Raw genomic sequence first — 60,948 nt, 5'->3', positions numbered from 1 at the left:
CAATAATTATCTAATAATATAATGTTTAATAGTCAGTCACACAATATTTTCCCTGCTTAAAGACTCCACTTGCACTTTAGGTACACTTTACCCTTTCATACTTAGACTGACATGCTTAGGCAGGACTTCTATCTTACTGTGATATTGCACATTAACTTATGTAAAGGATCCAATTTTTTTACAATAACATGTGTTGAAATGTGGTCAAATTTACACATTTTAATCGCAAAGAGTCTCATATGCCTCAGAGTTTTCTGATGACATCTTTTATTTTTTGCGTATGCAGATAAACAGGCACTACAGTTTGGAAATAACAGCACTATGCTAAGAAAAGAAAGATAAAGCCTTCTAAAAGTTCCCCTCAACATTGCAGATGAATGTTTTCAGACAGAAAAGAGAGAAGCATTTATGTTTTTTTAAATATGATTTACGGTTATTCAGTGTATCACAGGAGTGTCACAGTGGATGCAGCAGTTGTAGCTTTTACAGTACACTTGTCAAGAGTCCCATACATTGAAAATACACGTTTTAAACCTTTAAAGTTTAAACTCATCTTCAGTCATCACGAAGAAGTCCTGCGTGTTGTGTCGGTGTGTAAACTGAGCCGGAGTACAGCTGTCAGATTCAGTCGAGGCGAGTTCACTTTGTTTAACATGATGGTTGAGAGTCTCTGCAGTTGTCGGGTGGTAGATTTTGATAAGGCAATGTTGATTTCACCCCCCAGTGCTTACAAAGAGCAACATTTTTTTTTTTTTAAAGCACACAGAAGCACAGACAGAGTACAAGAGACATTGCCCTACTGGATCTTTTAAAAGTGAACTTCTCTGTTAGAGCAATAAAAGGCCACTGTCTCATCAATATTTCAGACACAGATCCTCTTTCTGCTCTTTTGTGCAGCCTTTTCTGTCTGCGTCAGTAAAACTACACCAACATTACTCATCGACATCGGTGTAGTTTACACCAACACCTGTGGTTACCCGGAGCAACGAACCAATCAACATGCACTTCTACTCTTAGTTTGATTTTTTGATTAAAACAAAATAAGCAATAAAGACGTGTACATTTGGTACACACTGAAATAGACCAATCATGTCCGACTATGTTATGCAATGCAAATCAATGGCATCATTGTCATCTGATAAGGGTTTTAATTCCATCAAGACACTGTGAATAATTTGGTGGAAACAAATTGAGGCCATGCACTGGATCAGTCCAGACCAGAGCGGTTAACAGTGTGTGGGATCAGCATGCACACAATCAGAGAGACAGGAGCTGGAAGCTGATAATGCCAAGTCACTAACATTCACTCATAGTAAACAATTAGCTGCAGCAGTCGATTGGAGATGAATAAATAAATCCTAGGATGTGAAATGAAGTTGTTTCCAGGCAGGTTTGTTCAGTGCGCATGGGGTTATTATGAGTCCATTTGTGCATCAAGACAAAACAGGAGGACACACAGAATGAAATGTGATAGTTCTAACAGTATCAGTGACAGCGGAGGGAAGTGTAAACAACTCATTTTTCCATTTCAAAGAGAAGCTCTGCTCAGTGAATGTGTGTGTTTGTTATACTGATGATGAGCTGTCTATTATCTCGGTCCATAATGCTAATTCAGTGTCATGCTATGGAGAGCAGCAGGAAAACAACGACATGTATTAAAGGAATAGTTTTAAATATACTTATTCTGCTTATTCAGCCGAGAATAAGATGAGACGATCAGTACTACTTTCATGTTTGTGCACTACATGTGAAGCCATAGCTAGTTAGCTTAGCATGGCATAAAGACGTTAAGCATGAGGAAGTCAGCTAGACTAGACTGGTTTTTAAGATAAGATAAGATGTACTTTATTGATCCCAATTTGGGACATTTTTTGAAACTTCCTAAATAGAATTGTGTTTTTCGTTTGTTTAATTTGTACAAAAAAGTGACCAGTTGTGGTTTAATGGAGGGGGGGGGTTTGTGCTAAATATATTTTTTGGCCAGACGCAATGATTCCTTAAACTGCTGTTTATCGATTATTCACAATTTTGTATAGGTTAACGCAGCTGAAACTGCAAGCCTAACACTCTCTGGAGTACATTTTCAATTGTTAACTTTTGAGCTTTACAGGAGGTGGTAGGTATTTTTGGTTTCTTTCAAACAAAGCAAGGTTAGCTGTTTTAGTCTTTATGCTAGGCTAAGCTAATCTGGCCCTGGATGTAGCTTCACTTCACAAACATGAAAGTAGTATCAATCAACTTCTCAGAAGGAAAGCAAATAAGTAAATACCCCAAAACTATTCCTTTAATTTTAAACGTGTACATATTTCACAGAGAGGAAAAAACACTGTATTCAATGAGAAAAAACTGTACAAGCATCCAGACTGTAAAAAAAATATATATACATGAAATGCACAATGCATAGCTCAGGCTATCCAGGCACGACTGACGATACTGTGTCAGTGTCAAGATGAGAGAACACACTGTGTAGCATGTTAGCATCACAACTGAAATCAAACACAGCTACACAGAAAAGAGACTGAAATACTTTTGCTTCAGGTGCAGTATCAGGATGATGATTTAGTTTCATGATCTGGATGATGATTTAGTAAAGTCTTTCGCTGTGATGAGATGAAGACGGCTCTCTACGCCCAACGTGAAAAGGAAGCTTTGCCCTCAAGTCTCTGGCAATGTGCAGTTATGACTGGACGGTTCAGTCTGGGTTTTGCCCTCCAGCAGCTACATCGGCTCCACGTAATTGGCCGGGTAAAGACCCAGCTGGCCGCTCTCTAGGCGACCTTTACACCAACCCTGCTCGTCCTCGTCTTCAAGCTTAATCAGCTCGTCCCCTTTATCATAGGAGAGGCGACAGAAATAAACAACAACAAGAGATTATGTGACTTCAGTCAATGTTAATCATAGCAGTCAACAAGAATATAAAGTGATATTCCACCAAAAATACTGTCTGTGAGTGTCTGATTTTGTACAAAGTGCTTTGAAAGGAATAGTTTGGCATATGGGGAAATATGCTGAACAGTTTTATTTAGGAGGAATAGATGACTTTCATATCTATCTATTTCATGTTAAGCTTCATTCGGTAGCGGCTTAGCTTAGCATAAATACTGGAAATGTGATTGAGAGCCAATCCTCTATTGAAATGCAAACCTAGTTCATAGGGCATTGGTGTTATACAGAACCTTGTGCTACCAAGACGACTACAGATACTCTTAAGATTTGTCTTGTCCTTCGTTTGACTTTATGAAACATAAAGACAGTATGGCAGCAGGAACAATTCTTGACAATCTTAGGTTCGTTTGAAAATCTTTGCTAGCTTGAGTTGCAGGGATTCACTGTTTTCTAGATTCATCTTTCTATGTAAAACGGAACCCTCACCTGCTCTGAAGCTGAGCTCGTCCTGCTCTTGTCCGTCGTAGTCGTACAGCGCTCTCACTCTCACGCCTTTCACCGCGTCCTCTTCGAAGGGGTTCGCTCCTCCGTTGGTGTCGTTGCCCGAGTCTGGGGCGGTCTGATCCTCGTCCGACCACTCTGTGGAGGCCATGTACGCCTGGTTCTTCTCGTAGCTGCTCACACTGAAACATTTCAGAAGAACATTGATGCTCAGTTTCAACAGCAACATCGATCAATGTCAGGAAGTCAAAATGCTACCTCTGCTGCGACTGCAACTGTGTCTGTTTTACTCTGTTGAAGTGTGTGCAGTCAGTGTTTTTCCTTTACTTAATACATTTTTAAATAAATATTCCTGCAAAACCATTACAGTACTTTCGTTGTACTGTGTTGTGGTTAGAAGATGAATAAAATACTATGCAAAGACAGTGTGGTGATGGACAATCTCTCTCGGAATTGGGAATATTGCAAACATCTGCTAAATAAAATGAAGAATATTACTAAAATGGTGTTTAATCTTACCTCCCCCGGTCTTCAGCTTGAGCGTGGTTGACTGCTGTTGTGACGTGGGTCAGCATGACGCCGTCGCTGCTTTTCTTCAACTTTTCTTTCTTTGAAATGTTATGGGTAAGGTCGGGGTTGTATTCCTGAAAAAAACAAGAGACAGCATATTTAGCTTTGGATGTTTGCACTGCACAGGAAATAGTCTTTAAATCCAGGTAGCACTCAGTGTGTCACGTTTAATTATTATATATTTTGAGTCACATCTATCAATATAATGCTCCCTGACAATACCATCCATCCATCTTCTACCGCTTATCCGGTGTCGGGTCGCGGAGGTAGCACTTCCAGCTGAGGGCCCCACACTTCCCTCCTTATGGCAGCCTTACCAGGAGCCCGAACCAGTGATGGACCCGTGGATTGAGAGCCTTGCCTTCTGGCACTTATCAATACGTTGCTCCATAACTTTACCCAATACATTTTTACACATTTTTGGAAAATGGTCGGCTCCCACTTTACTTAATGTTATCTCCATTATGTGTTTGTAAGCAGCATTTCAGAAAAATCTAAATTAAACTTGTTTGAAAGGTGGAGCCTGGGCAAAGGAAGAACCTATTCAGTTTTGTAGTGGATCTGAATCACAATTCGGAGACACGTTTTATTTTTGACTAATGAAAAGGCCTTCACAAGAGTCTGCCACCACATAACATACACTTGAATTAAATATACAAGATGTTGGATTACATTTTTATTAGTTAAATTAAGACAAAGCCAGGCTAAATGTTTCCCCTTTCTCCCTCTCTTTATGCTATGTTAAGCTTTCTGACTAGCTTTAGCATCATAGTAAGGATACACACATGAAGGTTTTATACATTTTCTTATCTAACTCTGAGCAAGGATCTAAAAGGGTATGTCCCATAATGTCATACTATTCCTTTCCTACTGTTTAAAGCATAACACTGCAGGGCCCATAGTGATGATGCCTTATTGGTCTTGTGTCTCTACCTCAAACTGTGGCCAGTTCATATGCATGCCGGGGCCGTGAGTGTTGCTGAACCACTTCAGATCTTCCTGCGGGCTGGACAATGTGATAGTGCGTTCAAGTTCTTCGTACACTGCGGCATAGCTGTGAAGATGATAGTGAGGATTTAGTACATGTAAAGGATTATCTGATTTCTCGTCTTTTAAACAGTTTTATAAACATTTCAAAACCTTTCGTCTTCTGTGAGGTTGAGGTGGCGCTTGACGTCCAACAGCACCTCCCTGAGGAAGCTGAGCCTCTTCTCCTCAAACTGCTGGGACTGATCGAACACCAGCTCCATGTTCTCCATGTACTGCGGAGTGCACTTACTCAGCTCATCCAGAGCCTTCTCATACTTCTCCTTGGCCTAGGTGGAAACACACACACACAAAATATACACTTAACAGAAATAAATGATATTTGACGAGATCTCACTGATCTGGGGACAACACAAGCTTGTCCAGTGGTCAATGCTAACAACCTTCCAAGTGTCATAAACGGGTTTTCAAAGCATAAGAAAGAATCTAGTGTGAAGGTCAAGGGATTTCAATGGGACCGGAGCCACTTAGGCAAGAGGGAAGCTAATGTTGGAGTAGTGATGGAAAGGGGGAGGTGTAGTATTCAGTCACACATTAATAATGCTACACTGGACACAGCTGTGTTGCCTTTATAACACTCGGCCCAGAGAAACCAGCTCTACATCTTAAAATAGCCTGTGAGTGGATTTTGGCTTAATTGTAGAAAACAGCTCCTGCATAAGCACCGATAGTCGATGCTCTCACCTTCTGTGAGTCCTGTTTGCATTTTTCCAGTTTCTCCGAGAGTTTCTTCTGCTGGTCAGCGGCCGCTGAGGCCTCTCCCTTACTGTTGGCCTCTCTGGTGGACGCCAGCTTCTCCTCTTTGCAGGCCATGTGGTAGGACTTCTTGGCAGCCTCGAGCTAAAATAACAAGATGATACAAACAAATATAACCTTTTTTTGCACCGAAGTGTTTGAGTAAATCTACACATTTCACAAATACTGTAGACAAAAGCATAAGATCAGATAGAAAAATCCTTTATTGGTTTTTGCAGTGTTACTGTACACCAGTGATTGGGATAGTAAAAATAACAAGAACAGTCACTCAAATTAAACTTAAAGGTGGGGTAGGTCATTTTGGAGAAACCAGCTCGATTGCACTAGAATTTGAAAATACACAGCCGGAACAAATCTGCCACTTTCTTACAGAGCCCCTCCTCCAACACACACGAACACGCACATGACCAATGAGGGCACGAGATAAGTTTGTGCACAGATGGAAGGCTGACAGGCAGGTAGGCCATCCAATCATTTTAACGGCTAAAATGATTGGTTGTACTTTTTACAGTACGGCTTCCACAGATGACATTTTTTTATGGATTTTTTGTCAAAGCACTTAAGATATTCATTGCTATCGGGATGTTAAGAGCATTCCATGGAATATAACAAAAAGTGTATCTCGAGCCGGTTTCTCAAACTTACCCACCCCACCTTTAAGAAAGACATAAGTACACAGATTGACTACAAATCCCATTGCTAGTTAGAAAAAAGTAATGCTGCAGCCAAAGATGATTTCAGAAGTGAATAATCAATGCTCATCATAATTTCCTTAAGCCAAAGTTTAAGATATTAAATTGTTTGATCTCCCCAATTAATTGTCCAAAATCTACCAATATTCAGTACGATATCACATAAAACAAAGGAAGGCAGCAAATACTTCAAACTTAAAGCTGAGTTGATAAAAGCACACTTCCTCACCTCTTTTAGCTTTTTGGCCCAGGGTTTCTGGGCCTTCTTGAAGCCCTCGTCCGCCTCTTTGGTTTCCTTGAATCCGCCCATCATCTGTTTGTGGTACAAGTCTTTCTGCCAGTTCTTCACTTTCTCAAAGTCCTCGTTGATCAGGCTGTTTTTCACTTCCTGGTGAAGCTCGCTCACCTTCTCTGCCTCTGTCATCATCCCAAACCAAGCTCGCTCTACTGTGCCGTACTGAGGCCCTGGTGGAGGGAGGAAAGGGAGTAAGTCAGGTATAGTGTAATATAAAATGCGAAATGTGTGTCCTTAAAAAATACCTGCTAATTAATATGACACATCGCGTACCTTTGTCTACCAGCTGTCTCCATCTCTTGGACCACTCGGTCAGTTGCTGTGCGTAGCCTTTCTCGATTTTGGCACGCTCCTGGATGCAGTTCATCAGGTCATTGCAGAGCCGGTGACCATCGTCGATCCGCTTCACTGCACGTTTGTAGTTCCCAACCTTACATTTAAAAAAATTAAGTTACTTCTATTGCTTCTATTAAAGTCATAACACACTTTGAAATTTGGGACATGAGCTTAGTTGCTTTCTTGGTTAGTTTAATAGAGTATCTGTAGTACCACATCTGGATGAATAGCTTAGCTTAGGTTAGCATAAAGACTAGCATGATGACCTAAGTTAATATCAATCAATCGATTGAATTGTATCTACATTGCATTCTATCACAAATTACACATTGTCTCTATTGGTTTCCATTAGAAATCTTAAGAGTTGCTTGAGAGCAGGTTTTTTAACTAAGCTACTTCCCCTGACTTTAGGTCTTTGTGCTAAGCTAATGAGCTCCTAGCTTCTTCTCCTTCAACTCTTATCAAACGAGCTGCGTTTCTTAAATGTAAAAATGTTCCTGTGACTGCTGTTTCATCACTTTCTTGTTAAAGAAGAGCACATTACCTGAGTTTCCACTCTTTTATACATCTGAATACAGATATGCACAAATATGAAGAAACTAACAGGTAGTGAAAAGGCTAACAGGTAGTCCAGTGCAAGGGAGCAGTTGGGGGTTCGGTGCCTTGCTCAAGGACACCTGCCCAGGAGGTATCTCCACTAAGTCATTTTTGGTCTAATTTGGAATGAATGGAGACTTGAACCGGCCTCTCAGTTTCGAAGCCAAGTCCCTACAGCCTGAGCTACTGCCGCACCAGGATAGACTTTAAGGTTTGGATTAGTGAAGTGGAGATCGACTTGTATGCTCATCTTTTAAATCCTTCTGCCGCTTTAAAAATGACGCTGTGACAGAGATTTCCAATGCCACCTTGTGTCTCGCTATTACAACAAAGTGTCAATTGCATGGCAATGGAAAACTGTTGGATCACTGTGTGAGGTGCTGCCTTTAAAAGGCACTCAGCCTGCAGGTGCTGCATTTAGGCAGGAAGGGACAGCAGGGAAGAGACTGCTGTGTGAGCGACTTATGAGATGAAGGGAGGGGGGCATTAATGTTGCATCATTTACAACTCTCCGTGGTCACAGGAGCAGCAAGCTATTATCTTTGCCCAGAGACAGAGCGAGAAAGACTCAAAGAGAGGGAGGCTCCAAGCCCACATTACGGCATTCATTTCACACTTTAAAAGAGAACATATGTCTGCTTCTTTGCTGAATGCATAAATGGTGTTCACCTATACCGCACCCTGTACATGACACTCAACAAATATGATGCGTGGAGTAAATGAAAGCAGCCGGTCAGAATAACGTGTGTATTCCCCCCCAGCCCCTGCGCTTCAGTGGAGTCAGCGATCAGCAGCACTGCAGCAGCGGTGATGTAGTGACTGTCTGCTGCTCACAGACACCTCTGCTGCTCAGCTGATTGCTGGTCGCAGAGACGTGACGAGGATAAAACACGACCGAGCCCGGGAGGAAATGGATTATGAAACTTTGAACCTGTGAAGTGATGACACATATTTTCTGTCTCGAGTACTCACTGAAACACGTCATTCATCTTACATAGTGTCTCAACATGAAGCTGAATGATAGATGGATTGAGTCAATATTATGTGATTGAGTCAATATTGTCTGTAGCTTAATCAAATGCTGTCCTGTTTGCTCACTGGGAGTCAGCTCTCATTTATAATTAATGGACTTGTGGGAACTTATTGCTCAAATAACTGAGGACTGTTTGTTCTCAGGGAAGGTTGTTGTTGATGTAAACACAGAGGAGAAACTTGACATAGTGTCATCAAGAGCTAAACAATACATACATTATTAAATGGGTTAATTATTAATAATCTGCCACCATATCAATAAAGTATCAGTTATTATACAAGCAAACATGTCAACTTCAGCCCCAGATTCTTCGTTGCTGCTTTTATTTGTAAAATGTGAATATAATCTGGATATTTTGGGCTTATTATTATATATTAAGAGACTTTAGGAACGAGTTTTCTATATTTTACGACTGCATAATCGATTCATTAAGAAAACAAACACTGAAATTATTCAATATTAAAAAATGATGTTTTTTTGCAGCCCTATTCTCATCAGAGCTCTTGCTGGTTTGTTTGTTGTAAAGGTTTTAATTGTTCCCCTAAGCGTCAGAAATAATAAGGTGCAAAGGGCGAAAAACTGCCCTTTGATTGATTTAAGGTATATTTTCCGCCCTTGTCGCTCTTATTCTCAGCTGCATAACAGAGGATTTAGCATGCTCGGTAGGGTTGGGAACCGAAACTCGGATACAGATGAGAACCGATAAGAAAATGCCTGGTACCGGGTACCCATACAAAATACACAATATCGGTTCTGCTTAACGGTTCCTAAACGCGGTAGACCCTGTATTCCAGCGGGTCCGTCTGCGCCGCGGCGACCCGGTGGAATACAGCCAGGGTAAGGGCGGACTGGCCATCAGTGTGTGTGTTCTGGAGAATCACAGAACGGCCGGTCGTCAGCGGGCCGTTGACGGCCGGCTCGGTACGCTCACGGCCGGCACCGCCCTTCATTTTTTTAAACGGCATCATGTAAGTTGCGCTGACAGGCGACAGAGGTCCACCGTTTCCCCGCAGCGAGGCTTCCCCCGCCCTCCCGTAGACAGTTCACGAGCTCAGTCACTTCATAACACCAAAGATGGATCGCGGTAAACGCTCTAAAGTGATGCTCCACTAAAAAAGAAAAAGACAAGGCACAGTGTAATGCCTGTTGCTTGCCACAGGCATAGCTGAGTTAAAATAAAGCTATAGTGCAATACATTTGTATTGCATGTATATTTTTTATTTGTAAAAATGTCAGTTAAAGCTTAAAAAAAATAAAGATATTTTTGTTATCTAAACGTTTGACCTCTTTCTTTTACAATTTTGGAATCGAAACGGGGAATCGATAAGAACCGAAATCGATAAGCAGAACCGGAATCGGAATCGATACATTTCAAACGATACCCATCCCTACTTGCTCGGTCACTCCATTATGCAATAATTGCACTAAAAGTTTTGTCATTATTATGAAAACTGCAACAGATCTGTGCTGGCTCAGAAATCACCAAGTGATCGATCACTATTGATATATTATTTGTAGATTTGTTGAATTGAGTGTTTATGTGTGCCTCTGTGACTTGTGGCAGTTGATGAATGAGATGTTTCCTCTCCCCTCCCAGGTTCGGTGAGAGCTCATCACTAAGCACGCAGTGTCAGTTCCCACTTAAGTTTAATCTGTCAGAGACTGTTCCACGCTGTCTCACCTCCCAGAAACTGTCCGTGGTCTCCTCCAGGCTGGCGGACTCGTCGTAGGCTCCAGACATGGTCTCCAGATTTGGCAGGATGGCTTCAGGCGGTGTGGGTCTGCAGAGTTACGCTCCTCATGCACTGTGAGGGAGGACGAGCACAGAGGGTGTTAATGATAAATATGGTTATGAGCTCCAAAGACTGATGCTACTTAATGTGGCTCTGGCTCCATTCAATTAATAATGTCACTGGTACTGGATGTGTCTTTTGTACATTTCTATTTCTATTCTCTAATATTTTATGGATGTGATAATTACATTTAAAAACGTTAGGATTAAACGCTTATTCTTGCAGTTTATGTGATCACAACACCATAGAATGAATCTATATTGTTCAGGCTCTTTTAATACTCACTAACGTTGTGTCGTGGATGTCAAAGTGGAGAGAAAATGATTATGTAAATGAAGAAAAAAAGGGCAGCACACATGAAAGATTACTATCCACGCAGCTTTATAACAAACAGAGCTTCCTTTTCAAAGAACAAAAGAGAGTGTGACGATGGTCGCTGACAGAGGAATTACATATTCATGGCGCAGATGAAATGGATGCAGGTTGGAAGCCAGTCTATGAAATAAAGTCTTAGGCTGACAATAAAAGATTGTTTCAATTATGTGCGATTGTTTTACGATGCCTATAAAATGTCCAAACGTTTTTTTAAATGCATGTCACAAACTCCTAGAGCAAAAGACATCTTTAAATCGTCCGTCAAACAGAAGGCTATTTGGTTTACAATGGTTAAACATGTGCGAGCAAAACCTTCTCAAAATGGAGCTGGAACGAAGGATTCTCTGGTATGTTTAATAGGAAACATGGACTCAAACGATTCATTCATTCATCAATCAATTATTCATTTATTTCAAGGAACACATCAACTAATCCATAAATGGTTTCAGCTTGTGGATCATTCATTACAAATAAATGCCCCTTATAATACTCGCAAGCCACAGCTTACCTCTTCAAATTGCTATTTGTATTTGAACAGCAATCTAAAATAACCAATAACTTTCAATAAACAGAGATAAGTATTTTTGATTGACTGAATTTCTGTCGTGTCAATCCAACTGTTGACATTTACAACTTTGCAAACAGATACTGCAGATAACACGGCTGAATGAGATAATGCACCTTTGTACAGAGTCCAATCTAAAGGTGACAAATCATTGATTACTATCTGTGTTTATTAAAAGCTCATCACCTGCGCATTTTAATGTACGCAATACTTTCCACACTGATATCAGTTAGGGACTTAAAACACTACAATTACCCTCATACCCTGGTCCTCTACTTTCCTGAGATGACTTGTCGATACATGTAATGACTGGCTAATGACTATCAGTGGTTTCTTTAAGATCTCTGAAACCTAATTGCAAAATAATCTTCCCCCATTGAGTCAACTAACATTGTCCAAAGGCCTCACTGGGACAAATGATGCTGCTCCAGAACTTAAAGTAATAACTGATCAAATAACGCATATTAAAGATTGCATGTGATATTTACAATTAAGAGCACAACATGAGAGGGGGATCTATGTATCAATCCTACTGGGAGATGACACAAGGGTCCATGGGGTTCTTGTTGGAAAGGTCGGTCCAACAAGAACCAAGACACACAAAAAATCACAGATAAGCAAAATGAAATGCAAAAAAAACTAAAAAAGCCACAAAAAAAGCAGCAAAACGACCACAAACTAAAATGCATAACAACAACAGAGAGACACAAATGACCACTAAGTAACCTAAGCTTTGGTCTCAGAGGCCGAGTTTCTCAAATTCTGTCCATGTTAGCGTCTTTATACACTGATTATAATAAGAAAAGCCATAACACAGAATAAAGATGCAGTGACTAATGACGTTTCAATGACTGCAGACTGTCAGCATGAGTGAAGACACAGGCTGTTTCTCAATGTCGAGTATACCTGCTGCAGAGCAACTATTTCAAGTATACTACGTCAGAGTGGCGCAGAATGCTGGGCATTTAACATGCATTTAAACAGTCCTTCGGCGCCACTCGATGACGTAGTATACTTGAAATAGTTGCTCTGCAGCAGGTTTACTCGCGGTTGAGAAACGGCCACAGACTGAACATTATCCTGATGCTGCTGCAGCCTCATCAGAGCGCGCCTCACCTCCACATGTTCAGGTTAGGGCTGCTTGATTATGGCAAAAATCATAATCTCGATTATTTGGGTCAATAATTGATATCTCGATTATTAAAAACGATTATCCATTTACTTTGAAAACATCCATTTATTGAAAAAAGGGTTAGTAGACAGTATGTTTTAAACAGTTGATTACCCTGAACTTTAAGTATAATTCAACTGAAAAAACAATTTTTTTTTTTTTTTCAAATAAAAACTAAATAAAATAATAATAGTAATTGTTTTATTTCGATTATGTTGTTTTACACACATTCACACAGCATGCTGAAATCATGCTGGGCTCTAAGTAAGACACAGTTAGCCACAGGCAACGAGTAAGGCTTCATAAAAGCCGAATCACAGCGAACCTCGTTATTTTTATGATATATTATCGTTGTCTACAATTCCTGACCATAAACTCTTTTTGGTAGATCAAACAAAATAACATAAGCAATAAAAAAGGCTAAACGTTTTTTTTTTTTTTTTTTAAGGGGATATAGAAGAAAACTTAATTTTGAAATGCTACTATCATTCTTTTTTGTTATTGTTTCCTTTTGTGTGTTGCAGATATCTGCACAGGGATCTTCTTTGGAAGACAACAGATATCTTTCCTCAAATATATGTGTTTTTTAGCAGGAATCTGTGTTTCCTGTATCTTGACAACAAAGGTGTTGAAGGTTAGCATGACCCATAGTTCTAATGAGAAGAAGGCCCAATGTGAACAATACTAGATTTGAAGTCTTGGATATCAGAGCTTCCCACCTGCACAAGGGCTCTCCATGTTCTTTAGACAATCCTCAATTTCAACTTGACTTCTTTTATTACAAAATAATGGAGATGCAAGATGCATTACACAGAATAGGAAGTAGGATATGTATGCAAGCCGGGGGGCAGGAGCTCCAAACAAATACACACACGCACCAACAAACAGAACAGCAGACCAAGATAGAATGCAAAGTGAGGATGCAAATGAACTGGATGAGAAATATGAGATGATAAGATCAACAGGAAGAGTTATTTGACAATGCTGTTATCCGCACAGTGAAATGTCTGCAGCGACAGACGAGTTTCACCGAGCCTCCACGGGAATACAAATATCAATAACCAGGTGATACTGTGACAGCATCTGATAAGGGTTTCTGGTTCTGTGATGTTGTAATTATGAATCGATCAAGATATGTGAGGCCATTTTCTAAATGCTGAGAATGAGTCATCTAGTCTCTGATGCCCCTTTCACACCAGCGCCTTTTCAGCTCCGGCTCGGAGCTAGAGCCTGAAAAGCGCCGGGTTTTCCTGTTCACACCGCAGCGGCGCCGGCTCTTAGCTCCGGAATCCGCTTCATTTCCAGCTCCAAAAATTGTCGGTCCAGAGGCAAGAGCTTTGGAGCTAAGAGGCGACGTCGCTTACGTCTCTCTTACGTCGAGGCGTGCAGGAAACTAAACCCACCTCCCATGGGTCGACTGTTATGCCTGCCTACAAGCAGTGTGCTTATAAACACACTTTATAAAGTCAGGCAACACTAACCAGGCTTCTTGTGATTCTGTTTATTTGTGCCTTACTTTGACCATCCGTTCACTCTTATCGATCATTGTGGAGAGAGGCAGACGTGTTGTTTTGTATTATTGCAGCTATCGGATGCAAGTAGTCAGTTTAGCTTCGGTTGCTATGCCAACATCACCCGTTTTATACCAGAAACGTTCATAACAGCGTTGTGATGCCAAACAGTGTCAATTCAGACTGACACACATTCACTTAGGCTAAGGGGAACTGGGGATAATAATAATAATAATAATAATTCCTTGCATTTATTATAGCGCTTTTTCCAAGTGCTCAAAGCGCTTTACAGATACACATTACACACATATGTTTTATACATGCAATGGTCACTGTGGACAATACCCACAGGAGCAAGTTCAGGTGAAGTGTCTTGCCCAAGGATATGCAGCAGCTGCTTGTGTGAGTCGGACAGTGAATACTTTAGAGCGGCCGCTGCAGTGTGAGCTAACCGGGAGCTAACGGGTGAGTAAACTCCCGTGGAAGAGCAGCCAGCACTGCAGCGGTCGGTAAATGCTGCAGAAACACATTAATAAACAATGAACCACGGCACTCTGGAGCAAAGCATAAGGTTGGAGAAGTCGTTATTCAATTTATTATGGCTTCGTGTGATGAAAAGCAATACGATCATCGACCCGACGCAGTTGTTGTTGTTGTTGTTGTGAGCGCCGTAATGGCTTCCGTTGGGGAGCAAATCAGCGATGTAAACGGTGACGTCATGACGCAGCAGGGGCAGCTCTGGGGCGCCAGTGGGCGGTGTGAACAGAGCGGGAGCTGAAAAGGGAAACCGGAGCTGAACCAGAAAAGCTCCCGCTCGGAGCTAGAAAGGGAAAAGCGCTGGTGTGAAAGCCGCATCAGTGGATGACAGGATTTGCATTTGATAGAGACATTTGGCGATTCTGTAAAAATGCTCATGTTATTTCCTACCTAGAGTTACGGCCCCTACACACGGCGGCGTGCGTTGCCGCTTCAGCGCTTCTGCCCATTCAGTTTGAATGGGGTGATGTCACGCCTCACCGAACTGCATTGTGGGAGCAAAACGTAGCTTTTCTCGCGGTGCTCGCTGCAAAAGTAGAGCAATGTTCTACTTTTGACGCTTCGCCCGAGGCGTCAGCCAATCGAATCATATGCCAGTACAAGCTCTAGCCAATCAAACCGCTGCTTGTGTGTCTGGGGCGGGAGATTCATGTGATTGGTTGTTGGTCTAGCTTCAGACACGCCGCCGTGTGTAGGGGCCGTTAGATAACAACATTGAAACCATTTGCTTGTCTGTACAATAAATATGAAGCCACAGCAAGCAGCGAGATAGCTTAGCGTATAGCACAAAGGCTGAAAAAGATGCCTGGTTCAAAAGTAGAGAAAAATCTGCCTAAAATTCATAAAACCAAGTTGTAGTTTTGCGCAGGTTGATGTGTCTGAATAACTTCTCCTAAATGTAAACAAATCATAACGCTTTGTCCAGTTTTTAAGCTAAGCTAAGCTGACCGACTACCAGCTGTAGCATATATATTCAACCCAAATGAATGACCAATATTCTGTGCCTGTAGTTTATGCAATCAAATCGGATAACATTTGGTTGCAAACACTGCTCAAATCACAACTTGTCTTCGTCTCAAAAGTTTATGAAACCCCAAGGGACAGTTCCAGGACAGCATTTCTTATAACGCCTATATTCATGTCTTTACTTTGACCTGACACCACCAGCTGATTAGAAATCGACAGTTAGGTATTTGTCTTATAATGAAAGAAAAAGAAAAAAAACAAAGCAAAATCTGCCAATGAAGAAATATGTGAACTAGAACCGATGGTGTGATCTTTTTCGATAGCAGGTCAGGGGGAGGGGTGGAAGCAGCATCGATATGTGGGTCAACCTTGTACCAATGGATGGAGCCACACTTGACAATGAAGGAGGATGAAATGTGAGAGGGAGGAGAAGGAAACTCCAAAATCTAGATAACTGAGAGCAAATTCCACGGGGGTCAAACCCAAAAGCTTTGAGCAAAACAAACGCCTCGGTGGGATGCAGCGTGAAGCATGGCATGAGTGTTTATCATGCTTGGTTAATCCATTAGCTACCAGTCGAGAGGGGGGCTATTGTTCATGCTAGCCCTTTGCTTGTCTCGCAGATAGTCAGATCGTAGTGTCAGAAAAAACAGCCACAGACTGGCTCCTTCCACTTTGTTAACATGGAACAGACACACACATGTTTCACAAATCTGACTGTTTATCTAGGAGTGCACTAGTTGTTCAATTTACCAGACAAACAATACCACACACAAACATTGGCAACACCCTCCAAGGTTTAGTCACCATCACATTGCGTCCTGCTTCCCTCTTCTTCTCCTCTTTCATCAATACATACTGCAGTCCAAAGATCAATGTCCTCACAAGCAAACCATGAGACATCACTGGGAATCCCCATCCCTCTCAAGCAGCCATACAGCACACACACAGAGCCGGTAGCATCAAGACGTCAAGAGAGCCCAGCACCATAACAAAGAGCGTCCACACACCCAGAGAGAGGGAGCCCCCCGCAACAAAAGCTTACCCCCAGTCCTCCATTAACAGCGGCTAAGGCTACAGCTAAGAGACACGTGGGCTCCTCCAGCAGGCAGACCCTCTCCTCCTCCTCTCCCCCTCCTGTTTGCTTATATATGTGCCTTTCTGACTGGCTGTGCCACGGAGCATCAGCGTGCAGAGCGGGAGAAGAGGAGCACTAATCTGTGATGTGAGATCTTTCTGCCCGGAAACACTGTTCAGGAACTGCGCGTGTGTGTGTGTGTGTGTGTGTGTGTGTGTGTGTGTGTGTGTGTGTGTGTGTGTGTGTGTGTGTGTGTGTGTGTGTGTGTGTGTGTGTGTGTGGGTGTGTGTGTGTGTGTGTGTGTGTGTGTGTGTGTGATTCTCGCAAGAGTGAGGGATAATCCTGTGTTGCTTTGCCTGAATGGCTGAGGCAGAGCAGCAGAGCAGAGAGCAAGAGAGAGGGAGAGACAGGGGAGGGGTGGAGGAGATGAACACTGTGGATGCTGTAGTGTGTGGATGTGAGGTGTGCAGCCTTTGGTCAAACTGCTGCTGGTCTACACATGTGAATGTCTATTAACAGAACATATTGGGTATCGTTAGTCGTTACTAAGGAGGACATTTTTTTTTTGTTAGCATTATTACGGAGGCAGGCACTTCATGGCTGAAGGGTGTAGATTTCGTAATTTCTTTATGACAGTCAACTGAAACTCTTGAAGTTCAGGGACGTCATGTTGGGCATTAGCGCAGACTAATCAGCATGTTCCATAATTTGCTGACATTTTCTAGACTAAACAGCTCATTTATTAATCAACAATATAGGTGACAGTCTGACAGATGAATGAAACAAATGAAATACATTGCAGCCTAATTCACTGCCACACAGGTCCTCAGCGTACCACATTGTTTTACAAATTAGCTTCAGTGTTCAGATGTAAACACTGGTAACAGACTCTAGAAAAGATACATTTTAGACAACATTCAAGTTAGTTTTCGCTTGGTTTAACTCAGTGTGGACATATTCTGTGAAGAAAAGAAGAGCAGACTAAAATGGCTGTAGAAGGGGAAATGATAGAACATTTCCATATTTTGCTCCAGTGATCCAGATAATATAAAAGGCTCCATTTTCAAGTCCAGTGTAACACAGGCAGGGGGGGGGGGGGGCTGGCCAACAGGAGATTATGAGAATATGAAGCAGAGCATTAGGAGGGTGGAGGAGATCCCGGGGTAGATATATACGTAAGCTGTTCTGAATGTGCCTGAAGTCCAGAGAGCAGGTCTGTGCTGTTGACATGGCAGCCATAACATGATTAATTATTACACAACTTGTCATAAAGACTCTGAAACATTTCAGCTGTTTGAAAAAATCACAAATGAAACAACTTAGCATAGATAAAGTAGTTCACATTTCCCTGCCCCTCTCTATGGCACCATTATTTTTAAACGAGACGTTATCAAAGACATCCTGTGCCTTTAAAATCCAGGAGAACAAGAGAGGGAGACATCAGAGTCTTTGATCCCCCTTGACAACCAGAATGACACAAAGTCACTGTGTGATGACCCGACTGTCACCATGAATCAGACCTCGATGACAGCAGAGAGAAGAGGGGGCGACACTGGTCAAAATCTGGAGACCATGTCTGCAATGTTATGCAGCCTGTCTGAACAGTTTTAAAGAGTGATTTCCACTATCAAGCACACACACACACACACACACACACACACACACACACACACACACACACACACACACACACACACACACACACACACACACACAACACACCACACACACACACACACACACACACACACACACACACACACACACACACACACACACACACACACAGTGCCCTCACTGCCCTCCGAGCACAGACACGTCCAGCTCGGTGAGATCTTTGGCCACATTATTCAAATGCAGCACTTTGTCTTTCCCTCCGGACAAGCTACGCTGCTGCTGCTGCCCTCATCACATTCCTGTCCTATATTTAGAAACCCATTCATCAATAATTCACGCAGCTGTAAACAGATAAAGGAGGTGACCAACATGGCTCACGTGGAGAAATTCTTAAAGGTTCGATGTAATCTCAAGTCACTGTCAAGACAATTAGATTATAAAACAGAGATGAATGCAAGATGGCTGCATTGAACAAGACCTGTCTGTATGACATGTGTTACACCTTGGATGTTAGAAAACTAAATGAAGGTCACACCGGAACAATATAAAACTATTTAGTGTAGCAAACTAAGCCCAGATCAGTGTGTGAGTTCAGTTGGAATGCAATAAAATGTAATTCAAATACACTCCTCTCTTATTTAATATCACCACTGAGAGTCCCTGATAAACAATACACCCCGGCTTCTCAGTTGACATCTCTGCAGGTGAAAAGGAGGAAAGAGAATCTGTATCCCTCCCTCAACAGCTGTTAATGTTTTGAGGAAGTATCTGTAAAAAAGGCTTTTAACCCTTAGCTGTTCGAGCTGTTGCTCAATAACCAGCAGTACAAAGATTGCAGTTGTTGTGCAATTCTAGGGGAAAGAATGTGTAGCTTTGCAAATAAAAAAGTAAACTCAGAAGATGGGAAATACCATTATTCAAAAGGGCAAGACGAGCCTATAATTTGTGTTGAAATATATAACATATATAATGTATGGCAGCCAAAATGATTTGTCAAAACGTTGGCAACCAGAATAAGTGAAACTCATTCCTGTTTTTCTGCAATATGAATGTATCGTTAATAATACAGAAGTTCTGCACACCAGCAGACTAAAATACCTTTACAAAGGTCTTATTTTTAGCAGAACACAATCATGCCTCCATTGGAAATGTCAGTGGTCAAGTTGCATTGTGGGTAAGGTTTTGGAAGAAGGGAGGACAAGACAATATCTCATGTTTTGTTACATATATTGTTATGATGAAGTCTAACACCATGCTTTATCAGTTGAGTATTCTTTTAAAGACTATACTTTCAATTAGACAAGGCAAAGATCGACGTCCAAATGAACTTAATCTAAGATGACAATCTCTGATCGTTCTGTCTATGACCTTTTTAAAACAACCCTTAAATACAAATAGAAAAAAGTAAAAACCCATTCATTCAATTCGTCATCAAACAGGAAAAAAGCTCACAATGACACAGCTACAAAGATACAGCAATGAGGTATTAAAATAGACATAATGATCAGAGCAGATTACTGAACCTCGTCTGTCCTCTCTGCGGCCGCTCAGTCTTCAGTCAACAGCCTCAATTTCTGACAGCCTTCAGGAGAACTGAAACTGAGTGAAACCGTGTCGCTGCTCCACGGCAACCATGACACATCCTTCAATCCAGAACGCCTTTTCCACACACACACACCCACACTGAACTTTGACATTTCCCTAAGAAGACACATTAACCATCAATAATTAGCTTGCTGCTCAGGTAGGGTGGAGACGTGAGGGCTCTCCCTTGTTACACACGTTCTTACACCTGTGCCATGTAGTCAGAATGAAGGACAAAATGACATGAGTAACTCATCGAAAAGATAAAGAAAGCAGACCGGAAGAGCAGAGACAGGAGACAGTCACAGGAAAGTGCAAATAACGTTTGTTCTGTGAAGGACAGGCAGGGATGAGTCAACATCGGGGAAACAGCTGCGTCTCTTTAATCGATACAGATTTGCTGATGAATAGTCTGAGTCTCCTTCATTTGAAGGGGAGACTTGTCCTAGGTTGGGCAATATTTAAAATAAAGATGCCTTGATAGGAATGAGTCCTAAAAGCCGAAACTTAGCTAGTATTTTACTACTTGAGGTTCCCTCATCTCGAGATTAATGAAATAAGGTCTGTGGTCAAAACAAGATGAAGAAATGTTAAGGTTTTGCTATACAACATGAAATATGTCAGTAAATACTAGGGATGGGAACGATTAATCGAATATTCAAAATTATTCAGGTGTTCAAATATGAGAATATGAGTTGTGAATATTTTTATTGTAATTTTAGGAGGGGTGCCTACGTTGATTACATATCAAATGGAATAATTCAATGTATACGACAGTGCCATAGCTAAGTGTGTTATGTCTAAAGGTGTGTTTTGCTCCGCTCACCGGTCCCTCACAGCGGGCAGAGCTGCAGGTGCTGTTCTCTCTCTCTCGCGTCCGGTTATACTTCACTCGCGTTTATGTCCAAATCCATCTAGCTAGTTCTAGCCAATGATACGGCTGCTGCCCCTCCCTACTCGCAGATCACTCAGACTCAAACCTCATCTTATGCCCACATTCCGGTCTTCTCTACAGCTGGCCTGATTGTGAACCGCCTCTCCCCTGAGTAGACATGCTCATATTCTTAAACAAGAATGAGTATTGAATAGCTGCATTCTGTGCATAGGCCCTGTTACAGGTTGTTGATCTCTGTTGTAATAGGGTTATGTTACCCTAACCCGTTATGTTGTTCCTGTATGATCCCTCTTTCATTTAAAAACCAAATTATGTTTTAAGCATGAAAGCTGTAGGCCTATAGCTGTCTAACTGTGATCACCAGTTCAATACATTTGACAAATTCGACTTGGTTTCTATACTTATTTGAACATGTATTTATTTATTTTCTTTTTTCGTCAACATTTTCCCCCATTTTTCTTTTTTTAATAGGATATGTACATTTCGGTTAATCGGTTAACCGTTTTTTTGGGGGTTGAATATTCCAATATACATTTGCTTTCAAATTCCCATCCCTAGTAAATACCCCACTTGTAATTGTCCACAGTTGTTGTATGTTGTACAGACAGCAGTTTCTAACAAGTGACATAATGAGACTACTAAACGTCATGCCAAACATTAGCCGCCTGTAGCTTAGCGGTGGTGACATAGTTTGTTTGTAGCCTAACGTTAGCATTTGGCATTGCATTTACACATCAAAAATCATAAAGTGGTGTTAATATGTGGAAGTGTTCCTGAAGAACAAAATGTGTGAGTATAATAAACGTGTGTTTTTTCTTTTTTATCTGCAATATTCCGAAATCTAATGGAAAATCCATTCACTTTTTGTCAAGGGATCGCTTGCAAAGCTAATTTCTGTCAACCTACTGTACAAAAATATGAAAGCGCTGCACCACTTTATACTCCCAAAATGAATGGAAGTTATCCTTGGAGGAAATGCTTCTAAACAATTAGACAAAGCTGTTTTGGAATAATGATAATAGACAGCTTCCCACTGAAGCAGGTAAAACATCCGCACACAGCAGAGGATCAAAACTTGCCTGAAATACTTGTAGCCATGAAAGGCTCAGATGAAGCCAGATTTCAAACCCCACACACACAGGCAGATGTTCGTTCCCCCTATATTATGTGCCATCTGTGTATCATCTAATCATGTTGTCCCCGCGGGGCCCATTCCATTTGACCCTGGTGTTCCATCCCATTAATGCAGGAAGTAATATACGACCTCTGTGCTGGCAGCAGAAGATCCAACAGGACAGCAGGCCTGGTCTTATAAAAGACAATCTCATAATTGAGACTGTTTCTGTCCTGTGGTTTGACAACAGCAAACATCAAGAGGTCGTTACTCAATGAGCCCCCCCCCCCCCCCCATTGAAGATTAAAAGATTATTTAAATGATCTGTATTATTCGCATTTATTCAATTAGTTCATTTTTGCAGTTTCTCTGCAGCGTCAGCTCAACACTTCTAACTAAATTCTGTCGAAAAAAATAACATCATTTTGTAATGTTAACAACAAGATATAACGTTTCAAATAATGAGCTTTGGAGGTGCTGGTAATCACATTTCTTTCAAATATGTTGGACAAAGCCAGCTGTGTCTTCCTGCTTTCAGCTTTTATGGTAAGCTAAACTAATGTCTCCTGACTCTTTACATTTTACGAACAGATGAGAGTGGTATTATCTTCTATTATCACTTTCAGAGCAAGCTTTTATTGTTCTAAAACGGTTCCATTAAATATTACAACAAGTAAATAGCTAAATCCACCCTTTTTTGGCTTTGGCTTTGGTTTCCTTGACCATTACTTTTTTTTTAAGAAAGATGAAAGAACAAGTTTAAGAACCTGAGAGAGCATTCAATCCCAACCGTAAGTATAGAAATATGTCAGTCTTAAGGCCCGGACACACCAAGCTGACACCAAAGAACTGACACAGACGGACCCCCGACTGTCGCCTCGCGTCTCTGCGTCTTGGCCATACTGTGTCGCACTGGAACACACCGCAAAGACTTCAGCAACGGCCAAAAAGCACGTACGAACTGCGCATGCGTGAGTGGCAATAACTCTTCTTACCAGCAGGCGGCGGTAGTGTGTATTCATCATTCAAAAGAGGCAACAACCGGAAGACAGACTGCGTGATAACCGAGAGAAGAAGAACAGACTGCGTGATATAAACAAACAAGAAATAGCGTGTGCGTTCCATTTTCACTCTACAGTGAGAAGCTCATGGGGCTTTCCCGAACCTGTGTTGAGAGCTGGAGTCAAATTAAATCTCAGATTTGCCTTAATAGTTTGTTTGGGTCCCTCACTTCCATTTTGCTTCTCATGCACTGATTCGCTAGCTGAACAGCCAATCAGAGTGATTTATTTTGTCCAATGCCTTTGGTCGAAAAGGCGTCGGCACGGCTGAAAAGACACAACGGTGAGGGACACACCAATCGGAAGACATGTACTACCAAGCAAGCGTACTCGAGATTGAGAAACATCCCGGGCCTTTACACAAAGTTTGATAATGGAGTAAAGCAGCGTTTCCACCAGGGGGGCGTCTTGCCGTCATTTGATAAAAAATATTAATAATTCGAGAGAAGATTGAGTTTTTATCACTTGAAATAACGAAAAGGAAAAAGGACAAGGACATCCCTCTGTTGGAGGCGCAAAGGAGTCTGGTGGGATTCTTTTCGGAGTATTGAAGATCGTTTCCCCGACATCGGCGGTGCCTGCTACAGGACAACACGGAACGTGCGCGACTTGGACGTGATGAGCGGGGCTAGTGAAGCACGCGCGTGAGCTGCGAGCACCAGAGCCTCGCAGCGGCGAAACTGAGGCTCTGTGGTAACATGAAGAGCCGTTTGGGAGCCGAAACAGCCGGCGCTTTAAGAGAGCCGAGCCAAATTATCCGGCTCACTAACGTAAAAAGACAGTATCTATAAGGGACGGCTCAAGTCAAAATTCAAGCGTCCACCCCGCGCTCACGGGGTGGATGCCCCCTCTCAGCCCTGGTCTGGCGGAAACACTGGAGTGAAGCCTGAAAGCTGGTTCAGTCAGCTCCAGCACCAATGACGCATATAAACGTGACAAGCCTTACCCTCTCATACAACCAACCAAACAAACATATTTTCCTATTTTCTGTAACGCTGCTGCTTTTCTGCCCCCTGACCCCCTGACCACCCCAGAATCTCAAACTCAAACTATACTGCTGTTAATAAACATATTAAACGTGAGTTGTCTGCCTGAAATAATATAATCTTAATCTTAACATCTCATTCAAATGAATTCATGAAAATCCAATGAAATTCACTCAATCAACATTTTTGATTGAAGCCCCTAAGCTTTTGCATTCAAAGAGTGCACTGCACACGCTGAGGCTGATACTGGGCAGGAAGACGGAAGAGACTCATTCAAAGTGCAGGTGCTAAAAGCTATGAGAGCTAAACACACACAGACGTACTCACTCACACACAAAAAGCCTCTGTTGTGGTTGTCATGAATGGGAACTATTCCGGGGGATGGAAGTGAGATCTTCTGAGAGGAAACATCAGTGATGGAGTCAGTGTGTATGGTGGCTGGTTAGTCAGCACAGCTTTCCAGGTATAAATATTGCCATTTCAACACTCCGCCAACCTAAAATGAATTTAAAACCATGATTTTGATTACATTAAATAACCTTTAATTGAATTTTCCACTATGGGTATTTGCTGCTGTTCTTTATATGATACGAAAAAAATAAAATAAAGACAAATAAAGGGAAAACAAAATAAATAAATAACTTCTTAAAGCCCATCAAGAAGTTTTTTTTATGAAATTGTAACGAGCCTTTTTCACTATTATATGACATTTTAGGGACCACATGGCCCGTACATTAATTAAGAAAATAATCTGTATATTATTTAATAATGACAATTATTAACAACAGTGAGTTGCAGTCCTTCTTCAAACATGCACTTACAGACGCCATCTTTCACAAAACCAGTCGCCATGGTAACAACAAGCACTTCTCGCTTCCTGCTCCTGTGGGTCCGAAGCACTTCACCGACACTATAAATCTGACTTGCTGGAGCCTCAGAGGAGCGGGGCGAACCTGCAGCCAGCAGCCTCTAGTAGCATCTTCTTGTTCCTCTTAAGCTGTAAGATGCTTTTGGAAAGTACCCTCCACAGCTGAGAAGCCCCAGAGATACAAAGGGATGCATTATTAGGCGCTTGGGAAAGCATGCACATCACATGATGCATACTTATCGCAAAGCACTTACTCTTTGAGAGTCTCATGAGTAGAGAAACATGGATGAATAACATCAAACTAGCTCTGAAAGCAGTCCTACAGTCATCCAACAATTGTTATAAGTCTTTTGTGACACGTTGAAGCAAGATGAAATCTCAGCTCAGAGCATTAGTGTAGTGGTGAGCAGTTAAAGGTCCCATGTCATGGCCATTTCGACTGATCATAATTCCATAGTTGAGGTCTACTAGAATAGATTTATATTGTTCAATTTTCCAAACTCACATTGGTTTCTCATACAGCATCTCTGTATAGTATGTGTATTCACCGGAATTCACTCTCTGTCCTAAACGGCTTGTTGGAGCTCCTCCCTTTACATGCAGAACAACCTTCACAAGAGGACGGGTAATAACCGGAAAAGCATGACATGGGCCCTTTAAACAAATACAGATTGTTCCTTATAAAATAGTTTGTTTTCAAGGAGTAAAGTCAGAAAAAGTCAATATAATTTGGTATTTATTTGTCTCTTGATCCTTTAGATTGATCTTGGGGCGGTCTGAGGCCATTAACCCTCAGGTTAGGAACCTATATGATCCTTATCGAGGGCTGGCACTGATGACTATTTCTAACATTCATGAATGTAGATTATATGTACATTTCTTATGAATCAATTTATTGTTTTGTAAATAAAGAGAAAATGTGCATAACAATATTCAATATATTCAGGCCCAATTAAATGTCTTATTTTGTAAAACACCAAAAACAACAACATTTCGGGGCAGCTGAGACAAACTAAATTTGGCCTTTTACCTTGTAAATTATTTAAACAATTAACAGATTATCAATATAGTTGCTAATTATGTTGTGCAGATCAACTTATCGATGTATTGACTATGTATATAGTTAGATGTCACATAATTACTCAGAAATGCTTGTTGTTAACCCAACAATCCAAATCCCAAAGTTCCCAAAAGACGCAGAAAAGCCTCACAAGGAACCTGAAACTAACATTGCGACTTTTTGTTTGATATGACTTCAAACAATCAACCGTTTTTGGTCGTTCATCAATCCATTATTACTTTCTATTTTACAAGGGAATATATTGTTTACATCGTGAGAGTGACTTCCCCGGGCAGAGTGGATGCAGCTCTGGATATAAGAGCTGCATGAAGCTGCTGATCTGCACTGTGTGCAGCCTGCTGGTTTTCTGCTGATTCAGCACCAGGCTCCGTACAGCAGAGTCAGACAGTATAGACACAACGGGAGATTTATAGTCAACGTCTGGAAAGATGCTACCAAACACCTCAAGCGGATAAAGAAACAGTCGAGTGAAAACTGAATCTTTTTGAGAACTTCTAACCAACACAGTTGCCAACATAGACAAATTGCTGTGTGAAATAGTGAGCAACAGCACTTTACTCCATTATATATTAATCATTTCAGTTTTTTAAATAATAAAAACCTCCAAACTTTCATGTCAGTGATCAGTAAACACATCAATAAAATGCAACTCATAGCAGTATTGTGATAGTTTAGGCTACATGACATGGACACACTACTTTCTTTATAAACTAAATAGCTAAGTTAATCATTTTGACAAACTGTTAATGCAATGACTAAAACAACTTACAATAATAATTGAAACTAGAGAATGCAATTCCTGAATAAATTGCTAGTGGGAATGCTTTATGCTGAAAATCTGACGCTAAAATGCTGAAATGAAATGTGTAAGAAGAAAGTGAAGAATTTAGATTGAAATGATACATGAACACTGGGGGCTTGAATGTGTGATGAGAGAAGAAAATAAAGTAAAAAGGCTTGGAAAAGCAGCAGAATATTTGAACTGCAAACTTCTGAACTAACTTGATGGCGAATGATCTGTCGCCATGGTAACGGCATTTGATGACACCCCATAATACGCTTAGATGCGTTGATGGCTGCATCGTTACCAAACCTGTGAAGTTCTGGGCTGTTTGGAGTATTTTCACTGAAGTTATGAGAAAACCGTGTTTCAAGGCGAGCATTGTGTTGCCATGGCAACGGCATTTGAAGAAATCTCAAAACTGTCCCGTAGATGTCTTCACGGCTGGACTGTTGGCACACTGCTACCTGAAGTCTGCTGCTCTGAGCATGCCAGTTGGAGTGATGACATCATCGTGTTCCATTGCACAGGTGTTTCTATTTGAGCTAACGAGGTGTCCAGAGATCACAGGTTTCCATTGTTCTGAATGAGATAAACCTCTTACATGTGAACGTTTTGTGGAAGAACCGTAACAGATATCTGTGAAATTTCAAAACGTGAAGCATGTCAAGGAAATTGAGTATCTGAAGTGTAATTTGTGTGTACTTTCGGGTTAATAATGTGGCCTTTTTGGCAGTTTAACCAAAGGTGTGCGGCTGCTGCCGTGAGGAAATATCTGCCTGAAATTACAATGGGCTTTAATCTTTAATGGAGGCATGTTGAATGTTTTTGTCACTTCATGCCCTCAAGAGGCATTTTGTTTAAATATTTTTTGCTTAATTATTTGTCATTTTTCAAGCTACAAGATGTTTTCCTACGTTTTTCATGAAAAATTATGTCTCAGGAATGTAGGGTTTGGGAATTATGGCAGTTTAAAAAAAAAATATGAAGGCACATTTCAAGCTTTCCTACCCTTAGCTGTGACATCACGCACTCTAGGTCAGTGCTTCTCAAAGGGTGGTCCGCGGACCACTGGTGGTCCGTGAGCGCCCCCTAGTGGTCCGTGAGTATATTGGTTACATTTCACATTTGAAATAAATAAATATATAAATGTAAGTTTTCCGCACTCTCGCAGGAATATCTCCGCAATGGAGCGAGCTTAAGTTTCACTTTTGATTGCATGATATAGCCCAGATAAACACCTTCATCACACATGTGGACACTTGTTTGTACCATTTTCATGCGATTTGTAAAAAACTATGTGTTTTTGGATATTTGTGGAGTTAGGTGGTCCGCGAGTGTTTTTTTATTGGTTAAGTGGTCCTTGGTATGAAAGAGTTTGAGAAACACTGCTCTAGGTAATGTTAAAATCTGAAGTAAACCTCTTTAACAAGGTCTGAACAATGTTTAATATCTCTAAAAGTAAGAATCATATTTAAAAGTTGTTTTACACGAATAATGTCAGAAAGATGTTTAACATTTTAAAGTTGGAATGAGGTTTCTGAGTGAAAGTATGCATACACAGTTAGCAGTTGAATTCGCATGAAGATTTGTTGAAGTCTGAAGATTTTCTCCATTGACTTCAATGTTAAAAATGTGATGAATTATGGGATGTATCTATGGAATTATGAAAGTTATGAATGAGAAAAGTAATAGCCATCGATTACCGACCGAGCTGAACGTTTTGATGTTTGAACGGAGTTTCTGCGATGTTCAATGCGGGAGAAGAAGCGTGGCAAAATAAGTCGGCGGAATAATAATAAACTTTTCGTCCGTACAATAACAGTCAGTTGGAATGCTGTATCAGCATTCCCACTAAATTAAGGTGTTGGACTATTGGTTGGGTGATACAAGCAATGTGAGGTTCACGGATATTCTGATGACACTTTTTATAATGTTCCTAATCTTTCCTATCCTATATAATTTAATGACAAAATAATTTATGAATAAAATATCCAGCAGATTAACCAAAGGTACAATAAAGTGATAGATGCAGTCCTACAGTATCAAAGTGTATAAGATGATGAAGAAACAGAAGAGGGCACATATCCAGCAGTAAGTTCAACTCATAGAAGTAGCTTACGTCATACACGAGCCAAATGTCTGTTAATACATAGAATCAGGTTCATACTGGATTTTCGATTTCCATCACAGAGCTGCCGTCCATCTTTCATAAAACACACAACGATAAATGACATTTATTACGGGCCAAGCCAGGACAACTTATGCAATCGTTATTTCAAGTTTTACAACACAGTATATATTTCTACGCCTGGTATGTCATGACAGCGCTGACCTTGCAAAGCCCCGGGACTTGGAGGAAATGTAGCCTGTCTTTCCCCCATGATCCCCTGTGAGGATCCTATCTCGGGCTCCAGTTACCACACAGAGCTCTCCCACCGTCCACTCTCTGAACCCGGTGGAGCAGGACTAACGAGGATCCTTCCATTCATAGGTGGAGATTATTGATTATAGCTGTGTGACATACAGTGGCTTTGAAAAATGCCTTGCTCAGTCATTGGGCAACTTTGAAACTATTTCAACCGATTGTTTTGCGTTTATTCTCAGAGGAAATTATAATTACCTTTGAATTGCATTGATCCAAAACCCAGACATAGATGGTAGTCTTAGGATGTCTGAAGCCATATTCTCAGTTACAAAGGCAAAGGGAAAATAATAAGTTAAATTGCTTTCAATCCACTAACGGCAGGCTCGTGAGCACCAGATGTGACATGCCGAGCTTGTAAATGCAAATGGGAAAAAGGAAGCTAACAGTTGTGTCAAAGCCCACTGGGAATACCATACTCAAATCTATAATTATTTATACAGGAAAAAAAGAAAAGAAAGACTTAGGGGTTAGCTAATTAATTACATTAGCAATGACGGCTCATCTGTCATTGCTTCAACACAAAAAGAGAGGAGGTTAACCGGGGTACGCAAATCAATAAATGCCCCTCATTTGTCACATGAATTAATCCTATTAGACACTCACTCAAAGAAAAGCACTCTTACATTTGTAGATCCACCCATGCCTCCTCCTCTACAAAGACCCTCAGCTATTGTATCTCTATGCAAAACAATAGTTTTTGTTGATGAAATATATGTGATTATTTCTACTAGATATGAAAACTATAAATTATTGATATGCCCAAGTGTATGGAAATCGATGTACTCGCCCACAGTGTTCCCTCTCTGCATCCAAATGATCCTCTTTAGTCGCTGTGGTTGACGGTCAGAAAGGAGATGAGATCAGTTCTGCGATTGACAAACCACGTAGGAGGCAGAGGATTTCTACTCAGCTTGCTGACAGCAAAATCACACTTATTTTGCTGAGTAACTCATAAATTGTAAACCATTACATTTAGTGTCAGCGTAGCATCCTATTGAGCAACATTTACAATCATTATAAAACAGAGAAGGCATCAAAACCTCACTTTTGAGAATCTGTGACCAACTTTTTAGGGTTCTTCTTTCTTGGTCACTTTAGCGACTACGCAGTTATTAACATGGCTACCGATGAATGAATGATTATCAACTAGTTCGCTCCCTAAAGGTCAGGTTTATACAAAAATGGATCCTACACTCTCCCAAGTTCAACTCGATAACCTCTTTCGTCAGGAAAATGCCTACTTCGTCAATATCCACACCTCCAATTTGTGACATATTTGCTCCCGTTATATTCTACCCTATTCATTTAACTGACACCGTCATCCAAAGTGACTTACAGAAAGTGCCATCAACAATGGGAATGCTTCGAGTACATAAGCGTCCAATAAGATAAACAATGTAATACATATGTCAACCCTGACACAGCTTTTCTGGAGCCACAGAAAATATAACGATATTACAAAATATATTTGAGCAGTGGTTCTTACAAAGAGGTAAACTCAACTTGTTGTGTGAAAACAGTCCCTTTAAGAAATGAAGAACACAATGTGTTTGTAATGAAATGACTTCTGTTTAAAGTACTAGGTGATACAGTTATGAAATAAACCTGTTCAGATGATAAATGCAGAGCCCTGCTGGAGCCTCCTGAGCTGCTGTGTGATGCGACACAGATCAGAACCGTGGACAGAGATCTCTCTCAGCCTCACAGTGAGGTCAGCAGCTCTGATCTGATCCACCACCAGCTGCTTTCTCATGAGAAATCAAAGAAATGTTCTGGTCTTGGAGGAAGCACAGGATCTCTCCCCAGAGACCATCTTCTTCATTTCTTATTTGACTTCAGAGCTGCCTTCCTGTCCTGTGCTGCAGCCACCACAGGCTGCTGCTGCTGCTGCTGCTGCTGCTGGGTACTCTGCATTCTCTGCACAGCATCTCATACTAAATGATGTGAAACGCATTATCGTCTGTCAAATTGTTAACATTTGTTAGGCCTTTATCCTAGGTATTTTCTATTTCTAAATCAGCACAAACCAGACTGGCAGGTGTTCAAGTCACCCTCACTTCAGCTGCAGGTTCACACCATGCAACCAGAGATGCTATAAAGGACTAAAACAATGACTTATCTAAAGAAAACTATTGCTATGAGATTTCATTTATTTTAAGCAAGAGAATCACTGGTTGAAAAACACAATTCCTTCACGATAGCATTTGTAACGATTCAACAATATGAACTATAAATGAAGCTACTTTATGCACAACACACCTAAGCTAGCTGCTGGTAATAGATATGCATTGAGGAAATATAATGAATAACGTACCGGAAATGAATTATAATCCAGTTTCTTTGAATGTTTTTAAAATGTAATCATTGTCTTCATCAGCAGGGACGGTCCGTTGTATCGCCCGTAGATGATGTGTCGCTGAAAGGAGCCGCCAGATGGGGGATGGTCCGGGGGTTTGAGGGAAGCTGCGATAAGGAACAACGAGACTTCCGGGAAGCTCTTTCAAAATAAACGGTTTACCCGCGAATGATAAAATAAAAGTAAACATTTGTATTTAACAATAAATAAGTAAATGAATAAATGCAACCAAAAAGTTAAAGAAATAACGAATTACAGAATGAATCAAGTGACAAAATAAAATAAGTAAATATAACAGATAAGACTCATTATTAATAAAAAAAATAAAGAAATGACACTCATCTGTTGTACATGTTTTCTTGACCAAGGAAATGTTGCCTTGGTGCCTCCAGAGGAAAAGGTACTTAATAAGGTCTTTAATTTGATTAAGAACAAAACATTGTCAGGTTCAAGTTTATCAAATGTAAAGATGTGTTGCTTTTTGTTTGGACAAAGCAAGTAAGTGGTAGCCGTTTCCCAGGGAAATTGTAATGTATTTAGGTGGACTGGAGCAACATTTTACTAATCTTACAGTAGTTCGTTTCACCACTTATTATTCCAAATTGTATATACAAATATAAATACATAATTAAAAAAATACAACAGTTAACAGTTTGTATGCTCACATAATTAATGACATTATTTTAAATCTTTAAATGTCTTCTCAAAAAGTATTTTTTATACGTTTCAGCAAACTGTTTGATTTCCAATTATTACAAGTATTATTACTATCATCTTCGTGATTACAACATTTTAAAACCCTTATAATAATTCTATAAATATGTGTATTTATATCTAAATCAATGCAGTCAATGCTCCCCATGATGTTCCCCTCCGCTCCACCAGGGGGCCGCGCTCCTCCACCAGGCCCGGAGAGAGGATAAACCTCCCTGATCCACATCCGTCGTTCCTTCCGGCTCCGGTCCCCTATCAAGTGGAAAGGTAAAGACAGACCCGGCGTAGTAATCTAAATATATCTTAAACATCTCATCTTCCATAAAACTATAATGTTGGATATTCGATTGTTGTTAATGGCACAATATAATATCTGAACGTATTTTAGTGTTAAACGCTTTACAGTCGTGGATATTAGACTTAGAAGTTGGGAAGTGACCCAGGACTGATGTTCACGACGGCTGCCATTTTTCTCTGTTAACGCGGGCCGCCTTAGTCAACGTTAATGTGTATTACACTGTGTGAATAGTGATTTGAACACCATAAAATAACGTATATCATTGATTAAATGCATCGTTTGTATGTCGGCTTACTGCTGCTTTTCACTAGATCTGTTCGTGCAGCTAAGTGGCTAACATGCTAGCCAGTTTACATGCTATCACAGTGGAAGCTACTGCACGTTGTCTGTAAAGTGTGGGAATGGATACTGATGCATAAATATGTCTCTGAACAGATGCTGATGCCCAAGAAGAATCGCATTGCTATCTATGAGCTCCTCTTCAAGGAGGGAGTCATGGTGGCTAAGAAAGATGTCCACTTGCCCAAGCATCCGGAGCTCGCTGACAAGAACGTGCCCAACCTTCATGTGATGAAAGCGATGCAGGTGAGAGACCGGGGGATGAGGATTGAATTCTGACGTTGTAAAAGTTTGTATATTTATGTGAACACAGTCTGACTCGAGCTCTGTAAACAAGCAGTGGTTAGTTTCTCGTAGAGCCTAGGTCACACAAGTGTAGGCCTCATCTGGGTAGCACTCAATGACCAGTGTCATCATGCTGTATTAAGTGATACTTTGCACTTACACTTGACATAATAACTAGGTTTGAGATTGTAAAATATCGAGCAACTTGTACATGGTTTTTATACTTAAGGCTCCGGTTTTAATTTTCTACAACCTCCTTTGTGCCCCTTATGTGTGTGTAATGTATATGTTTGCTTCACCATTTGTTTCTCTTTTTTAAAATGCCAACAGAACCACTGTAAATATTTTAACATCACTCTCTGGTTTAGTCAAATTCACTGGTTTATATATATATTTTTTTTAAATACACTGTACTCGGTGTATGCTAAAACATGAGGGGTACAACTGGGGTTAGGAGTCATTGTGACTTCTGATGGCATGCACATGGATAAGAGGGAAACATGTTGTATGGAGCTAAAGTAGCCTGAATTAACTTTAGAGTAATGCAAGTGTGTTTATATGCTCGCGTGGCTGGTAAGATGTTTTTCTAAATGGATAGAGAAAGGGTGATGCTCAAGTGTTAGTGGAGTCGTGTGTGTTGTTGCTAGAACTCTGGCAGTTTGGTCCAAGTTTAACTTATTTTACCTGGACTACAGAACCTAATGAGAATCACCTTTGTAAATAAATGGTTACTGTCTTTCTAAGGGTATTTCACTTAAGCTATTTGTTAGAAACAGTTGGTTTGCGGGGTGAGAAGGGATGAGAAAATACATGCAAGCAGGAGAATGACAGGTTAAGGACACATTGCCTGAAAGGATGGACTTGGTGTATTTACAGTAGAAGAGTTGCATGAAACTCACTTTGTTTGTGTTTTCCCTCCAGTCCTTGAAGTCCTGTGGGTACGTCAAGGAGCAATTTGCCTGGCGTCATTTCTACTGGTACCTCACCAACGAGGGTATCCAGTACCTGAGAGACTTCCTCCACCTGCCCCCAGAGATCGTGCCTGCCACTCTGCGCCGCCAGACTCGCCCTGAGACCGCAAGGCCCAGGCCCAAGGGTAAGCTCCCTGGAACAATGTTGCTCGATTTTGTTTTAACGCTCTTTTCGAAATTGGATTGTGGAATACTGGGCCGTGATCACTATTTATGTTGCTTTTGTGAAGCTAGTATTGGCAAATATTACTATAAGTTGTATTTAGTTTTCAAAGTGCATCACATTAATTGCACACTGCCTCTACATTTTGGAAGCTGAATAACAAAAACCACAGGTCATTAGTCTTTAATGTAAATCTGCTGAGTGGAAGCATTCCTGAGGGATTAACATCGTGCAGTCGAAAGGCCACGGCTCGGTGTTCAGCAACTCTGACATTTCTAACTGTTTTTATTAACCTTATAAGACCGCTCATTACTTTTAAACATTTTATTATAAAGTTTAGAAAATGCAAATCCAGCAACCAATCAAGTTTCAATAGAATGTTCTGCTAGCTTAGTACGAAGGGCTTGGGGTTATACGGAAATCACAAGCCAAATAATCACCGTGGCTTCATAAGTACAATGTCGGGTAACAACTGAAATGTGGTGAGCAACACATGTGACCCGCTCTATCCAAATCAGTCGGAAGTCGCAACGGCTCATTAAAAAAAAAATAAACGTGGATTTGCATAAGAAAGTAGTATTTCGGGTGTCTTGTTTGATTTTAAATAAATAAAGTCTTGGCTTTCAGAATATGAAACTTTTATTTCCAAAATCAATAAATACATTTTTGAAACTTGTAAAGGGAAGATGACAGCTCTCCCTCACCACTCTGCTCTTCCTTAGCACCTCCCTCCGGCTGACATTATGAATGTAAGCGTAGAGTAATCATAGATAACACGGCAGGGTCCGTTACAGTTTGTTTTCATCTCATTTCAAATAAAACAAAGTCTTGGCTTTCAGAATATTAAACTTGTTTCGGCAAATTCAGATGATAAATACAACTTTGAAGCTTTTAACGGCATAATTACAAGCTGAGAACGGAGTAACTTAACGTCACAGCAGGCATAACAACAGCCGATGATTCTCGTGAGGGTTTTCCCCGGGAAACAAACGCAAAATTACACACACACACTCACGAGCTTCCCCCAGACCAGTAATCCAAACGAAAATATCTTCCCTCTGTACTACTTTGATCATTTGCTAATAATCAATCAGATCGATGGATTCCAGAGAAGAGGAAACTTTGAAGGCCTTTTTCTCAAAATGATGACAGTCATTATATAATGTGACATATTTTGCTTAATATTTGGAGTACAACAACAATCCTGATATCATTGGAAAGCTATGAATCTCCTCTTTCCAGCAGTGTATACAACTCAAAATGTGTCTTCGGGTCAATGCGACTGATTTCGATAGAGCAGGTCACATATTAAGAAGCCGGTGCCTATTATAATTATTCAGGTCTCCTAACATAAATGGTAATCCTTGAGAGGATCCCCCTGAAATTCCGCATCACTGTGGAGTCTTTGTTCCGATGACGGGGACTTTTCTGTATGTTTTAGCTGAAATAGTAGGGTTGTTGTTAGGAGGGAACGGGTGGTCTCAGCGGCAGTTAACAAGAATTTGAACATTACATGTGTAGCTGATTAGGCTCAAACTTAATATACAACAAGTGTTCCTTTGTAACTTGCTTTGTCGTTGCATTGGACATCAACTCAAGAGCAGACAGGTGTCATAGACATCGCATTACTGTTTGAAACACTGCTCTAAAAATCTCTTCCTGGCAGAATGAGTTTCACTTATAAAGTGCATTTTCAGAGCAATATTTAAACTATTATATTTGAAATCACAAATGTTGTTCCCTAGTTTTGGAGTTTAAGTGCAGGATGATTGTGATTTCTTGCAACAACAGTCCATTCTGGGATTATGTTTCCCACCCAAGTTTAAAAGTATCTTTTTTAAATGAGTGAAGGGTCCCTGACACAACATCTGTATAAATACGGTACTGACACAGCACACATCTCCCGCTCTAAAGTGGACTCAATTTCCTTGGGTGTGCAGTCAAATGTCCTGAACCTAATCTGATTTCCCTTTTTATTTCTGCAGGAATGGAAGGAGAGAGGCCCGCTCGCCTTAACCGCAGCGGAGAGGCTGACCGAGATACATACAGGCGATCTGCTGCACCCCGTAAGTACACTCCGAGCAACTCTTTGGAATGAGCAGCAGGAATTCAAGTCTTGAAGGCAAATAGAAATGGACACTTAAGCTAGTTTTCGTGTAACTTCAGCAATTTATTCTTAAGACTGAAACCAGTAACGTCTTTTGTAAGCAAAGTATTACAACAATATACATTTAAGATAACTTATTTACCCTGGGTAACTTGGGTTTTCATTGTGTGTAATTGTATTAGTTTGTGATGGCTGAGGTGAAAGATATAAATGTTTATGGCTGACTGTTCATTCCTCACTCCTCCATCAGCTGGTGCGGACAAGAAAGCAGAGGCCGGTGCAGGAGCTGCCACAGAATTCCAGTTCGTAAGTACAGAACACATTTACCCCCTGGGAGAAGTCCATTCTGTGCATCTATCTGCATACAAGCAAACCTTTGATTTTGAATAATGTATTTCCTGTTATGGCATATTAGGAACGTTTTCTATAGCAATCAAACGGTCAGCTTGTTGTTGCAGTTCTATTATGGAAAGCTGGATTTAGTTTTAGTGCACTTAATAAAACGTAGTTCTGTTTGACACTCGTATTGACAACATTGTTTCCCTTTGCAGAGAGGTGGCTTCGGGCGCGGCAGAGGACAGCCTCCTCAGTAATTTTCACCGTCTCTTTCTGTACAATAAAGAAAATCAAAATACAACCTGTCTGTGTCCGTCAGGATTGTGGTAGCTGATGGATTTTAAAACTGAAGAGCTGGTTTCCAAACATTCAGATGTTGTTTTATGCTGAGCAGAGGAAAGTTAGTCAGCAGGATGTCATTTAGTAGAAAAAATAAATCCGACTCATCATTATTGTAAAATATAGCTGTAGTTCTTGGGTCATTCAAAAGTGGTACACAAGTGAGTTATGAAGCTGTCTATTGGTCAACATGTCTGTTGCCTGCTAGGCTTCAGCATATTGATTGTTCATACTCATTCTGATAGAACAGTTTTGGTCGTTTTTATAAAAGAGCAACATTACCCTGCAAACTAAGAATCTACCGATTCAGAGAACAGAAAAACAGTTTTTTCCAAAATATGCAATAGTTTTCTGTTGTGATTCTGGAGCTGGATAATATTCAATGCCTAAGCCTACTTCAAATCAGTATCTTACCTTTTGGGGCCTCTAACCAAAGCTTTAAAAATGTTAGTCACATTTTGATGAAGACAATCGGCTTTACTGTTGGAAATAACTCAGTGGTTTTCTAACAGTGCTCGTTGAATAATTTCATGTCTACAAACATGTTTTCTCATTGCAAAAATAAACTGTAAAGATAAGCATGTAAAGCAATACGGATTGAGAGAAGTGGTGCATACACATCCCAGTAAGCAAGCCTAATACAGAACACTTGCCTTGTTGTACTCTTCCGTAAAGACAGACACAAACATTGAAGCCAGCCTGAATGTGAAATACTGGTGTTTATTTGTTGGCACATTTATATTACAATCTTCAGTCTTCTCGCACTGGTTTTGTTCCACAGTCCCAAATAACAAGAGGAGAGAAAAGTTCCAGTGACACGTATACCTTGGAGAGGAGATCAAAATTACAAGTAGGTAACTTCAAGGCTGAGATCAGGTGCATGCGTGTTTGCTTTATCAATGTACTAGTATTTAGGGTAACCTTTAAAAAAACAAAACTGCTTTTATGAATCAACTTCTGATTGTTCATAGTTAGGGAAATGGCCACCTGACCATAATGCTAAAGGAAACGGTTACAATCAGCTGCAGTGATGTGCTTTTAATAGGTTTTGCTTTCGCCACAAGATGGGGCCATTTCAAACCTTTAACTTCGGTCAATTCAAAGGAAGTGACTTAAGCTCTAATCGTTCTTTTAATAATTCATTGTCTCCTTTCCCCTCAAATGTTTAGAAGCTTAAATGTCACAAAATGGAGTCAATTGTGATAGAAATCTCCCTGGAGTAACGTATTAACACCACATTAACTCCAACGTGCTCATATGGAGACATGTACTTCATAGATGTCCTCCTGAACCTTGGCCCAAATCACATTACCTATGACAGGAAGTGCTTGCATTTTGAGTGAGAAGGGAATTGTAAAAAAAGAAAAGACTAATCATTACTGACCGAAGCCATGCTGCGTCCTCTGGCTGAAACGGTACTGTTACCTATATACAGATATTTGTTTGACAATTGCACAACAGGTTAAAGAAAAACTGAAAATGGTGGATCAAGTGGTCATTAACAATTGAGTCACTGGCTGTTACTGTGGAAGTCCTCCTCACATTCATTTTGACAGTACCTGTCACCCGCATCCAACTAATTCAACCAATCAGAGAAAGGTTTTAGATTTCTTTTTAAAAAGCCATATACAGGTTTATCCCCTTGACAACCGTTTGCACATTTCAATGAAGACTGAAAACAGGAACTCTGATCCAACTCTCATAAAGCAAGACTTTGGACAACACACCTTCCTGATGCACAGCAATAAAACAGTCCAAAGTCTCCTTCTGCTAGGAGACTTTGGACTCCTTCCACATGTACCGTCAGTCAGGAAGCGTTTTCCTTCAGACACCAAAGGGATCAGAAGCTTGCAGGGTGGCGCCCCCACATTCCTGGAGGAAGGGCCATGAATAAGACACCACCTCCATCCTGCTAAGAGACGTCGATTGGAGCTTTCCATCCACTAGTTTTCAGTTCTTTACATTTCTCCTGGGGGATTTCTTTTATGTGTCTTGATTAAATCATAATACTGGAGTTTTCTGCCCACATTCGATGTTAAATATGCATCTGCTTAGCGTAGAGGACATTTCATTTCCGCTTGGTATCAATAAATGATGTCTTTTGTTGCCATTGTATAAAGCAGCTGCTCCCATGAGTCATAGCATTATAAAACCTGATCACTGCTGCAGTCTGAGTGCAGACAATGTAATCATTGAGATGACATTGGTGGAGAAATGGAGCTTAAAAGAGAAGTCAACATTGGATTATCAGATAGACACAAAGCCAAATGAATTGTTACATGTCTCCATATATGCCAGATGAGTAAATGAAGAAAAGCTACCAACACCTTTGCGGAAAAAATAAATAAACAGATATGTGGATGTTTACAGATCGTTGCTGCTTCAGAGTGTCCACATAATCTTTAATAACAGATTTAAATAATGGGCAGAAAACCCCAGCATCCTGTCAAAGGAATAGAGAAAGACCCTTCATGAGTAAACACACTGACCTGGGATAGGTTAACAGCTAACAGAGTATATCTCCTTTACTTCTAAGTGATTTGGATTCTCAGGCTTCAGCGTGGCCAGAGAACAGCTTTCCCTAAGTGTGACACATGTGTTTTAGTCCAAACTAAATGAAGGATTTTGAAAGAATTCAACATGAAATTGGCTCTTCCAGACACCAACAACCACATGCCTTGTCCTGTAGCCTCAGATGTACTCTGAGCTATCTCTAAACTAATTCCCGCTCCAAAGCCATGAGTTCAATCAGTGTTCCTGCCTCGATTGAAATGTCAGACTCACAGATGTGAAAGAGGTGTTTAGTCATTTGTACTCTCACCTTTGATCTATACAGAAATAAACAATTTACAATAAAAACCTCTAACATGCTATCTACAGCGCCTCCAGTTTCACAGTATTGAGCCGGCTGCCTCAGGCCACGTCGAGTGACGCAGCTCGGCCAAAGAGACTTTTGCCAGGCGTTAGAGAGAAAAACATAAAAACAAAAACTAGTATCCAAAAGCATTTTACATGTTAAAAACGAGGTCTCAAACTGTACAAGGCTTGTTTGTTCTGCATCAGCATTATAGATTCCATTACTCTTGATGTCAAGCAGGTGTTTTGGGGATGCAGATTAAATACTACAAAGGGTAGGGGAGAAAGAAAAGGGGAAACCATGACCGTGAGTTACCTGTGCTGTTACGGACACAGTGTAAACAATTGCTTTGAACCAAACTGAATGTGAGGAGCAACATATGGAAATGGTTTAAATAACTTAAGTGATATGTGCTGCATTTTGAAATTACAAGTCCATGATTTTTTTTTAAACCTACTACCTCTCAGTATGTGGAGGAAGACTTCAGTCAGTACCGAGAAAGAAGTTTAAAAAAGAAAAAGAGATTAAAAAGGAGGTGAAGACACTGAGGAGAAGGTGGTTCATTTGACATTGTATGTTGACATTCTTTCTCTCTTTACAGTATTTGCTCTGTTGGAGAGGGAAACCTGTAGTGCTTGGCTAGCTTCCCAAATATGAGAGAAACACACATGACGGTTGAAATTGGAAAAACTAGCGAGGGGCCGTATCCTACCAATAAGAGACATCGATAACCACGATAAGGAGCTCAATGAAGAGGAATCCAAGAAGACCTTACCACACGTCTGTTACAGTCAGCATCAGGTCTCTCGAGCGAGCCAGACACAACATTACGGTGCTCATGCAAGACAAGTCACTTCCAACAATTCTGTCCATTCAGATACAGACAACACGTCCCATCCTTATTCACAGGGAGGGGTACACTAATGGGCACATCCATTCAAAAGAAACAGAACTGAGGAGGAGACTTTAAAAAGACCACCAAGCCTTCAGCTTAAGCACTATGTATACACTTTTACATTACAACAGTAAAAAGTAGTTCTTGCATTCAATTAACACCACGCTAAGGGCGCGTTAAGGAAAGAGGATCGGGGACATTTCATGCAGTTTTCAGTAAAAAGAGAGAAAAAAAAAATAGGGGTTCAAAAATGACATTTACATTTACAAAGTGTTTCAGACTATTCACCCGACACTTGTCATCAAGTCTGTGCCACAGTGCTGGCACAAAGGAGTTGGCAAGGCAAACCATGTTATTGAGACAGAAGAGAAGAGAGAGAGGAATAGAAGAGAAAATGACACGAGTAAGAGCGCAAGTGGTGGCGAAAGCTCCCGGAGGTGTCAGTTATGGTTTTAGTTATCTGATACCCGAGACCGAGCTCTGATTGATGCTGTAGGTAGGGGACAGGTCCCCGCCTATCGTGGTCACCAAAGGCGTTCCATTACTGGTCAGGCAACTCTCCTGGAAAGCCTCGAAGTAGGTGGCCTGCACGGGCTTGTGACACTGCAGCACTCGTATGGCATCGTCTATTTTAAACCATTCCCTTTTTCTCCCTGTAAACAAAACAAGACACCATTGTGGGACGAGTTAGGACATGTGAGAGACAACACAAGGAGACAAAAAAACTCATGAAAAGATTTGAGTTAATATCAGGATGTTCGCAGAGTGAATAGTGAAACTCACAAGGGCAGAAACAAAGCTTGTGTTATAAACCCTCCCTCCCAGAACTGTAATATCACCAAGGCCTGGGCTACAGACGGCATGCGACCGACTGAGAACTCCGTCCGTATGATCCCCGTTTGTTGACCAGTAAACAAATGCGGTGACTTACCAATGTTGACCGAGTCCTCCCAGTCCTCCAGGTGCTCCGTTACAATAAGAACGTAGACGTAGGTCCTGTGTTTCCTCTCCTGGTTCTGTGGGCGAATAAACATCATGTTCTTACTCCCAAACATGATGCACAGCATGTTGACATTTGAATACTACAAAAATAAATGGTGGGTAAACAAACCTCACCTCAAATACTCCAACTAAGCGCCCTAAAGTCCCCTTTACACCGGCCTGTAAAGAAAGAGGAGGATTGTTAAAATGGGTAGCAGATAAACACCTTGCCGGTCTGATGTACAGGAAAGGGTTAGAAAACATCACACATGCACTTCAGAGTGACAAAGCACACTGCATGTTTGAACTTTATAACGTCGGTTCAGATTGTTATTCAGAAGCTGGTTGGGTTGAAGTGGATTACATTACATCATAAGATTGTTTTGTCCTCTGAAAATTAATTCCATCTAAATCCTGGGTTGTTGCTAAATCTGCCGTGAAACACATTTAACCAAATCCTCAAGTCATGTCTTGCATGTGCGGATTCTTTCTCCGTTCATTCGACAGGTCAGTGCAACAGTAGCGATACACTGGCAGTCTACGCTCTGGACAGACATTGGGAGTCTCAAGGAGCTCGTTGGAAATCTGGGTTTTAATCTGCCAGGTTTTGTTTTTATTCATTTGGTCGAAAAGAAGGTTTGAAAAGGGGGAATATGCCCAATATGCAACAATGTCCCGTTTCCAAGCCTGACGTATTGTTTTGTCAAACCAGCAGTACAAACAATACGCTATTAAATAAACAACTATGCAAAACAGAGAAAAAAAGCTAAGTGTCACATCCTAAGAAGCAGGACAGGGCAAAGGCGGTTTTTGTTTTTAGATAGATACTTTATTCATCCCAGAATTGGGAAATGGTTTTGTTCCAGCAGCAGCGTCAAGCATTACACGAGTTAAACATGTTGAGATATTACTCAAATAGAGTTCATGTTATTCCAGTAATATTTGCAGTTCTAAATGATACAGCTGTAAACACCCCTGTTCACAATCTGACGGCTGCTCAACAAGATGTTTGAGTACCATCAAAGATTGTGTGTAAAGGTCACTAAAAACCAACAGAACAACTGCTTTGCTGTCAGAAGCTGCTACTCTTCCTAGAACTCAAAACACCCAAGCCATCTCAATGTCACAACCTTTCGTAAAGATGACAAACGTTCCTCGAACCTTTTCTTGTTACATATTCTGAAAACAAAAATAGTCTCCACGGTAGATCTTTACTCCCAGAGGTGGATACACTAGTAGGTCAGGTTTAGATACAGAGCCCGGCCACTTGCTGACATCTTGGCAGCATCTTCTCCAGGTTCCAGTTTCAGTCTAAAAATAAACGTTGACTGCACGTACTGTGCTGTGGACTCAGGAGTTGGTCTCTCCAGGCCTTCAGCAAGACCATGTGTAAAAAGAACAAGCTCACCACCACTAGGAGCCACAGAGATGTGCCAGGGATTAAGTAATAGGCCAAACGTCAACCTGAATGCTTTGAGATGGAAAATATCTCCCAACTATAGTTCATGTAACTGAGAACTGCTGTGCTCCATGTTGGGAGAGGATGGACAGCATTGAGGCTTCACAAGGTGAGCAACACGGTCCCCAGCCTTCTCGATGCAGAGCGTAGGACGACAGAGAGTTCCCCAACAGTCAGACGGAGGAAGAAACTCTTTGGCCTGCTCCCTTTTAACTGCCGTGTCTTTAATGCAATCCCTGGCAAGGCTCCAAACCAATAAGCATAAGCAATCTCTCACTGCTCATGTGCTCATCAGAAGAAGCTTGTCAGGATTAGGATATGTCCTGTTACACCACCGTCCAATAAGAAGCTTAGAAAGCCACAAGACGCGGTGATGCATTGAGCACCACTCAAAGTCACCACAATGTTTCTGAATGGGGCCTTTTAGCGCTTTTAGCAAACATCAGTTGTGACACGACAGTGCTTGTGACCCTGTGGAACTGTGTTGGCAGGCCGCAGTGTCCTGCATCGGCCGAAGATACCAAAGAGCAACAGCCAGGATAAGGGATGATGTCGGCAGCATCCATCAGGGTGATGGATCGCACACAAGAGAAATCCGCTTTGTATGGTCGGTGCCATGCCAAGCGCTGACAGCCAAGTGAGAGTCTGTGTCTTCTTCACTGCCCTTTCGGCCATTCTGATCAAAATACCTACGCGATTTACACAATTGAGGGACGGACGCAAGAGGTATAAGCAATTTTATTGATTTCCAATGAGCTTCAGAGCCGTTTACCAATGTCTGCCTATCCTCCGAAGCACAGACAAACAATAATAGATGCATGTTGCCCTTCAAACTGCATCGGTAACAAGGCTGCTGTTGCAAAAATAGAACCGTCTGAAACAAACAAGAACGAAAAGCAGATTGTTTTTATTTGCTCTACTTTATGGGATTTGATAGTGCTACAGAAAAACCGCTGGGCAGCCAGTGTTCAATCTCACTGTGACCTCCTTTGACACATAAACACTGCTTTGTAACACGAGGCGAGGATACAGCTTAGATGTTGCTAGGCTCTGGCTCTGTCCATGCAAACAGGATGACTGCACTGACAAAAAGGACTTTGAGAGCAAGGTATTAGGCCCAGTGTTAAATACAGAAAGGATGAAATGAAATACAATACATCTTGTGTGCTTACACGCAAACTACATTTCCGAACTGAAATAGGGAGTCCATTCCCGGAACAATATTCCTGGCTATGAACTCTAGGAAGTCTATTAAGGTATGTTTCACAGATACAAGGATCAAATCAAGTTGGCCTGAGCACAGTGTATATATAGGAACAGTATCAAAGAAAGAAAATTGGCCGCAAAATAGCCTTAATTTAGATCCATTTATTGTGAAAAACAGTTAAAGAACTAACCTCTTCACACACTTCTCGAGCAGCAGCAACATTGGGCTCCTCCTCAGGCTCCATTCCCCCTCCAGGAACTATCCACTTGTCAGGATGTCGACTACTGCTTACCAGCAGCACCTGCAAAGCATCCAAAACAAAGCTAGTCAGGCATTAGCGAATGACTCAATGTTGATTGCTAATTGTGCTTTTATTGGTGTGTTGCTGCTTGAGCAAGACTATTTATAGACGGAAGAGCCAAACCCCAACATATACACAATAGCTACCTTACAACTATGACACTGAAAATGAATTAAAGTAACCCAGGGAGAGTTGTCGAGCTGGATATTGTTGAAAAGCAGTTAACTCAGAACATTCCCTATAGCTAATGTAGGACTCACTGAGTTTGCTTTTTTTCCACACAAGTATGGCGACTTCATGGTGTCAACAATCTGCTTCCACAATATCTGAGGCTTGGCTGAGAGCCTATCTGGTAGGTACACTCTGGAAAAGTTTCTAGCTAGGGGCCAAACTGATGTGCTTCCTGTAATCAACAACCCATGTTCACAACCTGGCCTCTACTTTAACGAGAATGAGGAATTAGTTAAGTCTCCCCACCCCTGGTAATACTATTTCCACTACAAAGACTTCTTTGTGTGTGTGTGTTGTTGACTGGACATCAGACTCCCCAAATCGCCTCTGATTTAACAATAATATGAAGGATACTTTGAGATGTTTTCGTGGGAGAGAGCGCACGAAGAGAGCGAATAGCCCATTAACAGTGGATATACAGCGAAATAGGTTTTCGAGTTTGTAATTAAGCAGAATGGACTAACCGCATATGCATTTCAAATATATTCAACAACGTGAAAAACACTGATGTAAGATAGCCGACTGTTGCTACCGGTGGCTATACTGGCACAGCTAATAGCTACATATCAGTCCAATGTTTGGCTAGCAATACCAGTGGCATTAACGCTATCACAGTAACCACTAACAGTTACTTAGCTCAACAAACCATGTGTGACAATAGCATATACATATCTTAGCTTGTCACTTTAGAAAGCAGTGATTTACATTCACCTGAGTCTCATAATGATAAAGTCACCACTCATCACTGTGGGCTGTGGTCGCTGGCCGAGAGCCGGCTGCCCACAGTAGCAACGCGGCTAGTTAGCAAGCTCACGTTAGCATTAGCATACAGCTAACAGGTGGACTAGCTGTGTATAAAACCCGGGGTGCACAGCAAAATAGTCTTACATAACACTTCGGTAAGTACGAGCTTAAACAAGTGTTTAATACACAACAGCAAAATGACAATTCGAGAGGTACAACAAAAAAAGAAAAATGTCCCAGCTGACATAAAGCCACAGCTGTGTTGGTAAATGAACAGATTTACTGTAGGCAGCTAATGCTGCTAATGTTAGCTTGGCCCTCCATACAGCCACATCCCCGGACTTACCTCTTCCTCGGTCTCGCCCCTGAAGCACAGACAGGCGGCCCGCTTCTTGTAGCCATCCCCGTCGTACGTCCGGGTTTGGTTAGACTTGAGCTTCATCATTGTTAAAGCGAACAAAAGTTCAAAAGTACAGCTAAGTTTACCACGTATAGAGACGATGGTTGTAGACGCAAAGTCCTCCTCCGGGGAACCTCAGCGTTTCACTTAAAAGAAATAACTTCTTCTTCGCTTCATTTTCACAAACCTAGGCACATATACGGCACGGTCGCCATTACAAGGAGCCGTTACGCCCACAACGTAATGTACCCTTTATTAGCTCGGGGAACGTAAGAAAACAAAGCACCAGACGTTGAAGAATTGGAGCAACGGAAAGAGAGGAGGGGGAAAGGCAACACCACGCTCTGACTGGAGCGAGCCGGTGAGGGGAAACTGGCACTTTTTGCTCCAACGAGCTTGTCACGGACACTTGTTTGAGGTTCATACAATTAAGTAAAATTGTCCAACTGAGCTTGAGGAATAAAATATATCGTCCATGTAGTGTCCCGTTAAAAGTACATGATGTTGATTAATGTTGGTTTGATTAATACGTTTCAGCACTGCAGGTAATGGACAGCGCCAGCATGAGCCTCGAAACTGATTTTATAATATTAATCAAATGGTTCGCAACTTAGCTTAAAGTAAGACGAGTTCGCTTTTGTCATACAATTAAGACCTGAAACAATCATTAATAATTGTATTTTAAAAAACTTTTATGCCAGGAAATCCAATTAAGATCAAAACTCTCTTTTACAAAAGTAGCAGCCTTACAAAATCACAGCACAGACAAACAAATTACAACAGCATACAGAGATCACCACATTCTTCATGATGTACCATCATTTATCAATGAATATATTAGGCTTAGGGTTTCAAATTAATTGGATTTATTTAGGAATTAAAGGAAAAAAATAAGCGGAATAATCTATAAGGAACATACATGCTCTCTAGTTTTCTATTTTACAACACAAGTATGGAGTTTTTTGAGTCAACAGTCTGTTGGAAGAAAAACTGAGGCTTCACTGAGTGCCAATCTGTTGGAATATACAGTAGTCTCTGGTAAAAGTTTCTAGCTAAATGCAGATACGTCTTTTTTCAAGCAGACCTTTCAAATAGTACATTTGTTGTGTTGTTTCAAACGTGTTAGTAAAGTAGAATATAATTAATCTTTGGCCTCTGAAACACAACTAAATATTCATGTATATTTTGGAAAGCAACATTCAACACAATTACAATTGTATTTAGATAATGACAAAAGCACTTTAAATTGTATTTGCATAGTTCACAGTTTCACAATTTGGCTTACATCATTTGATTTGTACAATAACATCGGTCTCTCCTTTTAAATCTAAGCATTGCTCACTTACAAGCTACAGTGACTACACTGAATAGCTTTAGTATTAGAGGGTAACTGCATATAAATTGTGGAGCTGTTGCCAGGAAAATGTTCTCTCTGTGTCCCTTCCACACACTCACAAACACACATTAAAAAGAATATATAAATAGTATTGTTATGCTCTGGATATCTTGGCTGTCAGACAAATAACCACTGGCAAAAAACAAACTGGCTTAGTGCCAAGAACCAAAGTGAAGTTTGGCAGAAAAATATCTCTTAAGGACTAAAGAAAAGCTTTGTCACAAGTATTTCGATGGGGGCATGATGCTGACTAGCACTATTATTAACATCCAAATGCGAAAACTGTGTCTGAAACCCAGCTATCCATTCAAATCAAAATGCTCTATAGTCCAATTTAAATGCACCTTCAAATTGTCAGCATAATCATTTCTGAAATGAATTGTTTACTGTATTCTACTGGTAGCTTCATTACTGATATAGTTTTATGTCATTTTATTGCTTATTTCATAGTCTTATATGTTTTTGATCTACTGAAGTTCCAATACTTTTACTGCTGCAACAATCACATTTTTCCACCAGGGATCAATACTATTTCTCATCTTATTTACGTATATTACCTCTTAAGTTTCTCCCAACAGATACTGACGTTTGAGGTGGATATTCTTTTCTCATCTCAAACCTTCATTAAAACCCACCCTATAAACGGTTCAGTGTCAAAATGACAAATTATCTTTTCATATAAAAACAACATCTATTATTCTGCAAAAGTATAAATAGTATTATAGTATATATTATAGTACAATAACTTATGTTGTCTTTCAATTTCTGGTCAATTGATTTAACATTTATTTTATTCTCATTTAATAATGACTTTGTTCTTGTAATGTTATTTTTCTCTTAATATTGCCACCTAGCAGAAACAATCTAATAATGTATCATTGATGTAAATAACAAAAGACACAAGGAGGGTAGAGCATATCCAAATATACACACAATATATCCACAAGAATGCATGAAATTAAAGGTGTGAGGCTCAAAAGTCCCGGACCCCCGTCTTTACATGTCCCCCAAACGTTAAACAGAACTCCTTTACCAGATATTTTCAAAAGACATATGTATATGTAGATATATTTTATTCTTTTATTACAAATGATAAATATTTTTAGACATCAGTAATCAGATAGTCAGTAATCAGACCATTAGCAGCACACACATGGATATACAGGAGGTTAACACTATGTTCCAAACACATGTCATTAAGCTCTACAGGTGTTCACATAATTGTCCTCCTCCCCTGTGTGCTGCGTACATATTCTTGTATATTACAGTGAACGCGCATATTTTTTAATTAGGTGGACATGTTACCCTGGGCAGAAAATGTGCTTTAAAAAATTGGTTAAGTAAAAAAAACATGCATCAAAAAATGTGCTTACAAACTCACTGCAAATGTATAGTCATTGATTTGACATGGTGAGGTGAGGGGGATATATACATGGGAATACATTTCACATTTATTTTTAGTCTACATACAGATCCAACCAAGTATAATGAAAAATAAACCTTATTAGATGTATATCTATTTTTTTTAATGTTTACTTTCAGTACATACTAATGCTACAAAGGTAAACTATAATATCGTATCCATCTAAGGGTTTCACAAATTCTCTCTGGCTTTCATCCTGTGCCTCTGTTATTCTTTCCGGGGGATGAGAGCAGGCATTACACAATTACACATATCTGTATAGGGTCATGATCAAGAGCTTGCACTTTCACTATCTGCAGTTGCTAAGGCAACCCATTATCAGTCCCTTGTGAACCATTCACACTCAGGAGCAGAAACACAGTGTCAGTCACAGCCAACAGAGGGCGCTCACTTCTTTCAGTAGGCAGGTTTGGAAAAGGTGTGCCACTCTATTGTTTCAATGTTTGGGAATTATTTATAAAACCATTGATAGTCAGGCACATATTTGGTCATAAAGGTCTTAATTTGAATTTTGACTTCTTCTACTTCTATGGAGTCAGTAAACAGCTTTATTTCCTATCAAAGGGTTATATTTGATTTACTCTTTCCATTGTGGATCATTTTTGTATTCCTCAGATTGCAAAGCCTTCCTTGGAAATGTTGTGGTTTTTGGCTTTATGAATAAATAACTGACTTGACGTGATGTGATTTATTCATTGATGCGTCTAAAGCATGATAGCTTATGTTCTCAGTGATGGTGGCTCTATCATTGGATGTATATCGGGATAAAAAAGCGAGTGGCCTCCTGCACAGATTATATGTGTGTCAGTTAGGCACAGAGTGTCTGCATGCTTCAGCGGGCTTGTGGATGCAGTTAAAGAGGATAGTGGTAGACTCGCTGGCATTCTTACAATCTTCATATTACAACTTTTTTTTTGTAAAACAGGTCAAGGGAAATGATTAATGTATGGAAGTGTTTCTGGTATCATAGTGGCTGCTGATGAGGGGCTATTTGTAAGAGGAGTGGAGCTAAATAATTCAATAAACAGTGGCTGAGCAGGCCATGGCATTCAGAGAAAAATTACACATCAAGCCAGTGAGGCCGGATAATCTAATTTAGCCGCTGAGTATCAGCTCTATGATTAGGTGAGAGTAGGATTCAAAGGCAGTTTAAGTTAAAAGGTACATTAGTTTAGGTTCAGAGAACAGTGTGGCCTGTCGAAGGGCCCAGTAGATGTGTGGCTGCACAGCATGATGCCTATCAACTATATTACATGAATACTGCGCTTTCACACATCCATGATTCATAATGGCAGAATTGTTGTGTGTACAAATGTAATCTAAACTCTATAACTGCTAATCTTTCTGTGGTCACTGCAAGCTGGATAGCATAGCACGAGCTGTTTGCGTTGGCTCTTTAGTTCAAACGTAGCCTGAATGTTACATTAATATGGGTTTAATCAAGAAGAGATTTCCCCCCAGCAGTCCCAACTGCAAGGTGTAACTGTTACTAGCCAATGGAACTAAGAGACAAAACGAATGTTAGCATGCTAATATCTGACCTGTTTACCGTGATTAAAATAAATAACAAATACATACTGATAATCGTGACATGACACTTTGATAATAACGTATACTGATAATTAATTTAATTATATTTCCAGAAAAATAACACACAATACTTCAAATTAAAAAATAATATGTCAAGTTTTGCCGAATGTCTTCCAACGTTAGCTAGGTTAGCATAATGAACACTCATTATGCTAACCTAGCCAATACATATTTCTAAGTATAGGCATAACGTATTGTTCAAACAATTGGCTTTTAGTGTAAGGTTTTGTATTTTCCCCTAAAACCTTTACTTTTGAAAAGCTATGTCACAGTGTCCCTGAATGTTGATGCTGCTGTAAACAAGTTTACTGATCCTCTAGAAACCAATTTACACATTAAATATTTTGAAAAGTATTACCTAGCTGAGACATTTAATACATTTGAATGCTGAAAGTAAATGTATTCAGTCACTAGTTTAAAGAGTGAGTTTTTTGGATGAGATTTTTCATTTTATGATAGTAGCAGACAAACAGAGCAATAACAACCAGACTCCCAAAGGAAAATAAGCAAGGAAAGTTGGCCCTAATGTTGAATCTCTTAATGTGGCCATTCCTTGCGAAGATGTAGCCAACACACAACCAAAGGCTGTGCAGCAGCTGAAGTTTGTTTAACCGAAGCCTGCAAAGATATTGGCAACATGAACCTTTCCAGCACCCTTTTCTCTCCAGGTAAATATGCACATTAATGACAGGAGATTGTGTTGTTGTGCCCAGGGCCAGAATAGATTGTACTTGGCGTCACACGTAAGAGAAACAATTTACCGTGTTTGTGATTTCCTAGGCTTAAGTGACTTTTCAAAAGAAAAGAATAATCAAAATGACATCATTTAAAATCATAGTTTCCTATATAAATGACATAGAATAAAAGTCAGCTTTAGTTCATTTATATAAATAATAAAGAAGCATTTTAAGACTCAATCACTAACATAAATCCTTCTTGCAAATTCGAAAAGATACACTTTAGATCCTAATTATTCTTAATTTGATACATTTTAATCAATAATTGTGTGTGTACATTTGATCTTTTATGTTACATTTAATAAATGGCTCATTTAGAAGTGCGTCCGCATGTGTTTTCATGTTTCATATACCCATTAGGATTAGGGTATAGTGGTGATTCTAAAAATGAAGGGTGTTAGATGTGTTGACCACTAGGGGCTGCTGTCATGCCAGTTACATCCGGCCAAACTCAACATTGTATGGAAATTCAGCAATCCAACAACAACTTGTATACGAATAACTTCAAAAAGATCATGCCTACAGAATATTAGGATTGTAAATGAATGAAATTAAAAAAATGATATCGTGAGTACAAAGAGAACTTATATTGTGTTCATATGTCTGTGAATGACGCCTGTAAATGTGCAACACAAGGCAGGTAACTGTACCTTGTATATTTAAGTTTTTTATTCATTTATTGCGGGCTCATAATGAAATACCGTGGTAAAATATCCTGCACCAATAACCAGGGACTCAAAAAGCACACATGAGTTTTTAGTGAGAAAAGGTGGAATGCGTATGCTTTCACTCTACTCAGCAGACACCCACAGGAAATTGATATTTTTAGATTAAAGGTTCATACAACATCCATATACGGTACTGTATTGCCCTTTTTGTGAATTTGGCCTCCAACTACGTTCCTGTCATCTCTAAATGGAACATGACCATCTCATTCTGTGCACAGATATCCATTTAGACCTGTTCAAAAACGTTGAGTATTTTGCAATCTTTACTTAACATTAGCAGCCATTTCAAAGTAACTAACAGCTATTTCTAAAATCAATGAATGTGCTTTCATTCCCCTCAATCATCTGGCGTCAATTCAGTCTCAGAAAACAGGGGGAAATGGCCCTCACATATCCAAGAGCCAAGTCAGATGTTTTGTCCGAACAACATTCCAATTCTAAAGAAAAATCCAATTGACTGCAATGTAAGAGCAGGATCGATAAACACACTCGAGCGTCATTGTTGTAGCAGATATTTCTCTGAACTATAACTTATTGGACTATCAAGTAAATTGATTCATGTTTTGTTGATCATCTTAATGTTGCAGCTGTAGCCTATGGCCTTTCAAATGATCCAAATTAGACTACAACCAAAAAAACTAAAAACATTTGCATGGCTTTCATGAATGGGATGTTTGGGTGTATATCTTCTATAACCTACAGCTCTATAGTGGAAAGACATCACTCTTATTAGCAATATGTTCTATCTTTCACAAGATGTCCTTACTCAGAGGACAGGAGAGTACGATCCGTCTTCGTGTTTGAGAGTACACTGCAGAGGAAATGTAATTGGCTCTCCTTTGCACTCTCTGTACCATAGATATTAATTCGTCTGTGGGCGCTCTCTTATATAAACAAGACTTTTCAGGTTCAAAGGTCAGACCTGTGACAACTGTCAGGCAGCCAGCATCTAAAACAAATACATCACTCTCCCATGGAGCATATGGCCGATCTGTCCGCCATGGCTGGACTGTTTCATCTTTGTAAAAATATTGCTTCAAACAGACAGTGACAAAGTGACTCATTCTAACGCCTTCCAACTAGTGGGTGTGCGAGACAGTCAGAAACTCAATTGATATAATCAAATGCCAGCAGATCATCTGTAAACCCCCAGAGTTCGATATTAGTTGACACAGACCGATGAAAAGATGCAAGATACGCACATCAGATTGTGTGCCAACTATTATTTGATTTTTTATTATTTTCTGATAGAAAAATAGTCTCTTCCTCCTCCTCCTTGTTCTTCTTTAAATCAAAACTTTTAAAGCTCTTCTTCCGTCAGCAGAACATTCATGCAATGGCTAAAGTCTCTTTTGAAGGAGAGACAGTTGTGGAAAAAGGACTCTTTTTAGAGGAATGCATGAAGGGACAAAACAACTTAAAACAGGTCCGAGCTGTCCAAAGATTTCTGTAAATCATACACGCGCTGCTGGAGCTTTAGCCTTTAATGAATCCAATCAATAAAGTGAACATCTTGTGACCTTAGACTTTAAATGTTGTATAATGTATAATGTATCCATGAAATGAGAGACGTCTGGGGGCAGGCGATTTTGCTTGAGAGGCTTGTCTTTTTTTGCTGGGATTTTCAATAGTGACTGGAATTTAACATGGCTTAAATTCTCTCCGCCCCATAGCTAATTGAAACAAGTAATCTCCAGGGTTTGCCTCGCACAGGGGACGGGGAGGACTCAGCGGCGTAACATGTTATCCTCAGAGAAGACCCGCTCAACAACTTCCGCAGCAGAAAGCAAAGCAGGCATGATGGGTCTCCTGGTGGAAGTAAGTTCTGTATCCATTCTCCACAGCTACATAATTCACTTGTTATGCTAACTATGCTAAACAGAAATAGAACACTGGTTTGAGGAGCTGACAGGTGGGAGAGAGGCAATGCTTTGTGGGTTAATAAAAACATGTAAAACACTTTGTTCAATAATGTGTACAAGTTAGCTGTGTGATTTTTGTTTTGTGTTGTCCCCTGACGGTTCCCAAGACTGTCAGTCAGTCTAGTCGTGTAGCTGGAATTTGCTCCAGCAGAGGTAGGGATGAATATTCAGAGGCTCAGCTGCCTCCAAGGCCCACAGGGACATGACACACATCCCCTCTAAGGACTCCCCCACCTCCCACCCCCCTCTATCCACACAAGATCCCCTCCACTTTCCCTGTGGTGGAGTCAGTCCAACACTCCACAGGTGTGACCCACTCAGACATGTGAAAGACTCCGCACACGGCTCGGCCCTGTGATCAGAGAGAGCAGCTGCATACATGCAGAAAGCTGAATTATCTCCACATGCCTTCTATTGGACACCATGGAAAATTAATCAATTCCTCCCCCCCCCCCCCCCTTCCCCCAGGTCTGCAGGTTGCACAGACAAATGGATAGATGAGCAGGTGCTTTGTCTCTCTGCAAGTCTGCAACACACCCTGTAGACTTGCGAAGGTTAATAACCAAAAGATTGATCCATCAATCGCATTAAAGTCTCAAATGATAATAACGCTCCATGCTCGATTTAAAAGTAATTTCTCGCTTCTTTTGCTGGAAAATGTTGGACATATAGGTATGCCCTTGGACATGATTGTATACACTCCGCAGAATGTGGTTGCTGATAGTCAGTGAAACACACACACACACACACACACACACACACACACACACACACACACACACACACACACACACACACACACACACACACACACACACACACACACACACACACACACACACACACACACACACACACACACACACACACACACACACACACACACACACACACACACACACACACACACACACACACACACACACACACACACACACTCCACACACAGCATCCAGATTGAGTTGTTGCACTCAGTGATTGGACTTGATATGTTCGTCAATGTCTCCGCACATCCTCCCAGGCACATTGAGTCAACATATATGCTGCGCAACAGCACCTTTAACGCTGAGGCGAACCACACGCGTCATATTTGAAACAATCACAGCACATCTCCTGTTGTTGTCACCGTGACAATTGAACTGATCATGGTCATTTGATCGCGCCAGAATATAATTAGACCAGACATGATTATATTAATTTGGCAGAATATAACTGTTGCATCCTGTCCAAATGAACTGGTAAACCACATTTGATAGTCAGATCTTTAAAAACAGACTTTAATTAGACTCTGAGTGCTTGTTTGTGACTTCACAGATCACATACATCCCGACACAGAAGTCTGAAAAGGGTAAAAAAAAAAAAAAGGGGGCGGCCTAATCGAAGAAGATTAAACAAAATGCAAAGCAAAGGCTTCATGTCACACTTTCACTATGACACTGCCAAAGCGCTGGTGGTATTACATGCTGTAATCTGGCATTCACACATTTCCCCCCTCCTCATTCATTGATGGTGCATTTCCTCCCTGATAAAGGCGGTGTGCTGCGATGCCTGTAACATCAATCACATCCAGTGCATGGGGCGCGTATCGTCTTCCGTCCATCAGCTTGAAAGTGCTCTCGCCTCGGGTGTGGGATGTGTTATTCTCCGCTCTATTATCCCGTAAAAATCAGATTCTCTCTTCGCAGGAGCTGTGTTGGTAAGTGGCCGTGCTGGACGTGCCATTTATTTCCCATTCGCACACAGCCTAAAGTTGGGACTTAAGACTTTCAGCACCACTTTTCCGTGGACTGAGCTCGCTGTGCTTTTGGGGGGTCGACGCAGCATCGAAATGCGTGTGGATTCCTTTTGGATACTATTCAGAAACAATGTTTAGGTGTTGATTTACAAAACAACAAGCCAGTATCGCTCAGGAAATCCTCCCTTCACATATTGATACACCCAACAATATACGATTTTGCTTTGGATATGGGTCACTTCTTATGAAAGGATTCTTCGTGTGCAAGAGATAGAGGTAAGTACAGCCACCCAAGCGGCACAAATTGATCATTAACCGCAATCAAATGTTTAAACAAAAACGTCGTGACTTAAATGTACTGAAGTCTTCACGCTGAAGACGATACGATCCAGGATTAACATATGGGAAAACAACAAACATTATTTTACGCAAGTTGCATGTTTTAATGTTACTTCTTATTTAGATTAATCAATGATTTATATTTGTGTGACAGTTTTGAAAAAGTAGATATCTGGATTTGCTGTAACCAGGAGTGCTACGCCCAGCACTGAGGGTGCATTGATTGTTTTTACGCGTTAAGGCGCAGCGTTTTATGTAGAGCTCTGTGCCTCGCTGCGCTGCAGAGGCGCCCCACGTATCACACATAATGATGAAAGAAGGACTTAATAACCAAAATACTGGAGCTACAGGCTTAAAACATGATTATAGTTTCAGCTTTGAATGCACTGATCACACCCAACCATGGAAACATGTGTTTATTCTGCACAAGAACTGACTCTGAGTGGCAACAGCAGGAACAGCCGCTTCCTCCTCCCCAGCTCCCCCAGATTGATCTCATCTACACCTCTGTGTGTTCGTGTCTCCCTCTCAGCCCTGGAACCAGTTGAGTCACGTAGTGGAGCACCCTGGCTGGGTGGTGTTTTGTGTTGGGGTGAACAGTGTGTGAACCATCGATGTTAGTCCCTGCCTGTGCAGATGTGCAGCCTCCTGGCAGTGGGAGCGAGGCTGGAGACAGAGCTGCTGATGTGAGACTGCTGTGCATGCCCTTCTGCAAACTTTAGGTTACTTAGGCATGCATGGTTGTTACCTCAAGGCCATTATTTTGTTGACAAGGATGTATATTATGCACTGTTTGTGTACATGCTTTGTTGGCATATAAACCAAGGCTGGAGGGTGGTGGTCAAGGTCCAAGATACCTGACACACATGAAAACATGATATTAATATACCGCTTCCATTTTGGACTGCTCCCTCAGGCCTTTTTGTGGGGCCAGAGATTAGCTTGGTGCTATCTTACTCTCATTGCTCTAATTCATGGTGGGGGGGCTGCTATGATTGCAGTCAAATATGCCATTGTCTGCATTCCATCTGAACTTACAGCCAAGAGGGGAAATGTTCCTCATATGAGTGGGCAATTATCTAAAGAGTCTGACTCAGCAAAAGAGAGATTTTAATTCAATCTTGGCCAGCCTCTGAGCCCCCACGGGATGGATTTTATGTCTTATGCTGGGTTATTCTTGTTGGCGTGTTCTTCACAAACCGCAGTGACTGATGGTCTACCTGGATCTCGCTACAAAGCATGCTTAAGGAATCTCCCTACAGAGAGAGATTTGGAGCCATACTGTATGGGTAGATTGTAGCAAGCAGGAAGGTGCAGGGTTTATTCAAACAGACTTACTTTGCTGAGCTCTGCCTGGCTTATCTTGTCCTCCGAGTTAGTTTAGCAAGTGTAGACTCAGCGTTAGACCCCTGGTTTGCCTACTGCTAAGGTCTCTTTAAAGTGTCATAGGCCGGAGTGTAAGAAGCTATGATGAGAAACTGTAGCATTGCCTCATTCTTTGTTTAATAATAGACAGGGGCGCACCAGCATACTGTAGATTAGCTTGGAATGCAAATGCATCTTTACATTTCATTCTGTTGGCACATAGGGGCAAATAATGAACATATATTGGCTTGATGGAGACCACAATGATCAAAGTGAGTGAGTGGGGGTGATTCTGCTCTCCAGCTTGCAGAGAGTCGCCGATATATCCTCTTCTTTTACTGTAAACTGCTGCCTGCATGGATCCAAGAGCAAAAATGCAATAAACAAATGTGTGCTCTGTTTCCCAAAACAGACCCATGGTTGAATTCCCGATAGATCTCCATTGTTCCCTTTTACAAACGCTTGTGCTGGGAAAGAGAAAATGTGTGTGTGTGTGCAGTGTACATAGCCCAGGTTCGAGCTTCACTCTCCTCCCGGCAGACACCATCTGCTCACTGGGGAGGTTTTCCAAACGATTCCATAATAAAGACAGGGGAAATGAGAAACATGGCTGCACTACAAACAGGCTCAGATGTGTTTTTTCTTTAAAATGAAAAACAGGTCACAAAAGGTAACAGTAAATAAAGCCCACGTACCTAAATAACTACATGACTAGGTACAAATCCATGCCCTAATTAATGCCTTCATGTTGCAGTAGCAGATGTATGTGTAAACAAATACACAAATACACACACCTAAGTATTTTAAAAGCATTTTTTCATCTGGTCATTTGTCGGTTTTTCAAGAAAACATCCTACAATTAGTGGACCACATTTAATCGCTTTGAGGACAGTTTCTTTGTATTTTAAACATTAATGACATACAATGTTGTCAAATATATATCACAGTCTATCCTATTTAAGCTAATGGTTACATGGTGCCGATATGGAATGTATCAGCAGGATGGCCTGAAAACCATTTATTCTGAATTAATGGACTATTGACTCTCAGTCAGAAGATGCCCTATTTTAGGCTGATGGATGGAAATCTTTGTCCATGTAACAGGTAATCACACATACACCGACACTATTATCCCTCTGGCTCTCTGCTTTTTAAATGTTGTGCATTAGGTTGGACATTTTGAGAAAAAGCAACAGGTAGAAATTAGACCTTTGAATTGCATTTTAACATCAGTAATACATCTTTTAAAGTCATTCGCTGCCGAACACTGACCTCCATTGAGTAGGGTGACTTTCGCACAGAGCATGGATTCACCCCTTATTATATTTCTGACATATCATTCATTCTGAAATAGTGTGGAAAAACGATTGCATTTTGGATTATTAACAATGTGGAGAAACAACAACACTAAGATGAAGAAGAGTGATGTTGTGTAGAGTCATCATACATGCAGATTCTTCCTAGGGCAGCATTGTGTGAAATGGAGTGTGAAATGAGTGCACTTTACATCCGTGCAGTGGATTATACACATTATCTTACACTGGGGTTCGAGAGCATCTTGCCTCTCACCTGGAAATCTGTCATCAAGTAACACTCGCCTTTACTCAAGTCCATTTAATGTTCCTCACATGCCTCAGTCCTGTTCTATCAGTCCATGCCCGGAGGTCCAGAACCGAGTGAAATATTGTCTTCAGACATACTTGAACTTATTTTGAGAACAACACAGTGCTAGCTTTACTGTATAATTGTCAATCACTAAAAAGTACCCAAACTAACTAAACCGTTTTCTGCTCTTCATTTTTCCCTTTATTAAAAAAGATTGTTGTACGCCTGTCATCTTGATGGAGCAGAAATGTGCTTTGCTGTGCTTATAGTTGCATCATAAATAAACACCTCTCTTGAAGTTACATTCAACTCAAAGCACTTTGACACATAAAACCTGCATTGCTTATTTATTGTGTTGCTGGAACAAACATAGAATACACTTTACATTAATATGTTTGTAATGCAGATGCAATGGAAAACTTTATAGGGCATTTTTACCTTTTTAAGAACTAAATTACCAAATACATTTGTTGTTGTTTTAATATTGCAGCACACATATGTACTTGATAACATGTGTGTGAATACAAATATATAATGTATTTGAAAAAGAAAATGACCAATAGGAAGTAAAAGTACTTTTTGTTATGCACCAATGTTCACTGCACAGTGGGTCTGCATCACAGAATAGCTAGAGGCATCACTCTGTTGACAGACTAAAATGCAGTCGGGGAAATATTGTAAGCATAAAAAGAACAGCTGAGATCACAGACACAGCCACATGTTGAGTTGTCCTTATGTGCCTAAAGGTATATTTTAGCTGAAAATTAACTGTTCCTCTTTTGGGGTTGAAATGTTGCACTACAAACTGTAAGGACTGCAGTTGAAGAAGGTAGGGTTGACCCTAACCCTAACCCTGAATGGAAAAAGGCGAGAAATGTACTTAACTTTAAACGCTTTGAATTTCACACCTTAGGTACAAATTGCAACAACTATTTTTGGCCACTTGGGGGCACTGAAAACACCTGTTAAAAATATACCTGACATAGCACCACCTTTAAAATACACCTGCTTTTTTTTTTTAAAGATTCAACAGTAACGACATTTATATTCCTTATTTGTGTTTCTGATATATATTTTCACTCTCTTTTAGCTCTGTTCTTTTCTCCCTCTCCTCAATGCTCCATTTTGTTCATCAGTTAGGCACTGGCTGTGTCTGTCTGCTGTTTGGTGCATGTCCTGTTCTTTTTCAGTGGAAACAGCTGCCTGCATGCTGTAGCCGTAAATTGACACTATGAGAGCGATGAGAGTAAACCAATACAGTCAAGTCGGCTGTAAAACCAAAATATTGAGCTAAAAGGTACACAGCTCAGTAGAGCTGAGAGGGGCTGCAGATCAGCTGATAATTCCCTGTCGTACGGGACTACTTTCACATCACAAAGTCATTTGATCCATCATTAATGTATAAACATATTGTTTCTAGCTGCTTTAAATATAGCAATATTCAATGAAATACATAACTCAGAAGGATACATTTAAAAAACACGACTAATCATGATGAACAATAATATGTGCCAGCAAGTGATGTCATCTTTATATGAGTATTTATTTTTAAATTAATTTAAACAATGATGAAGAAGACAAATGTATGAGGATTGGAACAATAGCAAATTAAATCACTATAACGGTATTGTTGCAATAGCTAAAGAAAATGTAAAAAAATAAAATAATGCTGTCAGTCTCTTGATATATCTTTAACTTAATTTAATATGTGTTTTGTCTCTCTTTATGCAAATCATTGACGCTCAAATTGAGCAACCATGAAAATGTCTGTAACCATGAGATCAAATAGGCACCGAAGTATTTACGTATTATTAATAACCTACACAATTCTTTACCCATCACAGTTATCGTAAAATGACACCCAATGTGAGAGCCAGGTCTGAGAATGAGAGATGTGACAGCCATTATGTTGCAGCAACTCTTGCCTCCCATTTCCCCAAACTGTGATTTCTTCACCTGCTACTCGTTGTGTAATGTTTGCTGATTGCAGTGCTCCTGTAT

The 60,948-nt window shown here is 40.6% G+C and overlaps 4 protein-coding genes across 6 annotated transcripts in view; 2 read left to right on the top strand and 2 right to left on the bottom strand.

The window, feature by feature from the left end:
• Nucleotides 1-279: 279 nt before the first annotated feature.
• Nucleotides 280-31,569, bottom strand: pacsin1b (protein kinase C and casein kinase substrate in neurons 1b). 3 transcript variants are annotated; one of them, XM_034083938.2, is made up of 10 exons: nucleotides 31,439-31,569; nucleotides 10,395-10,518; nucleotides 7,021-7,177; nucleotides 6,682-6,917; nucleotides 5,689-5,844; nucleotides 5,098-5,273; nucleotides 4,891-5,011; nucleotides 3,907-4,031; nucleotides 3,373-3,569; nucleotides 280-2,828 (listed from the first exon to the last, which is right to left on the bottom strand). In XM_034083938.2, exons 2-10 carry the CDS (start codon nucleotides 10,452-10,454, stop codon nucleotides 2,719-2,721), a joined length of 1,338 nt encoding a protein of 445 aa, XP_033939829.1. In that variant the 5' UTR covers nucleotides 10,455-10,518; nucleotides 31,439-31,569; the 3' UTR covers nucleotides 280-2,718. The 3 variants fall into 3 exon arrangements, with proteins under 3 accessions (XP_033939829.1, XP_033939828.1, XP_033939830.1); XM_034083937.2 differs by lacking the exon at nucleotides 31,439-31,569 and adding an exon at nucleotides 19,850-19,970; XM_034083939.2 differs by lacking the exon at nucleotides 31,439-31,569 and adding an exon at nucleotides 16,677-16,765.
• Nucleotides 31,570-32,368: 799 nt separating this feature from the next.
• Nucleotides 32,369-36,994, top strand: rps10 (ribosomal protein S10). The gene is made up of 6 exons (XM_034082085.1): nucleotides 32,369-32,461; nucleotides 32,928-33,077; nucleotides 34,038-34,212; nucleotides 36,236-36,316; nucleotides 36,608-36,663; nucleotides 36,909-36,994. The coding sequence occupies exons 2-6, from the start codon at nucleotides 32,928-32,930 to the stop codon at nucleotides 36,948-36,950; spliced, it is 504 nt and encodes a 167-aa protein (XP_033937976.1). The 5' UTR covers nucleotides 32,369-32,461; the 3' UTR covers nucleotides 36,951-36,994.
• A 742-nt stretch (nucleotides 36,995-37,736) lies between these two features.
• nudt3b (nudix (nucleoside diphosphate linked moiety X)-type motif 3b) lies at nucleotides 37,737-46,354 on the bottom strand. The gene is made up of 5 exons (XM_034082447.2): nucleotides 46,054-46,354; nucleotides 44,622-44,732; nucleotides 41,901-41,945; nucleotides 41,716-41,800; nucleotides 37,737-41,437 (listed from the first exon to the last, which is right to left on the bottom strand). The coding sequence occupies exons 1-5, from the start codon at nucleotides 46,150-46,152 to the stop codon at nucleotides 41,241-41,243; spliced, it is 537 nt and encodes a 178-aa protein (XP_033938338.1). The 5' UTR covers nucleotides 46,153-46,354; the 3' UTR covers nucleotides 37,737-41,240.
• A 9,124-nt stretch (nucleotides 46,355-55,478) lies between these two features.
• Nucleotides 55,479-60,948, top strand: part of LOC117447217 (metabotropic glutamate receptor 4-like) — a 256,739-nt gene continuing 251,269 nt past the window's right edge. The window contains exon 1 of the mRNA XM_034083893.1: nucleotides 55,479-55,914. The gene's annotated coding sequence lies outside the window, so the exon portion shown is untranslated. The remainder of the gene's footprint in view (nucleotides 55,915-60,948) is intronic.

This window comes from Pseudochaenichthys georgianus, chromosome 5 (assembly GCF_902827115.2).
Source record: "Pseudochaenichthys georgianus chromosome 5, fPseGeo1.2, whole genome shotgun sequence".
In the NCBI taxonomy this organism is placed as follows: domain Eukaryota; kingdom Metazoa; phylum Chordata; class Actinopteri; order Perciformes; family Channichthyidae; genus Pseudochaenichthys; species Pseudochaenichthys georgianus.
The sequence above is the reverse complement of the archived record's forward strand: the minus strand, read 5'-3'. Positions and strand labels throughout refer to the sequence as shown.

Bases quoted from the DNA above. Each gene is read 5' to 3' on its own strand.
- rps10 (XM_034082085.1), top strand. From the start codon at position 32,928: ATGCTGATGCCCAAGAAGAATCGCATTGCTATCTATGAGCTCCTCTTC. The intron at 33,078-34,037 runs GTGAGAGACCGG...TTTTCCCTCCAG, and splicing joins ATGTGATGAAAGCGATGCAG to TCCTTGAAGTCCTGTGGGTA. The intron at 34,213-36,235 runs GTAAGCTCCCTG...TTATTTCTGCAG, and splicing joins CGCAAGGCCCAGGCCCAAGG to GAATGGAAGGAGAGAGGCCC.
- pacsin1b (XM_034083938.2), bottom strand. From the start codon at position 10,454: ATGTCTGGAGCCTACGACGAGTCCGCCAGCCTGGAGGAGACCACGGAC. The intron at 5,845-6,681 runs GTGAGGAAGTGT...TTGTTATTTTAG, and splicing joins GGGCCAAAAAGCTAAAAGAG to CTCGAGGCTGCCAAGAAGTC. The intron at 5,274-5,688 runs GTGAGAGCATCG...GTTTCCACCTAG, and splicing joins GCAAACAGGACTCACAGAAG to GCCAAGGAGAAGTATGAGAA.
- nudt3b (XM_034082447.2), bottom strand. From the start codon at position 46,152: ATGATGAAGCTCAAGTCTAACCAAACCCGGACGTACGACGGGGATGGC. The intron at 41,946-44,621 runs GTTAGTTCTTTA...CTTTCTTTACAG, and splicing joins CTCGAGAAGTGTGTGAAGAG to GCCGGTGTAAAGGGGACTTT. The intron at 41,801-41,900 runs GTGAGGTTTGTT...ATTCGCCCACAG, and splicing joins GCTTAGTTGGAGTATTTGAG to AACCAGGAGAGGAAACACAG.